This window comes from Triturus cristatus, chromosome 4_2 (assembly GCF_964204655.1).
Source record: "Triturus cristatus chromosome 4_2, aTriCri1.1, whole genome shotgun sequence".
NCBI classification, from domain to species: domain Eukaryota; kingdom Metazoa; phylum Chordata; class Amphibia; order Caudata; family Salamandridae; genus Triturus; species Triturus cristatus.
The window spans coordinates 937,168,841-937,240,929 of record NC_140586.1 but is presented as its reverse complement, the minus strand read 5'-3'; the positions used below and the strand labels follow the sequence as shown (position 1 = coordinate 937,240,929).

At 46.9% G+C, this 72,089-nt stretch overlaps 1 protein-coding gene and 1 non-coding gene across 2 annotated transcripts; one reads left to right on the top strand and one right to left on the bottom strand.

The window, feature by feature from the left end:
- Nucleotides 1–7,548: 7,548 nt before the first annotated feature.
- On the bottom strand, nt 7,549–7,620 carry LOC146838972 (small nucleolar RNA SNORD2). The gene has a single exon (XR_014960872.1). It is a non-coding gene; the product is annotated as a small nucleolar RNA SNORD2 (small nucleolar RNA).
- Nucleotides 7,621–29,257: 21,637 nt separating this feature from the next.
- LOC146838971 (uncharacterized) lies at nt 29,258–63,081 on the top strand. The gene is made up of 4 exons (XM_085603018.1): nt 29,258–29,484; nt 57,574–57,667; nt 57,759–57,855; nt 59,078–63,081. The coding sequence occupies exon 4, from the start codon at nt 59,727–59,729 to the stop codon at nt 60,969–60,971; it is 1,245 nt and encodes a 414-aa protein (XP_085459144.1). The 5' UTR covers nt 29,258–29,484; nt 57,574–57,667; nt 57,759–57,855; nt 59,078–59,726; the 3' UTR covers nt 60,972–63,081.
- The last annotated feature ends 9,008 nt before the right edge of the window (nt 63,082–72,089 follow it).

The following is a 72,089-nucleotide window of genomic DNA, read 5'->3' as shown; positions in this document are numbered from 1 at the left end:
ACCTATTTAGGCCACGAAATAGGGCAACAAGGGGTCACCCCCAAGATGGAAAACGTGAAGGCCATCGTTGAAGCTCCGGCCCCCAAGAACAAGGAGGAGGTCAAGTCCTTCCTGGGGATGGCGGAGTACTACAGTAAATTCGTGGTACGATTCGCATCCAAGACCTATAACTTGAGGAGGCTAACCAGAGAAAGCACGGTGTTCCAATGGACACCGGAAGCCCAGGCGGAGTTTGAAGTCATCAAAAAAGGGATCCTAGAAGCGATGCCTCTCAAGGGTTACGACCCGCAAGGCGCCACCATACTCATCACGGACGCCAGCGACAAGGGGTTGGGCGCTGTACTCATGCAAGACCGAGGAAGTGGAGAAGTGGAGACGATAAGCTTCGCCTCCAGAGCACTGACGGAGACAGAAGGCAAGTACAGCGTCATTGAGAAGGAGATGTTAGCGGTAGTGTGGGCCATGACGAGATTCCGGCAATTCCTATGGGGTACCCGATTCCTGCTCAAAACGGACCACAAGCCGTTAGTGAAGGTTCTGACGTCGTGTGGACACGCCAGCGCCACACCCAGGATATCGAAAATGTCCCTAAAATTGTTGGACTACAGATATGATGTAGAGTACATCCCGGGAAACAAGAACCGAGTGGCAGACTACCTGAGCCGAGCGGCGGCCATGGAGCCGGGAGAAGAAGACCCCGCGGACAGAGGAGAGATGGTGGCTCTCATTGAGGATCAAGAGAAGATCATCAGCAGACAGGAGTGGACAGCCGCGTATGACGAAGATGCGGACCTGATGGAGATAAAAGCCCACATCACCCAAGGGTGGCCTGACAAGAAAAAGGTGAAACCCAACCTCAAACCTTTTTATGAAGTGAGAGAAGAATTGACCGTGGGAGATGAGGGCATATTCATATACCGGGGAGACAGAGTAATCCCCCCCACGAATCTCATCAACAAACTACTGGACCTATTGCATGAAGGCCACCTGGGTATTGGGAAACTCAAAGCTAGATCGAAACAGAATTACTGGTGGCCAGGCATGGACATGAGAGCAGAGAGACATGTCAGGGAGTGCCCCCAATGCCAAGGGGCGGACAAAACGTTGAGGCCATTACGCCCGGCTCTGGGGAAATTCGACACGCCCGCAAACCCATGGGAAGAGTTGTCCATAGACATTTTAGGGCCGGTGCTGGATGACCAGAGTGTACAAAAATATGTGTGTGTCCTCATCGACCGTTATTCCAAGTGGCCAGAGATAAAAGTGAGCGAAACGATGGACACGGAGAACATCCTGGAGTTCCTATCGGAAACATTCACCCGAGAGGGAATTCCCAAGTCCATCTTAAGCGACAACGGGCCACAATTCACATCAGAAAAATGGAAACAGTTCATGGGGAGGAACGGCATCGAGGTAAAGCACACGGCCATATACCATCCGGCAGGTAACGGTCTGGTGGAACGATTTAACAGAGTGGTGATGGGGGCCATTCAAGCAGCCATCACCTGCAACAAAGACTGGAAGAAGGCGGTGGAGAATATGGTATGGGCCTACAGGATAACGCCCACAAGCACAGGGTACAGCCCGTTCCAAATATTGAGAGGACGTGAACCTTTCACGCACGACAACAGAATCTGGAAGGAGAAGGTAGTGACCAGTGAATGGTCTCCGGCAGTCGTGAGAGCAAATATGGAGAGGGCTCAAGCCATCTACACCAACAACTACAACAAGAGGAGGAGTGTGAAGGACACTCGGTTAGTGAGAGGAGAATGGGTGAGAGTAAAGTTGGCTACCCTACAAAGGAAAGGAGACAGCAAGTACAGCAAGCCCATGCAGGTCAAGGAAGTGTATGACAGAGCGGCTCTGCTCAGCGACGGGAACGTGTGGTCGCAGGACCGCATGGCCCGGTGCAACAAAATATTGAGATGGGAACAGTGGGAGACGGAAGGCGAAGGCACGGGAGACGCGGATGGAGAGAATAAGGCGAGCGGAAGTGAAGAAAGGGAAGAAGCAGGTACAGGAGAGGAGCAAGGAGGAGAGCAAGGGGGTGAGACCCCAGTGGCAGAGATGGACAGGCCGGGAGGTAATCGGAACAGTGGGGGAGCGATGGCCGAAGGGACAGAACGTGAGGAAACACAGAGCCAAGGGGCTCGAGGGTCAAGCGGTAAGGTGACCAGGAGCGGAAGACAAGTAGTAAGGCCTTCCAGGTTCCAAGACTTTGAACTGGATTGCGAACTGTAAGTGACTTATTGTTGGGTCGGTAAAAGGGGGAGATATGTAGCGGTCTAGTTGTTAGCGCGTCACGTGACGTGACGCGGGTACGCAGGTTGACGCCAGGATGCGCGCGCAGGAGTAAGGGCGGAGCGTGAGGAGAGGCGTGTGTGGCAGCGAGCGGAGAAATAGAGGTGGCCGGCGCTCCTAGGTGTAACTGCTTACTGTTGTGCCAATAAACATAGCGGAAAGATAACACTTGTTCCGAGTGCTCATTTACCAACATTACAGCTTGATACACCTCCAAAGCCTGTTTAGGAGGTTTGAAACCAGGGGCGTTACACAGGTCCCCGCAGCCCCCGCGTGCGGCCTGCGGGGGAGAAGGGGGGGTGCGCTCCAGGGGCCCCCTCACTCAGCAAGCCTCTTCATCATGAATGAAATGGTGCGCATGCGCGGCCTCTTATTAAGAGGCCGCAGAGCCTGTGTGCGCACCATTTATTTTATTAATAAATTAAATGGTGCGCACGCCATTTGGGTGGGTGCGCGCGGAGCGCGGTTGTCTCCCTCTGCGTCTGTGCGGTCTTCAGGGTGGGGCTGGTGACCAATGCCATTGAATTGGTCATGCGCATTGCGGAGCGCGCGCCGTTAAAAGTGCGCGTGAGACTCGTGAGGTGAGGCATCCCAGGACCCAGCCACGCCACGCCAGAGACTGAGAAAGAAAGTCTGTCACCGGCTATCCTTTAAATTATTACTAGCCCCTCGCTAGCCTTGCCCGGCCTTCTGCTGCCCACTCGCTTCGCGCCTGCCTCTGAAGCTGCAGGCCAGGCCGGCCCTCAGGTCAGGTGCGTCTGCCCGAGGCAGAGTGGTCCGTGGGTGGTGGCGAGGACGGAGTCTCAGCGAGTGGCAGGGTGGTAATCGGATTAGATAATTTGGAATCAGGGAGGGGCAGCAGAGACGTTTTAATGTATGGGCAAAGTGGGCTCTGGCCCAGGACCCCAGCGTTTCAGGGGGGGGCCCTGATAGACCCAGCTCTGCAGTCTTTCCCCAGTGACCTTGAATGATTCTTCAACAAAGTATTTTAAATGCCATTTTTCTTTAATTTATTTTCAAATATGTGGGAGTCAATTGCAGACATTTTGCAGAGAAACCTTTCATGCAACATTCATAGAAAAAGTTTAATTCAGAGCAAAACAGGACCTCAGATAGGACAAATAGGAGGGGGGTCACAGACATTATTTGCAATATCACTGTAGTGAGCTGCTGCTGTGATACAATATTGAAAACAGACATCGCTACCCCTGAATACTAGATATAAACACATGTAGAAATTGGACCAAAGTGCCTGTGCGCTGTCAGTGACCTGGCCAAAGTGCCTGTGCGCTGTCAGTGACCTGGCCAAAGTGCCTGTGCGCTGTCAGTGACCTGACCAATGTGCCTGTGAGCTGTCAGTGACCTAGCCAAAGTGCCTGTGCGCTGTCGGTGACCTGGCCAAAGTGCCTGTGCGCTGTCGGTGACCTGGCCAAAGTGCCTGTGCGCTGTCAGTGACCTGGCCAAAGTGCCTGTGCGCTGTCAGTGACCTGGCCAAAGTGCCTGTGCGCTGTCAGTGACCTGGCCAAAGTGCCTGTGCACTGTCAGTGACCCGGCCAAAGTGCCTGTGCGCTGTCAGTGACCTGGCCAAAGTGCCTGTGCGCTGTCAGTGACCTGGCCAAAGTGCCTGTGCGCTGTCAGTGACCTGGCCAAAGAGCGCATGAAAGAGCTGAAACGAGATCAGAAATTCAAATCTGTTCCGAACAGGGGCCCCAAATAAGTTTGGCCCGGGGCCCCCACAATACTTAAGATGTCTCTGAGGGGCAGCTCTCAGAGTCCTCTAGCATGGCACCCTCTTTTTTCCTTGTCAGAGTTTTATAGCGTGAACTCGACCCACAGGTATTAAGGCGCTTTACCTGAGCACCGGTTACGTTGCACAAGGACACATTCATTTTTGCCATGCACGGGGAGATTAAATGATTTGCCCAGAATCACAGGATGCTGAGCCTTCTAGGCATGGCGCACCTTTCTAGAGTTGCTTTCGTTTCCTTGTTGCACTGCTTAACCCCCACTTTTTTATTTTTATTTTAACATTTATTCCATTTTTGAAAATCCCCCGGTACTGCATGACTTCTGTCGGAGCCAGCTTTCGCTCCTCGATGTTCACTCCTCCTTTGACAATTGCATTTTTCTGATTACTGCACCGCTCCCGCCTCCCACACTGCAGATTTCTCGGGTACGTCCCCCCTCCCCAGATTACACAGGCCCCCCAACACCCACTCAATGACTGCACTGCCTCTCTGCCTCATGTAGCCTTCGCCGCACGCGGTCTCTGAAGATCAACTCCACGGGGCGGGGGCGGTCCGGATGTGCGCGTTTATAAGGCTTTAGGGCAATGAAGTTTGAGGCTGGGAGGGGCTGGATTGTGGTAGTGTCGACCAGGGTAGAAAGGAGGCTGTAGCAGATAAAAGATCATGAGCATGCGAGCAAATTCCAGGAGATCTGCGGCGAAGTGGGAGGACGTGGAGACGAGGAAGTAGGAAGTGAGGGGGGGAGGAGGCAGATGGCAAGAGGAGGTACAATATGGGGGGGGGGGGAGGGTGCAGGCACAGCTGGAGACGAGCATCGCCCCCTGAGGGCGAGATGGTGCACAAAACGAGACTAGACTGCAGTAGTCATGGGATTTGATTTGACAGCCCGGTGGGTTCTGGGAGCTGTAGTGATTGTTTCTTTAATGGCACCAAATGGACTACAGCGCATCGTGACAATCATTATAAACAGGATAAGGTCGGAGCTTAAAAGGTTAATGACCTGACGACATGGATGAAGGTGGGACCCACAAGGTGGGAGGGCCCTACGATGAGGCGAGGGGGCTGCAGTTCGCTTTAGGGGTAGTAAGCGTTGTGCATGCATACAACCTTGAGGGAAGCGGGTAGAAGGTTACGGTTAGAGAAGAAATAAGTGGGGGTTTGACAGTTGTGCTGACAGTGGGGGGACAGGAAGGTGGATGGGTGGGAGGGAGACGGTCAGACTTCAGAAATGGAAAGTGAGGAGTCGAACTACTAGGCCGGATAAGAGGGTGATTAAAAAAGGGGGGGGGGGGCAGATGGAGATGGTGAGACCAAATGGGACCGGGAAGCGAAAATTGTGATTCGGGACAGATGGAAATAGGGAGAGGGGCAAGAAAATGGGACGTGCACAGACGCGCTTGATGGGGTGATCAGCGCGTGATGTAGTGTAGAATGTGCAGAGCAGGCAACGTGGGAGGACAGAGAGGGAGGTGAGAAGGGGGTGGGAAGCGGTGCGGTGAGGCGGGGACAGGTAGAAAGTGAATCAGGGAGAGGTAGAGTAAAGTGGATGGAGACGGAACAATGGGGGCAGAGAGCCAGGGAGTGGGCGGAGAAGGAAAAAAAAGAAAACACTCGTTCAAATAGATATCAGTAACAAGCATTTACAATGCAATGGTCTCGGCATTGGTAAAGTTAGAGCTATTGGCATTGCTCATGACATTATTTTTGTTTATGTTTTTAAAACATTTAAAGAAACGGCATTGTCGTGAGCAATGACAATAGCTCTAACTTTAACAATGCCGAGACCGTTGCATTGTAAATGCTTGTTGTGCCTTGTTATCGCGGAGCTCGGACACACATACGGATCTGGCATCTCGCGCATTTTGTAATTATTCAGTAACATACCATCACCAATCGCATAAGACGCTAGGTAAAACAAGCGTTGGTTGCTAATTTATCACCTCACATCTCAGTGCCAATCTCTTAAGATCTGGGGGCAGCAGTCACAGCTATGCGGCAAACGGAGCACCGGCCCTGGGGCACTGATTGCAGGAAGGGTCGTGACTTAAAAAAAAAATGCTTGTGCTAAGCTTCTTTCGGGTTCTCCGCCCCTCGCTCCATGGCACTCAGATGAGAACTGTGCCTCCGCATAAACCCTCCCCTCCCCGCTCTATCTATGTGGGGCCGCACTTCCAGCTCTGCGCACAAGCTATAACTATAACAAAATAATGTAGGATTGTATCACTGCCGAAGTTCCTGGTGCATTCGGCAAAGAAGGATCACGAGGCAAAACGATCACATCACATAGTCTAGCAAGACCAGGGTGGTGCAAGCTTCACTTCATTAGAGAAAACGCAAAACACATGTTGCAAGTGCAACACCAAGGGGGAGACTTTTGTTTGCTTTTTGACTAACTTGTATCTGTAATGGAGAGATAGTTTGGATGCGCCTATGGTGAAATGACTGTGCACACAACAGACATGCGTAATACTCCAAAACACTGCACGGATACAGTCCATGTTCACGCGCGAGGCACGCAGACCTACATACAGAAAGCTCTCAATACACAACCACGCTCACTGAACACAAACAGTTATTGTAATGCCATGGCACAAGTCCAAACAAGCATTTACAATGCAATGGTCTCGGCAATATTATAGGTAGAGCTATTGGTATTGCTCATTATTTTTTTTATCATTTTTGTATCCCTAAATAAATGGCATTGTCATTTCTATTGGCATTAGCTTTTTTTTGCATATGTGATACCTATTGCATTAGCAGAGAGAGAGTGAGGAATAAAGATTAGTGCAAAACCAACAATCAACGTGAATTTCGTTCTGCTAAAGGAAGTAGCAACAGCAGATGGAAGTATCTAGGAAAAAATGTCGTTCGAGTGAGGCTGCGATACTTTATGAATTATTAACGCCCAATACTAGCAACGATGAAATTACCTACGAGTATTACTTAGTGCACATACCTCCACGATTAGACACATTCCCTCCAAACCGAACAAGAAACTTCTTAATTATAAGTTATTTAGTATGAAAACTACTCAGGCGTGGAGAAGGCCCGTTATTTAGTCGCTACCACCGAATTACCATAAACACGAAGCTCGTTTAGAGGATATGCCGAGGCGCTAAAAAGCCAATTATAAATTGTGTTGCTACACAGTTTATATGAAAAACATGCCAATCCTGGGACTGGCCTCAAAATTCATCAAATGTCTATTCTCGGTGAAGGAGCTACATAGAGACGCTAAACACTGCCCCCACCACTGTTTGTTTCAAGGGGAAATTACGACAGTACAGCTAATTTCTTCGCTGAAGTATTCAGTGTGCAGACTGACGGCGTACTCAGAAAATACGGAATAGAAAAGCCACTGCCGTTGACACCAAAATATTCACTCAGTATGCATTGCTCATGTGACATGCCTTAGAAAGACCGACTTAACCACCAATCATAATTACGACACGCTCGGTATGATGGGTTACCTGGACGGGGGGGGGGTGGGGGGGGCACAAAGTGATCAGCATTACGTTTTATCACCATTTGGTTGTCTGTCCCGAAAGATGTTTAAGCCCTCATTTCACTTTGTCCACACGTCATGTACCACCCTTCACTGCCCCGGGTCACAGGCCACGTTTTGGCATCAGTGGACAAGCTTTGCTTTAGGGCCGGCAATCCGCTCACCCACACAATAAAGAGCTAGGAAATACCTGAATTTCAGCTTTCACTGATCTTGGGTTCCACTTCGTCCGAAAGTCTACCCCTGTAGGAGACAAAAAGCCGCCATTAAATCCGTCTTAAACAGAGACGAGCAACACAAGTCAGTTTTAAGCGTAAGGTTTTATCATTTGGTTGCGGTCCCGAATCAACGTGAATTTCGTGGCAGAAAGTGTCCAATGTTTGAAAACAAGCGTTCTGCTTCGGCAGACCGGTAGTCCTCGACCTAAAAATGTACAGCCCCTCCTTTTTCAGAATTAGCTCCAAGGTTCTGGGACTTCCTCCCAACCAAGATTCGGTCAAACCCATTGACCCACATTTTCAAAAAAGAGGTGAAAAAGTTCCCAATGAACAGATTCCTCTCATAAAGTTTCCGAGACCTTGACCCCTTGATGCACTGGACGCCACAATGGCATTAATTCAAATACAGCGCCGAAGCCAATGCCTGATTTGAGCCGGAGGTTTCTGGTTCTTGGCACTGGCACTTCATTCTCAACACCAGAGCTTGACAGTCTGCCACGAGTGGCGTTGTGTCGCTGATTTAGAAATTACCATAGCAACAGTTAATTATTAATTACATATTCATTAAACATGAGTCACCTGCTGTCCAAGCTATTCTTATTGCTTTGGGGGCATGGTCCGAATGGTCACACGTGTAGGAGTGTGATGGCTAGTAGTTGTGTTGTTACTTTTAGTGGCAGAATAGCATATGTGGTGCACTGGAGCCCAGGCACTTTTTTTTGTTTTTTTACACAAATGAAGTATTGGCAAAAGCGCATGCATCCCTGTGGAACGCCACTTAAACATAGTTCCCCCTGGTGACTGGAAAGGATGGAGCTCAGAGCAGACTCGGGAAACCATCTTGGAGAGTCCAGCACAGCGCCTCATAAATGAATGACTGACATGTAACTCACAGGCTCTGTCACAACACGGCATATCCATTTAATTTGATCCTACAGCTTTTGATCAATGCTTTAGTTAAGGTGTTGATTTCCTTCCTGTTTTCAGTTATTTGTCTAGCTTTGTGCTCTTTCAATCATATGTGCAGCGCTCTGATACCCTCGAGTCTTGTTCTCGCCATATAAAACACCCTGAATGAATTAATGAATAAAAAATGTAAGGGCAAAGCTTGAGACCGTGTGTGGTCAGTGCTTCAAAGTATGTACAGGTGGTGGAGTATTCCGGGGAGCCCCTGAACCCTGACCTTAAATAGTTTCAAAGTACATGCTAACAAGTCTCTGGAGCGCTAAGAAACGTTCACTATAGCGCCAATATTCTTTCAGCGCTAGTAACCTGGTTTTCCTTCGGTTTGTTTTCAGAACCAGCTTCTTGCAAAGGGGTTGATGGTGTTGGAGGAAAAAGTGAAGCTGTATGAAGGTGAGTGAGGCTGTGGTCAGTGTGGGGTCCCGCCCCCTTGCTGAGGTCGCCCCGGGTTCCCGTCATTGCCCCGGAGCCTCCCGTCCTCCCAGTGACTCACCGCCCAGCACGAGGAGGGCCGCGCGCTGCTTGTACACAGATAGGCGCCCCGTGCTTTGCTAGTGTTCAGTGTTTTGTGGCAGTGTGAAAAGAGCTGTGTTTTTTCCGGAGTGACCCGAGGCATGTGGCGTGCGCCTTGAAAAGAGTTGTTTTTTCCAGCACTAACTCGAGGCATGTGGCGCGCGCCTGACGAGAACCGAGGGGGAGGCAGCAGTGCTCGGGCGGGGGTTTCCATTCGCTTCTCTTTCTCGGGTTTTCTTGTCCTGTGTACTTTCTGAAAACTGACCATGAGCGGATGCAACTCTCTCTTCTGAAACCTACAAAAGTAAGAAAGGTCGAGTTGTTGTTCACACCTACCTTTAACTGCGCGTGTGCACCAATGACCACGATCCCCTTACTCCCCTGCAAGCTAATTGGAGGAAGGACAATGGTGTGGTCCAATTCAGCGCGGGCATCGGCCAATGAGATGTAAACGTCACACTGGCCCAGGAGTAAGAACAGTTTATATTGTGGTAAAACTAGGTGTAAAAACTACGGATGGGATTCAGTTTAATAATCCAAGTTTATGGCGGCTGCATCATTTCACTTTGCCCTGTTTACACACGCGTTGTACCACCCTTCACTGCCCCGGGTCACAGGCCATGTTTTGGCATCAGGGGACAAGCTTTGCGTCAGGGCCGGCAATTCGCTCACCCCCACAATAAAGAGCTAGGAATTACCTGACATTTCAGCCTTCCCTGATCTGGTGTTCCACTTCGTCCGAAAGTCTACCCCTGTAGGAGACAAACGCCTGCAACGCCCTCGGAGCTTCTGGTGAGTCCTAAAAAATGGCGGATGGAAGCTTCGAAACTTTTTCAGATTCGAGGGCGTGTTCCTGCTGTTCTAATGGGGCGTGGCTAAAAAGTGGAAAGAACAGCAGGAACACGCCCCCGAATCTGAAAAAGACGGAGCCTATTTGGAGGGACGGCTCTCTCCTCCAATAGCTGGCATCCGTTTAGGAAGCCAGCCAATGGAGGAGAAGCTAAAAGAGAGGCGGGCTAAATAGCCACTCTAGAAAACATTAAATCTTCCGACTTCCGGTTCTGCCTTCGGCAGACCGGTAGTCCTCGACCTAAAAAAAGGGGGGGGGGGCTAACTAAGTTAACATGCAAGTCACATCACGACGTGTGACGTCACTGCACGCGACATCGACTGTGATATCAAAGGAAGTGACATCACATCATCTGTAAAATAATTTAAAAAAATGAGCATTTAAATGGCTATTCGTGTAAATACTCACACATAACAATACAGCTGACATTCCTTGCAGTACAAGCTCTTATATTTAAGGACTGAACAAAGTGAAAAGCTTGCTTCCAAACCGGAGTGTCCCTTGAATGCTTGCTAAGTGATAACAAGCCTTTGTTTCCCCTCCACTGCGCTAGCTCCAGGGTGCTCCCACAAAAGGAGAACTGATGGCCTTTAAATTAGCCTTTTGTCTTGGGCTCAGCGAGTGGGGGGATCCACTGCCCCCTGCACGTTGTTACCCCGCGGAAAGCAGTCAACAGCGCAGGCGATCCTGAATATGGCAAGGGGACAACTCACTAGAGCGCAACATCTTAGCAGGGGGGGGGGACGTCTACCCTCTACCAAACTTAGCAAAATTGGTACCTTAGTTAAAGTAACCCAGGCAGTGCTTAATTTGTAAAATATGAAGTGCAGGTGCTCACAATTTTTTTAGGAGGCCACACCCACTTCCCATCGGCTCCACCCTCTTCTACCAGTGGCTCCACCCACTTACTCTAGATGCCCCACCCACATCCTCAACTGTCACTTCTGACTCTCAAGTACCATAAAACTAGCACATGGTGGCAAAAGTTCATTTAGTGGAGCCTGACAGATGCAATATGGGAGCTTCCATGCAAGACGGTGGCTGAAGTGAAGCAGCATGACAGTAGCAAGTAGTGGGGGCTCTACAGTCCTTATCCCGAAGGAATGTAAGAGAGACAATGTTAAATTTGTAAAGTATTGATGCTGAAGCAAGAGGATGATTTAACGAAATTTATTTAAATTCCTCGAGTAGAGACACAGTGCATCCTAACAGGTCAAGTATTTCCTTCAACTGTCCCCTCTGGAACATAGAACACAAGTCATAGCACGCAGGCATGTGTTCCATGCTCCAACAGGGAACTGCACGAGATAACGATGAAGCAAAAGGCATAGGCAGAATGTAACACATTTCCCCTCCTACACAAACAAAAGGAAAATTAACATAGCAACTTTAAAGGTAATTTCCTTTCCCTGACATTGCTCTTAACTCTGGATGCTACAGATTGTGAAGGAAAAGAAACATCATTTAAAACATCACAAGCCCTCTGAGAAACGATAGATTTATCACTATGTACATTATTACATTTAGCAACTCTTCTTACATTCCAGACTCTACCATCCTGGGTAATGACACTATTCTTGCAAACCTTCACTACCTTGATAGGATGATAAAATTTGGAATAGCCTTTAACCAAGAAACCAGGTTTTCTGATTCTGACCCACTCCCCTACCACAAAATCAGGAACTCTGACCTTCATTCCAGAGTCAAACCTCTTTTTCATAGCCAGTTGTTTAACCTCAACCCGTTTGGCAACCACCTTAACATCAGTGGTGTCATTGGTTCTATTGATTTTCTTTATCCACCATGGACAAATGTCAGATGAAGGTTCTCTCCCTTTCAACAATCTGAAAGGACTCACACCGGTAACCGAATGTGGTGTAATACGATACATCCACAAACTCTTCCTAACAATCTCTAACCAAGGCTCAGTAGAACTAAGAGCCAAATGAACAGCTTCCTTAAGAACACGATTAAATCGTTCTACCTGACCATTTTCTCTAGGCTCATATAAAGAAGTAGTTAAATGTTTAACATTACACATTTTAAAAAACAATTCCATTTCATGTGATGTAAGTTGTACTCCATTATCAGTCACAATTTCTTCAGGATAACCTTCATGTGCAAAAATTTCCTTAAAGAAAGTGATAATTACTTGGGATGAAGCATTAGCCACAAACTTGACTTCTGGCCACTTAGAGTGATAGTCAATCATGACCAATGCAAAACGAGCATTTGGAGGTAAATCTCTAAAGGGCCCAGAGATGTCAAACGCCACTTTTTGCCAAGGAAAATCCGGCCATGAAACAGGTTTGAGAGGAGCAGACAAAGTATGAAGCATTCGATCACTGTTGATGCATTCCTGACACTCCCTGACAGACTTATCCACCATTTTATCAAGACCAGGCCACCAAAAATTTGCCCTGATAAGACGCTTCATAGAGGACATACCTAAATGAGTCTGATGAGTAAGAAGCAAAATTTTCTTCTGCATAGACCCAGGAGGAATAATCTTGCCCCCTTTGAAAAGCAAGCCATCACTTTCCTCTATATCAGAAGATATGCGACAAAACGGGGCAAGATCAGGAGAAGCAAATTTCTCTTTAGGCCAACCATTTTTGACACAATCAAGTATTTTTTGGCATAATGAATCATTACTCATTTCCACCATCCAATCATCCTCAGATAATTTCAAAAACTCATCAGAAACAAAATCTTTGATAGAAGCAACAACATCCATGTCTTGTTCAACACAAGATACATTCACATCCTTGCATGGTAACCTTGACAGAAAATCAGCAGTAACATTGCTCTTACCAGGTACATATATCACTTCAAAATCATACTCTTGGAGACGAGAAGTAAGGCGAGCAATACGGGCTGTAGAATTCCAACCACCCCCAGGGGATAAAATCCCAACAAGAGGTTTATGATCAGTTCTAAGTGTAAACCTACTTCCCCAAACATAATTACGAAAATGCTCAACCGCCCAAATACAGGCTAATAGCTCCTTCTCAATGACAGCATATCTTCTTTCCGTTTCTGAGAGTGTCCGTGACGCAAACGCAACACACCACTCATCCTTGCCAGCAGTTTGACTAAGGACACCACCCAAACCGTACAGGCTAGCATCAACAGTGATAATACACCTTTTATTGAGACAAAACGACTTCAAGGTAGGAGCATTGACAATTTCCTCCTTGATTTGCCTAAAAGCTGCTTCCTGTTTACCAGTCCAGACAAATTCAGAGGATTTTCTCATAAGCTCCCTGAGAGGTTCCATTTTTGTGGCAAAATTTTGTATAAACTTACTGTAATACTCACATAGCCCATTGAAAGAAAAGAGTTTTTCCCTATTATCCGGAGCCGGTGCATTGACAATAGCATCCACCAAGGTCTTCTTAGGAACCACACCCTCCCCGGAAAGTGTGTGTCCTAAGTATTCCACAGAATCACAAAAGAACTTGCATTTGCTAGCTTTCAGTGTTAGACCAAAATCACTTAACTTAACAGATGATGAGAATGTTCATCCTTATTTTTAGAAAACACAAGAATATCATCTTGGAAGCATTTGACAAATGAGCCCAAATCTTTAAAAATATGATACATGGCTCTTTGGAACACAGATGCAGCCGAAGCCAGGCCAAAAGGCATTCTCTTAAACTGAAAGAGACCATGAGGTGTTATAAAAGCTGTGTAATGTTTTGAATCATCAGTAAGTTCAATTTGATGGTAGGCCGATCGAAGATCAAGAGTGGAAAACACAGAAGCACCATCCAACATACACAACATCTCATTGATGTTCGGGAGGGGATGACAATCAACAACCAAATTTGAATTAAGTGCCCTCAAATCCACACATAGCCTAATACTCTTATCAGCCTTAAGAGCTAAAACAATGGGAGAAACCCACTCTGACGACTCAATCTCTTCAATCACACCATCTTTAACCATGGTGTCCAACATGTCCCTTAATTCTGTTCTGATGCTAATAGGGACCCCTCTTAACTTTTGTTTTACAGGTACCGAACCAACCTTAACCTTTATTCTGTGGCTGAACCCTTTAAGTTTTCCCAAGTTATCCGAAAACACATGAGGAAATTGGTGTGAGAAGTCTAAACCAGACAATGACAACGCAAGTACAGAAACAGGTTCTTTGGACCTAGGATTCAACATAATGCCAAGCTTAGCTTGGTCACGCCAGCCTAAAACATTGACTCCTTTAATTGCTACATACAATTTAATAGTAGCCGAATTACCTTTAAACTCAATACTTACCTCTCTGAAACCAATAAAATCAATTTTGGAACCATCAAAATTAAAAGCAACAATATCTGGCTTACATAGTGAAGTGAAATTAACAAGTTCTCCCAAACATTGTGAACAATACTCCTTGGTAATGATCGTCCAAGGAGATCCAGAGTCTGCCATAAGTTCCAATTCTCTTCCCATCACATTAACCACACATTTGGGCGAACCAATCTTGTCAGTCTCTGAAATATCAAAATATTCTTGAATGGAAACTACAACACCAGACTCTGTACAACCAAAGGAATGATCATTAGCAGAATCATCACCTGCAACATAAGAAATCTTTCCCTTTCCTCCATTAGAAGAAGTTGAAAGATTTTTCCTAGTATCAGGTTTGAATTTGACAACATTCCTACACATTTTAGAAAAATGACCAGAACGTCCACACTTGTTACACTCTTTGCCCAAAGCTGGACATTGTGGAAATGAAGCTATGTGTTCAGGACAGCCACATCTATAACAATAAAATTGTTTTGATTTGACATCTCCTTTCGCAGTAGTGTATCCCTTTGACGTGCTGGGATTGACCACATTTACCTCTCCTGAACTAGTGGGTTTTGTGTCCTTGTCAAGAGCTTTGATCCACTTATCTGATTGTTCCAATGCTTTTGCTGTACTAATCGCTACCTCCAAGTTAGGATCTCCCAAAATCCATAGTTGTTCTTGAACTTTTTTGCTTTTAACATGGACTATGATTTGATCTCTGATCATTTCATCAGTCATAAGACCAAAATTACAGTGTAGCGATAAAGCACGTAAGGCAGTAAGAAATTTGTCGAAACTCTCATTTTCATCTTGGGCTCTCGTATAGAACTTAAATCTATTGAGTGCAACACTAGTAGTAGGCTTAAACCTTCCCTCTATGCGTAGAATAGCCTCGTCATAAACATTGTAATCCCCACCGGACCTTACAGGAGGAAGTGTTCTGTATACCAATTGTCCTTCAGAACCAAGAGAGTGTAAAAAAATATTCTTTTTCCTCTCCGCTGACATGCGTTCCCCATCGATGGCCTTCAAAAAGGTGAAGAACTCTTCTTTCCACCTTGACCACGGAATAGGCGGCTCTCCTTTGTTTTGTAAGAACTTGGAAGGTGGATCAAACTGCATTTTTTTATTTAATAAAATGAGTGCTGGTATCAAACACTGAATATCTGACCCAAACACAGCACCAAAGCCAACAGAATAACTGTAAATGTAGTAATTTTACCAGATGAAGTGTTTGTAACTCAACCCCATCACATGAAATATTAGCAGATGAAGAAAGTATGTATTATCTCACACACGAGTGAGAACTGAAGCATCAGTTAAATACGCATGCTGTGTTGAAAAAATGGAGTCAAAATAATTTTGCCCAGAATGTATAAATACCAGAATGAGGGTTATCACACAACCTCCGCTCTTCAAACAACTGGAAATGTCAGTCGCAGCATAAACGCGTTATCGCACATCCTCCGCTCTTCGAACAGCTGGAAAAATCAGTCAAAACAAGTACTGTAGACTTTGTGTAGTAATTACTTACACAAGATGGCCGCCAGCGTGATGTCGTCACGCGTAGCCAATGACGTTGCTTACTTGCTCTTCGCGTTCGGAGACGCGCACGCGCATGCGTACAAGATGGTGAAGCCGTTCGTAATCTTTTCCGTGAAACCAGTTGAAATTCAGCAGCTTTGCCACCACTCGTCGTGGAAGTTCCGGAATCGCGGGAATCTACGATCCTTGGAACATGGACGTTGCCGGTAGACCGAGAGAGACGTAGAGGTGAATTCGAAGAAATCCTACCGCACCCGTGTCTCTGTAAGTAGAAGCAGCTGGTGGATTCCTTGTAGATCGTCGCCAAATTTGTAAAGTATTGATGCTGAAGCAAGAGGATGATTTAACGAAATTTATTTAAATTCCTCGAGTAGAGACACAGTGCATCCTAACAGGTCAAGTATTTCCTTCAACTGTCCCCTCTGGAACATAGAACACAAGTCATAGCACGCAGGCATGTGTTCCATGCTCCAACAGGGAACTGCACGAGATAACGATGAAGCAAAAGGCATAGGCAGAATGTAACAACAATGTTAAAAAGGAGATGCCTTTTAACTTTTTTAGGTCAGGATTAAATGCTATCCCCACTTGAAAGGTCTATCTCTTTGTTTCACAGAATGTCAGCACTTCATGTAGATCTCCATTGAGCAGCTTCCGTCAGCCCTTTCCCTTAGCTCGTGCACATTCTTTTTCGCTACTGCTTTCTTCCTGTGTCACTGTTTTCCCATATTTCTCTTCCTCTTTCTTTCCCCTTTTTATGTTGTTGTCTCTCTGCTTTGGGTGAAAGTCTGATTAAGAAAAATATGTAGCGCTCCCCCCCAAAAAAGTGCTGTTGGCCCCACCCTGCAACAGGCAGTTCAAATTAAGCACTGGGAAAGCATATGTAATCTACCTTTCTATCGCCGTCACGGGCACCAACTTCCCATCTAGGTTTAGGCTCCACACTCACTAGTACTTATATTCATATATACCCAGAATGTGCCAGCGCTCTTAGGGTTTAACACAAAGCCAAACATTGCCATACAGTAGGGATAGGGGTAATAGTAGGCACTAGAAAGAGTAGCTGCACTGTTAGAAATTAAAGCCGGGAGTTCAGAAACTCACTAAGGCTGCACTTCCATGTATATTAGAAGTGGTGCACAAAGGCGCCAGAGCTAACTCCAGTCTCACTTAACAAACTGGCTGCACTTGTAGGCGCTGGAGCACTTCTGAATCACAAGTGAACGGAACGCACCCAGACACTGCTTATGGCAGTGCCTTAAAGATTGTTGAAATCCATCCACTAAGTCAGATCACAAACAGGAAAAAAGACACTTCAATGTAAAGCCATTACTGGCTGTGAATTAATCTGCACTTATAGGCAGAGCAGAGGAATGCACTTTCAAGCATTATGACCTAATCACAAGCCTTGCTAATGTTTTTGTTCTTTTTACAGACTAACGTAGATAATTTCTCCACAGCTTTTATTTATTTTTATACTTCACACGCAAACTGCAAACATCGAAATGGTACACAGAAGGCTAGTGAAAACTCGGAGGCTCGGAATTGTACTAATTATCCAGCCATCCCCTTCAAGTACACCACTACCATCGTAGCAACAGACAGTCAAGTCAGGGTGAGCACTGAGCTGAGGAAAGAAGCACAGAAAATTAACCCCTTTGCAGGCCAGACGTGGTGAGGAACCAGTTTTGTTTTTTGGGAGCCTTCCCCGGCAAGAAACTGCTGGTTACTCAGATCGAGGGCTGCGGCTCGCCCCTCGGGCCGCTGATCCGGGCCAACGCTCTCAGGACGGGCTAAGCCGAGGCTTCAGGCCTCTGTGTCCGACGGAAGCTGGGGCCACTGACCTGGCCGTCATCCTAAGGCTGAGCCGACGCTGATTGGACAGGAGAAGGGCCCCGGCCTTAGGTAGGGCCCCAGGGGACTGCGCAGCGCACCGAAGCCGTCAGCGGCCTGGAGATGATGTCATTGGCTGAGCCAGGCAGCGCAGGGCAAGCGTCCGAGAACGGCAATGCGCGTGCACGCGCACTGACATGCAGGCTGCGCACGCTCATATGTAAAGCACACATGCATGCACAGGTGCAAACTCCAGGAACCATGCGCAAACACCAGCAGGTCCAAAGGACGACCCGACAGACACACTCATGCGTACAGGCAAACATACCTACCTCGCCCATACACACAGACAAATAGACACACAAACATATGCTAAGAGGCGCCTGCAGACAGACCAACAGACACATGCACTCATGGAGACAGGCCATCAGGCTCCTACAGACAGGGCAACAGACATATAGCCACATGCACTCATGCAGACAGGCCAACAGACATACAGACACATGAACTCGTGCACACAGGCCATCAGGCTTCTACAGAGAGACCAACAGACATACAAACCCGTGCACTCATGCACACAGGGCAACAGGTTCATTCAGACATACAGACACATGCACACATGGGTACAAGCCCATACACAAAGACGAACAAAGGTTACATGCATATCAACATGCAGACACTCATGTACCCGGCCACACACACAAGAAATAGATACATCCAGACGCACATTTAACCACAGACAAGAAATACCTGCAGATACGAAAGACAGAGGGACAGACAGACAGAGGGATGAACAGATGGACAATGTATGTCATGCTCAGTGGTAGGATCAAGCAGACGTTATGCCCGCCACCTGCCAACACTGAATCTTCCATCACACGGCACTCGACGAAGCTCGTTAAACCCTCGGAATAAACTCACTTTATTTGGTGATGGAATAAGTCGTTCCATGAGCCCATTCACTCCTTTAATTTATTTAAAGAGAGTTATTAAAACATCGTGCTTGGTATATATGGTCTGACCTGGCAACTTTAGGCCCACTGCAGTCCTGGAGTTTGCAATAATTTTACAAGATGCATTCGTGACCGAAAACGTGCATTGTATTCACGCCGGTTGAATGTTGCATACCTTCGTGTTCCTGATTTGAAAAAATACAGACTTGGTTCTCATTAGCAGTTTGCAACAGAGAAAATAAACAAGCAAGCATTTTAATTACCAGTGTTTCTTGGCAGTAGTAAAGGGCCCTTGGTAGCATGTTGTTGTAATGGAGCATGAGACACATACGACCCTCTGGACCACCTTACATTGCTCCTTTCCGTCTGGCACTAATAGCCGCAAGTTACTGCAGTCCCTCACCAGAGCCCAGGGCTCGTGCTCCTCACCTGGCGCCAAGCGCCCTGGGCAGCCCCTCACTTGGCACACTGGGGCAGAACCCTCTGCCCTCGCCAGGCTCTTTGAACGGCGCGCTCTTCGGAGCCTTGGAGAGGCAGCCCTCCCCCCAGGTGTCCAAGAGCAGAGCTCAGGGCCCTTCCCCAGGCCCTCAGTAGTAAACCCCTCACCAGGCCCTGAAAAGAGGCACCCCTCTCATCTATCCTTGACTCCTATGAGCAGCTCCACTGACCTGGCCCCTGGAGCAGGGGCCCCTAGGCCCCGCCACGCAGTGGCGCAGTCAGTAAGTGTGCCATGGACTCTACAAGAACCCTCCCCTCCCCCCAACAGTTTCAGTAGGGAAACCGAGTTACAACTGTGGCACTGAGGCCCTTTATATCCATCTCCCCGGTGCGCCTTCACCTGCTGCACAACGAATAGCTGTTTCCCCTCTCGCAGGGGCTTCTGGGGTGACCCCTCCCGTAACTCTAGCGAGGCCCTTTCGAGCTGTTTCCCTCGGCCATCGGCCCTGTCAAGGCCTTTGGAGCGGTTCCCCTCACACCTGCTCTTCACCCCCTGGAACGATACCAATATACCATGGCAGAAATATGTAATTTTGAAAGAGGCCCCGCATACGTGACGTGAGACAATAGGCAGCCACGCACGGACACGGTATCACAGTAGTGTGTGCCAGTGGCAAAAATGCCGTTCCTTCAATCTCTTACCTCGTAGCAGTCTATCGAAACAGAAATAAGACCAGGAGGAAGCTGCGAGCTGCAATGGATGCAAAAAACGAGGAGAGCGAGACCAGGGGAAATGGATACCGCTGGAAATAAACGATTCTGGATCGGCAGCGCGCACAGCGTTCGGTAATCTCAGCAGCAGAGGGATGAGGCACGTGGAGGGGCCGGGATGTTTTTTCATCGCAGGGATGAGGCACGTGGAGGGGCCGGGATGTTTTTTCATCGCAGTCTGTAAAGAGGGAGAAAACAAGGAGATCAGGTGAGGGAGCAACGCCGGGACACCACCGCCTTTCTCCGAGGCACAGCATAAAATGCCTCGGAGAAAGGGAGTGTCCTTTCCGGATTGGGGGGCGTGTTTTGCTGTTGTCTCCTCCCTGAGACTTCTCGCAAAAAACACGCCCCCGATCCGAAAAGGACGGGGCAGGATTAGAGTGACAGGACCTCTTCTCCAATGGCTGGCCAGCATTTACTAGGCCAGCCAATGGAGAACAGGGAAGAAGAGGGGCGGGTTCAAGCCCCTCTTCACCCAAGTCATTATGTCTCGCGAGCGAGACTGCGCAAGCGCAGCCATCGCTAGCCGAGACCTAAAAAGAAATTCAAGGGTGAACGTGGGAGAGGAGAGCATAGAGCTTAGATATAAGCAGAAAGAAGTAGGATGACGGAGAAGTTGGGTAAAGATGGAAAGAAAAATGTGAACATGGGAGACAGACCAGAACAGGAACTAACTGTCGAGGTTGAAAGGGAGAAATGAGATGGAGAGCAGTAGCTTGAAAGAAGGAAAGTCAAATCAGGAACTACGAGCATTGTAGGTAGTGACGTAGTAATACTAAGTCCAGCAAGGCAGCAGTGCATGGATGTAGGAGGGACCCATTATATATCGACTATTGCTATATTTCATCAAATAAAGGCGAACTAAAAGTAAACCAACGCGTGTGTCTGGACAGTACTGAACATTCTTGTCTAACCACCCAAGAGAAACAAAAACGTACAACGTCAACAACAGTGCAAAATGCAGCACCCCCATGGCATGTTTGCATCACACTATAACGGAACTTTACGGCAAGCGGTGACTGCAGAATCGCTATAAAGATACGAAAGAGGACTGGGGCGGATGTGCACATTTCCTGTAAAAGAGTGGAGAGGTGGTGTCTCGAGGACGGATGTGCATTGTGCACGTACACCTACACCTACAGGGTACAATGGATTCTATGCCGGAGGTCCTGTCGTGCCCCTCTGATCTCCAGTACCAGATGTGACCCAGATGCGCTGTGTAAAACGGAATACCAGGGCTAGCTCTCGAAGGGGTTCAATCTCCACGCAGCTGCATTTTGGGTAAAAAAAAAAAAAGACATTTGGAGTTCCCGCGGTGATAAAAACACAGAAAGATGCACTTGTTCAGTATGAGGATGAGAAACGATGGGGGGGGGGGGGGGGGCAGAACTGGCCACTCCTTCCCAAAACTCTACCCAAAACGCGATGAAACGGTGAAAAGTCAGAGTGCAAAAACAACAAATCGAAGATATTCCAGGCAACGTCTCGAAGGAAAACAATCACCTCGAGGACCACCGGCTACAAAGCCCATGTGATGTCCAAATGAATGGAAGACGGGGAACATGTTTCTGCTGGTGCTTGGGTTCAGAGAGCTGCATCTAGGCGCACAGGCATAATGTGGAGGCGCTTTGTGGCAAAAGGGCAACTTTAGAAATGTGTTTTGAGACTGCTGCAGCTACCACACCAATCACCCAAAAATATTTCCCCGTACGTATTTCTAATTAGTTGCAAAGATATGTTGGTATTATTAACATATTTCATTAACACCATTACTCATTACACTGTATTTTTAAACAATGGGGCCAGGCAAATGTGTGGTCTAGTTTTTCACATTAGAAGCCATGGTGCCCATCAGCCTGATCCCAAACAGACGTGGCAGACCCGCCCCCTCGCCCAGTGCCACAGACCGGCTCCACAGCCCCCACCCTTTCTCCATTCCTCCTCCGCCCACCAGCACACAATAGCGACTCACATGGGGGCCCCGGGGAGGGCTGCGTTGTCCGCCGCGGAGCAGTTGGGGCAGCGTGCTTTCCATGCCGGGTAATCCGTGGTTCGCCGCAGCGTAACTAGGAATTTGGATACAGAGTGCGAAGAAGCAGGGGTGAAGCAAGACAGAGCAGCGTCCAGGCTTTTGCCGTGGCTCCCTGAGGCTGACGCTTATTGGCGGCGCCGGTGCCTATGCCCCGCCCCGAGGAGGAAGAAATTCAGATGCTCGCTCAGTTAATAAAGTACCCGTGATTCTGCTCCACGCTCTCAGCGGCATCCCGAAGTGACAGTCCAGCCCGCTCACCCACAAGTGAGAAGAGGCTATAGGGCACAGCACGTGACACATTTGTTATTCATGTCACTGGGTGCGATATTCTATCTTTGAGACGAAAAGGTCTCGTTTGCAGGTCGGTCTCTTCAAAGCAGTCGGGATGTAAATAGTTCACTCAAACTTCCCCGGCTGCAGCTGAGTGACTCTTCCTGACACGCGAGGCTGCCAGAGAGACAGACGCCTGAGGCCGAGCATTCTGAGGAGTGAAAAGACCTTATCTAAGTTGGTCTCATTAAACTCACAGCTATCTTCCCTGCTCCCAGGCGGCCGCACCGATGACGTGTGGGACGGAGGCTCGTTTCTAAGACAGGACGAGCTCACTTGAGTGGTGGCTGGTGAGTCCGAGGCAGAGCAGAAATGCGTCCTTTTCGGATTCGGGGGCGTGTTTTGCTGTTGTCTCCTCCCTGAGACTTCTCGCAAAAAACACGCCCCCCGATCCGAAAAGGACGGGGCAGGATTAGAGTGACGGGACCTCTTCTCCAATGGCTGGCCAGCATTTACTAGGCCAGCCAATGGAGAACAGGGAAGAAGAGGGGCGGGTTCAAGCCCCTCTTCACCCAAGTCATTATGTCTCGCGAGCGAGACTGCGCAAGCGCAGCCATCGCTAGCCGAGACCTAAAAAGGAGGGCATCATGGTGGGGCCTGGCCGGGAATAAAAGTAAAACATAGTGTAGGCCCAGGGAGTAACACAGGCCCCCGCATTGCAAGGGGTGGGGTGCGGGACCCCACTATCAGTGAGCAAGCAGGCAGCAGCAAGCCTCTTCATCACTTAAATGGTGCGCATGCCGGGGAGTTTGGCCGGGCCTCAGAGAGCCTCCTTATTAAAAATGAGATAACATCTCCTCACTGTTTTCATTTTCTTTCCTCATTAGGTCTTCCTATTATACCCCATCCTTACTGTCGCTCATCACCATCTTCTTTCTTCCCACTACCTGCACTGCTCGCTTGTGTCATTGTTGTTACCTTCTCACCCCTTTCTTCCTTTTCATCTTCTAGGCTCTCCATCATTTCAGTCCATTCACAGCCCCTCTTCAAGATCCCTTTATCTGGTTCTTCTTTTCTCCTCCAAGTTCTCATTCTTTCTCTCCCTAGTAATTCCCCTTCATCTCTTAAAAATTGTTTTTTGTATGTAGTGTTTACGACCGCAGATGTGTCTTTACATATCACCACAGGTCTGTCCCCTTGACCTTGCACTCTGTCTCAAAGAACATGCCTGTGGGACACCTGTGAACTTACTAGAGACCCAAGGAGGGAATCCAAGTTATCTGACTGGGGTGACAAGTCTTAGCAGCTGAGGTGTTTAACCCTCGCTTCTGCATCTCTCCTCCAATCTATCCAACTCTTAGTCACTATTAACTTCTTGCCCACAAGAAATGTCAACATGGAACTGTGAAAGAGGAGGGGCTGTTCTAAAGAGAAGGGTGCTGATTAACTGGCCGACACAATATTTTGCGGACTGTTTTGAGAGGGGCTACAGTGCTTGCTGAGCCTGAATTACCAACTTGCCTCGTGTCATCAGAAGGACGGTAATACAGTCCTGGATTGTTCGACAACAGTGCTTTGCATGTTAGGACTGAAAAGCCAGTCTATGTAATGTGTCCACATCCACACTCTACAGTAGGCTAAGCTTATTTTAAACTTGCGTAGAAAGGGATAAACACATCCAGTAGCAAAACGATGTATTTTATTTTTTAATAATACCTTAAAGGAGAACACCTAGCTAGGGATTAGAAAGAAACTAATGTTTCTCTATGCCCACTTCCTGGAATCTTATTTATATTTCTTTCAAGACTTGAAGAGGAGATAAGTGTTGGTAATACAAGAAAAGAAGGCCGTGACAGCAATTGCTACCACTCTTGTTGCTTGTTGCTTGCAATCCCAGTCGACTGCTTTGCAGCCCCATTGGTTGACCCAATCTGACTCCCAACATTTTAAAGCTTGTCTTTAATTTGCCAAATTGTAGCGGCTGTTTATTTGTAGCTGTTTATGATATATATCACTGCAGCGAGTGGCAAAGTTTGGCATTTAGAAAAATCTGAGTTTAGCCCAGGACCTGAGGATTCAGTTTCAAGAAGGATGCGGGTTAAGGGATTGAAGATAGCAACCCTTCTATTGTTAGGCCAGTTCCTGCCACAGAAAAGGAGACTGCAGTGTGACATTATTAGACTGTGGGCATGGGTTTGTGTGTGTGAGGACTCTGAACTCAATGGTTTATACCAGCCGCAGGTGGCTTGGGGTTAGAATGATGACCACTCAAGCGGGCCAGCTTCCTGTTCTGAGCTGGGGACATTTATGAAAACAGATGGCATAGGTGTTAGTCGATGGCTGCATTTAGGGGAGATAGGTATAAGCTTCACTAGATGAGACAGAACAGTACCATGTGGTCAGAAATTGTAAATGGGGCCAGCAATCAATTACCTTCCACAGAATTCAGGGTCGTTAACAAAATGGGAATATACAACCTCATGAAAAGTCTGACCTCTATGACAAACCGACAACTTTTTTTAAAGTTTCACCATTCCAGGCTGCATACAAATCTCACCTCTTTTGAATATTTTTTTGCAAAAGGAGGGCTATGCTGATGGCACCACAATACACCCTGCATGCCACTGGCTAAAGAAGACTTTAGTATGACATACTGGTAACACCCAGTACCAGATCATGACACACATAGATTGGCAGAAAATGTCCTCTCTGTGAGCTCAGATTTACTTTTTTTTTTAAGTGGTGATAGTGAGGTGAAGTGTTTTATTTATTTATTTTATCAATTGAAAGAACCAGACCAATTGGGCAGCAAAGTGTTTACAGGAGGTGTTGGTGTTTCATTACGGGGACGTGTTTTCATTAAAGCAGACCATGGAAAGATTAGAAACTGCGTTGGTGGTTTTGGCCAGATGTACAACTGTAATTCAGGGATGTACCACAGTGGGGCTTCAGAGTGCAAATGCTAGTCAGCTGTACAGTGGTCTTGAATATTAGCAAGGCCACTGGCATTATGGCTTCTGCAGTTGCAATGTTTTCTGCATAATTATGCCACATTTGCCACTGAATTCGTCATCGGCTGCAAATTTGAACAAAAAATGTTTCTAGCTCAAACGGATCAAGTCTCTAAACACTCAAAAAATGTGTTGCTGTGCAATAGAAGGCCCTTCACAAAAGTTGGCAGGTCACGTTTCAGTTGCTTATTTATGTGTTTGGGTGCAAAACTTGTATTAATGGGATGAAACATTTGCCCAAACAGTTATAGCGTGAGTAAAATTAAAAAAATAATGAGGCAATGCTATCCTAACATTGTGCCGCGTTATACAGCATACTTTGCCTTTTCTTGCAGCATAATATAGTCAACCCTGCCACATAATTTGATCTATCCCTGCTACATAATTCCAGTGGCCTTGAATATTAGCAACTGAAAGTAATGAGCAAACAGAGCGTAGAAGGGATTGCGATCAATGAACCTCTCCACTATAACATACAGACCCCCGGTTTCTTCTCATTAGCTTTGGAAGTGGGTGGTTTATAAAAACAAAAGCTGTGTTTCATTTAGCTTAAAATTTACAGGTAGTATTTCTAAAGTTTCATGATATCATTAATTGTGGCTGTGAAGGGAAGCAGTAGCGTAACAAAGGCCCCAGGAGCCCCCATGGTGTGGGGGGGGGGCCTCCGAGCTCCACGGGGTCTCCTCAGCACATTGCCCTGGCCTGAGAGTTCCTGAGTGTGGTTGGAGGGGGTCCCCTCCATGTACTTTGCAGGGGGGCCTCATCAAGTTTCGTAACGCCACTGTAAGGCACTCCAGTGTACCCTCTTCCACTGAACGCCACTCCACTATAAGGCACCTGAGTGTACACCACACCACTCTACTGTGCTCCACTGTACCCTTTTTCAGACCACGCCCCTGTACTCTTTTCTAGTTTATGCCGCTCCACGCCATTGCACTGCTACTGCACTGTGTGCCACACAATACTCCACAGTATAGCACTACACTGTACAACAATGTACTCCTCTCAATGCTGCTGTACAGCACTCTAATTTACGCTATAGCATTTTACGACACTTTACGACAGTCTACTCCACTCTGACACTCTGTGCAACTCCCTCTTCACTGCTCCACCCCAGTTAATATATACGTTATTCTATGAGACTCTACTACAGTGTACTCCACTCTACTCCACTACTGTACTCTACGCCACTGCACTGTACGCTACTCTATGCCACTCAACTCTTCTACAGTCTATCCCACTCCACTCTAGCCTACTGTACCGCACTCTACTTGACGCCACTTCACTGTACAACACTTTAATCCACTCTGTTAAACTCCACTCTACTGCTCCTCTATGACCAAACACCACTCCACTCTACAGCACTTTACCCCACCTTATACTAGGCCACTAAGTGTATGCAACTCCATGCCACTGTGCTCTAGAAAACACTAGTCCACTCTATGCTATACCACTCCACTGGACTCTATTGCACTCAACTCCACTGTGCAACACTTAATCCCACTCTATGGCACTGTACACAACTCCACTCTACACCAACCCACTGTAGCACACTCTACTCCAGCCAATGTATCTCCACTCAAATACACTCTGTGCCACTATGCAACACTGCACTCCACTGTATGACCCCACACTACTCTGTAAAATCCTCTATTCCACTGAATGCCCTTATAACCCATTGTACAACACTCTACTCCACTCTATGACACTTTCCAATACTCTATGACACACCACTACGCTATTCTGCAAAAAATGCCACTCCAATATATAACAATTTACTCAACTCTATGCTATGCCGGTCGACTCTAGTGCACTCCACGCGACTGTACTATACATAATGCCACTATACTATATAACAATTTACTCCACTGTACACTTTGCCAGTCCACTACTCTACGATACTTCACTCCACTCTTCCCTCTCCAATGTACTCTACTCCACTCTACACTATTCCACTGTATGCCACGCCACTATACAACATTCCAGTCTACTTTATTCTATGACACTGTACTGTACGACAGTACACTGTACGACACTCTCCTCCACTATACTCTACCATACTCATTCATTGAAAAAAACAAAGGGTAATCCTTGTTTTTAGTTACTTTTTTACAAGCCACCTTTAAATTAATATACATTTATTTATTCTTTATCTACAAACCAAACTGAAACTACACAAAAATTAACATTTCTAAACGTATACCTTTAATTTATATTTTACACAACACCTTCAAATTATTACAACTCGTGCATCTCCATAAGCAGTGTATCCGACTCGTTAGACACACTACAGTAACTATAACTCATGCCTTCTCCATGCACTACTCCTACCATTTTATATCATCTCACTTATACTGTCTAAAATAATCAAATTTACAAGAACAGTTATGCCATTACAAATCAAATCTTTTGTGGGAACAGAGTGCGTGGTAGAGTGACAAGTTATAGTTAGAGTAGTGTGGCTACCGAACACACTCGGTATTGAGGTGCACAAGTTATATAAATAATTTTAAATACGTTGTTTATAATTATGTTCTTCAGTTAGGGTTTATTTTTCCTAGACGTAAGTCCCCAGAACAATTAACCATGGTGGCTCATGCTTTTTAGGACTAGCTTGATGGCGCTGCTGTGTGCATACCTGTTGTTATCAAGTTGTGCATTGAGTGAGCTTTGGCTCCGCCCAGAGGAGAATTCCCTTCTCACCTCATGCTATTGGCTCTTTGGTGTTATTATTCCTCCTCTTATGGAATATTTGCTTCGCAATGCATGAGGCACCATTTCACCATCTGAAAAGTATCCTGAATTATCACGTTATTTTTTTTTATCTCCTAGATCCATTGTGTATAGTAGCAATCATTGTTTTTTTGTTTTGTTTTTCACTCCAGCAGGCTTTTCTTTAATGTATTACGCAAGTCACAAAATACAAGTGTGACATGTTGGCTATGCCAAAGATTGTTGTGATTTAGTGTAAATTTGTTAGGTAGCTTTTGAGAAATTAAAATTAAAAAATTTGTAATATCTGTATGGTTGGCTTGGTGGGAGTCCCACTATACTGGGAAACAAAAAACACATTCTAATTGGCCGACATGGCTTTTTTTCCTGTTGGTCAACTTGAGACTGGTCCCGTGGGAGTGAGCGAATTGACTGGCTGGCCGCAACATCAGGAGAAATGTTGCGCCGCCCTTACAGGACATAGAGACTTGATCTCTGTGTCCTGCATTCCACAAAAAATAGTATATACGGGGGCAGGGTAGGGATACCCTGCCCAGTTAATAAAAAAAAAAAATAGTGGGCTGTTATTTGATCTGTCATCCATGATGCCATTTAACATGTTGTAAGCGATGTAATATGCAAAGTTCTTAAGCAGTGATTGGTGGGGGGTGAGAATTATAGTTTGCTCAGTAAACTATACCTGGTGAATTTTAATGGGTTATAAGTTTTAAATGTACCATTATAACTGACATTATCACCTAACTATAACTTTAACTCTGTGTTTTAATATTAGCTTGTGCACGTGTCTGGCTACCCTACAAATCTAATATAACAGAACAAACCAACCCAATTATAAAAATACATTAACACAACCAAGATTCCTTAAAATTATAATTCCTTAAATTAAAACAACCTGCATATCTTTCCGTGATCCATTCCTGCAACATCTGTACTGAGGCACCATCTACCTAGTAATACTGCATCTGTGTGGCGTGCTGGATTGTAAATGCCGTTTTCGTATTGTGTCGCTTAAGACCATCCATGTCTGTGACTAGTGTTGCCATCTCTGCTGGGTTTAGATGTCAACCCTGTCTGTGAAATCTAAAAATCAAAAAAAAAATACCCCAGGCCTTTCCTGCCACAAAATTATTGTTTATGTGAAATGTATTCACTCCTGGAGCCGGCGGTTCCGTCAGCGGCCACCAGAGGGCGCTCCTCGCCTGCTGATGGAACCCACTGAGCTGCACGTTGTGTGAACGGGAGAAGGATTTCCTCTTCCGAGTCTGCCGTGGCAGAGACAGCACCAGCAGCGGGTGCTGACAGCACTTCCAGCCTCCACTTATGTGTCCAGCCTGCTGCAGAGGAGGAAGGCTCCTTGTCTTTCTGTGCAGTTATCTTCATCTTCAGACCCCCCTGACCCCAAATCTGCACCCCCTCAGACCGCAGATCTGCCCCTCTTCCCCCTCCCCCCCCCCCAGCCCCAGGAGGAGGAGGGAGCGTGGACATGTCTGCACAGGTCTCTGCTCAGGTAGGAGATTGTCAGCCCCTTCTGCTGTGTTTGTAGAAATAGACTGAATAATCCTGGAGGGAATCTCTGCAGGAGCCGGGCTGAGCTGGGCTCTTCTATCTGGGGGCCCTGGGGGTCTCTCCATCCGCCCTGGGGGTGTTTGTGGGCATCATGTGTGTTAAAGAGGGAATCTGTGCACTGCACCTTACTGCACTATGAGAAACCTGTGCACATTGCACTGCTTCTTACTGCAATATGAGGAGTCTGTGCACTGTTTTTTACTGCACTGAGGAATCTGTACACAATGCACTGCTGTTGACTATACTGTAAGAAATCTGTGCATACTGCACTGCATCATACTACAATATGAGGGATCTGTGCACACTGCACTAAATCTTACTCCACTGAGAATTCTGTACTCTGCACTGTTTTCTACTGCACCATGAGAAATCTGCACACCACACTGCTTTATACTACACTATGAAAACTCTGAACACACTGCATCTTGCTACACAGAGTAATCCGTTCACACCAAGCTGTTTTTTCTGCGTGACAGCAATATGTCGGCTGCACTGCTTTTTGCTGCTCTAATGAATCTGTGCACACTGCCCTGTTGTTTACTGCACTCTGTGTACTCACTACATTACTTTTACTAGACTATGATAAAACATTGCACGCTGCTGTTTAGTGCACTGAGAAATATGTGCACACTGCACTACTGTTTAATACACCTTGAGAAATAAGGGGCCGCTGCGCTGCTTTTTACTACACGATGTGAAATCAGTGTACACTTCAGTGCTGTTTACTGTACTCTGAGGAATCTGTACACACTACGCTGCTGTTTAGTGTGAAAAATATATGCACAATGGATTGTGCATTCTGAAGTGCTGTTTAATACACATTGAAAAATCTTTTAACACTACTCAGATTTTTTCTGCACAGTAAAAATGTGTGCATACCTCACTGCTTTTCTGCTACACTGTTAGAACACTATTAACACACTGAACTGCTTTTTGCTGTAGTATGCGAAATCTATACAGACTGTACTTCTTTTCACTATAACATGAGAAGCATGCATGGCTTTTTACTGCACTGAGAGGTATTTACTGCTTCACCAGGATATGTGCACACTACACTACTTTTTTACCACACTAAGAAATCTGTACACTGTACTGCTTTTTACTACACTACAAGGGACATACACAGAGTACATATATATGTTGACTGTACTGCTTTTTACCATATCATGAGAAATCTGTATACGATGCACTGCTTTCTACTTACTTCATATGTGTACCTTACAAAAAAAGGAAGTATGTGCTACAGGTCAGTCCAAATGGACCCTAGAGCAGCGTGTCATCCGATGCCTTTGTCACTCCAGTTTGGGCTGGCCTCACCTGCATGTTTGTTTCAAAAGGTCATGAGGAAAATGTTTGAGAACATCTCAAAGGTAGTAATATTTCAAAATGACATCTTAAGATTTGCTGATATGGAAGAAGTTCATGACAAATATGTTGAAAGAGTGTTGCCCACCTTCGAATCCAGTGGGGTTACTATCAGAGAAGACACATGTATCTTTCAAGTAAATTAAGTTGAGTACCTAGGCCTTGTGTTGACATCTGATGGGTTAAACCCAAACCGAGCATTGTTGATGGTATTGTAAACGTACCCCATCCGACTGATAAGGAGCAACTCTGGTCTTTTTTTTAGGTCTTTGTGAATTCTGTGCAAAGTTTCTAAAACAATTTTGCGAACCTGACTTGAATTTGAATGGTCTGCAATATGTCAATAAAGTTTTGATCACATCAAACAAAGTAAAAACTCTGCTCCCGCACTACAACCTTATGTGGAAGGACGCAATATTTTTGGTGCTTGTGCTGCTAGTGCGTATGGCATGGGGGCTGTTTTGCCACAAGTGAAGGATGGAAGGAAGTCACTGTAGGGTTTGCTTCCAGAAGGATGAAAGAATTGGAAACACAATATTCTGTAATAGAAAAAGAAATGTTGGCATGTGTTTGGGGTGTTGGCAAGTTTAAGCCGTATCTCTGGGGAAGAAAATGTTGTTTGAGGACAGATCACAGACCACTCGTTGGTATTTTGTCTGGAAACAAAATTAAGAAAGCTTCAGCCAGATAATCTATCAAATTATTGGAGTTCAATTTTTAGTGTGATTCACATTGTGGGAGGAAAGAGTGTTCGAACGGACTTTCTGTCTCGGTTACTAGTTGATGGAGATTTTTGTGAGGTGGATGTACAGGAAGAAATTGTATCATTGCCAGAGTTGAAGATTTGGTCATTTGTTCCGATATGATGTGTTGTGGGATCGGTTGAGGGAGGATACTGTATTCAACAAGATTATGAATTTGGTGAAATTTTGGTCAGCAAGGGAAAAACGTGTACTACATCTTACCAATCTTATTGCAAGGTGGCGGATGAGTTATCTGTGAAAGGAGGATTGTTGGTAAGAGGTAATAAATTGATCCCACCAGGATTTTTCCAGCGAAAGATTTTGGAGACCGCTCATATTTGCCATCTGGGTATGAATGCCACGAAGCATAGGATAAGAAATGAATTCTTGTAGCCTGGAGTCGATGTGGAGGTAGAAGGATTAGTGAGAAATTGTGCACCATGCTGTTTGAGTCATAAACATTTGGTGACCTCTGTGCTTACTGCTGTGCCTGTTTTATGTCCTGGTATGGTGTGGCAGAGAATCGTGGTTGGTATTTTTGAGGCCGATTCATATATTACATTCCAATATGAGAAAGTTTATTGTCAACATGGATCATCTTTCCAGGTGGGTGGAATTACGTGGTGGTGTAGCAGAACTCAACACTAAGTCTGTGATTTTTTTTTTTGTGTGAATTGTTTGCTAGAGAAGTGACTCCTGAGGAGCTGGTCACGGACAATGGAGTTCAAATCACTTCTTCCACCGTGACAGAATTTATAGGCAAGTGTGGGATGAAACATTTACGCACGCCATTGTAACACCCTCATGCAAACGAAAAAGTGGAGAGATTCAACACGTTTCTAGTGGAGTTTATCCAGAGTGCTGTGAAATACAGAGTATTGTGAAGTAGCTATCAGAGATTTGGTGTTGACTTATAGATCTGCACCTCATTCGATCACTGATGAAGCTCCTTTTGTTAAGAAAGGGCTCTTCGAAATTTAGAGATCCCATTAGAGTCATCAATGTTAGAGGCAAAGCTGTTTGTGTTTCAATTGGGCAATGGTGGAATATGGCAAGAGCTGCTAGAATTGGAAAATGTGACAAATGAAAGTGAAAAACGAATGTCAGTAAGTGACAGGCAAGTGTCTGTTGCAGGGAATGGTCAGAGTTCTGTGTTAACCCTTTCTGTGCACATGACTGAATGGTTCCGTTATGCACCACAGTGCTCGTGTGCGCATGACAGAAACATTCCGTCATGTGCACACAAGCACTAAATCCCTTTGCTGTAAACAGTAGGAGGATTTCCTTTTTTTGCCTCGGGAGATGGGGGAAAATCTCCCCTTTCCAATGCTAGCCCTCCCCAGTTGATCCCTGCTTGGGGATTGCCTGCAGGAGGGGGATCCCCAAGCAGGGATCTACCCACTAGGCACTAGAGAGGGGAAAGTGGCCCCTTGGGCAAGGGCTTTTGCTCCCCCCAACGTTTTAGAAAAGTCAGTCTTTATGTCCCCCTGGGAGGCAGATGGGGCAATAGCCGCCAATCTGCTCCCGGGTAGGGCAGAAAATACACCAGGCACCAGGGTTTTATTTTATTTGTGTATATAGGGGTGGGTGCTACCCAAAAGGGGCATACCAATGCCCCCACACCCCAAACAACCTACTCAGTCTTTTGGGGGTTATTACCCCTGATGGGGCAGAAAGCCCACTAGGCAGTCATGGACAGATGATTTTGTAGTTAAAGGGTGAGGGCTGCCCAGAATGGGCATGCCAATGCCCCCACCCTCTAAAACATTTGCCACAGTCTTTCTTACCTGACCCCCCCCCCCCCCCGAGAGGCAGATGGAGGCAATATCCCATCTAGGGAAACCTACCAAACCCAAACAGTTCTGGAAACTAGACACCCATGTGGGTCCAGGGAGGTATGGCTTGCGTGGATCTCCTAACATTTTTCTACCCACAATCATCTGCAGACCTAAAAATATCACGTTTTCCTCACTTTCTATGTGACAACGTTGTCGGATCACCGGCCCGCTTCGAATTTTCTATCACCCAGCGTTCCCCCCAGGGCTCCCAATGAAAATGGTACCTCACTTGTGTGGGTAGGCCTAGTACCCGTGACAGGTAATGACCCAAAACGTACTATGGAGACTTCAAAATTATCGATCACAAAACTACCTGGTTTTGCGAGGGAGTCACCAGGGTTTTTAGTCCCGGGCTCAGCGGCCATGTAGGGAAACCTACCAAACCCAGACATTTCTGAAAACTAGACACTCAAGAGAGTCCAGGGAGGTGCGACTTGTGTGGATCTCCCAACATTTTCCTACCCAGAATCCCCTGCAAACCACAAATTTAGCTAAATAACATCACATTTTTCTCACATTCCTGTGTGGGATCACCGAGCCAGCACAAATTTCCTACCAACCAGCGTTCCGCTTTGCGTTATTTCTACATGGTTTCTAGGCCTCTATGTTCAGTGGATTCTTGCCTGTCCTCCGCATGTTTGCGGCCACCGCCCCATACATTAAAAAGCACTGGGAGGGTAGAGCATATTCATTTACGAGATCCACAAAGTACCTTGGTTTCCACCTGCATACCAGTTCCCTAGCACTTTCGAAGCCCATTCTCTCGCACAAACCTGACCAATATTCCTCATGCAGGAGTTGCAGTAATGCCGACAGAGACTGGTCCTTCGCGTACGAAACTGTCAAGTGTGTTTCCTGCAAGGCCTAGTCCCATACATATTGCAGGGTATCCAGCAGGAGACCAGAATATTCAACTATTGTTCGAGCATTAGGGCTAATCAGTATGGCCAGTAGCATGGTATGGTATGGTAGGAAGCGTACGGCAGTCGCTATTATCCCCGATCGACAACGTCTCCAGTAAGCTGCCCTATTGTTGTTGTACCACCAGCTAATAAAGCTCCAGGACAGGGACTACCAACCCACCTCCATCAGTGGGGAGCCACAGTTTGGTTAATGCCAGTCTACGACATCCCATGCCTTATATGAGGTATACCAATAGGCTGTTCATCTCCCGAAAGATGGATTGTGGAAGCCAAATTGGGGGAGCGGCACAGTAATACAAGAGATGGGAAAGGAAAACCGTCTTCGATGGTATGACCCTGTAGGACGCTGGCTCTCTATATAGTGTACTAAAATGAAGTACACTGTGCTGACGGATGTATGATGATACAACGCGTACCATCACAACGCGGTATGGTACATCGCGGTCGTGACAAACGCAAGTCATTACATCGACTTGCGTTGGAGGGTGCTGGATTTAGGAATAGTGTGAATTACTATTCCAACTCCAGTCTACGTACAGTAGGGAAGGTGTTGGAATAGTAATTCACACTATTCCTTAGTCTAGAGCGCCCTCCAGTGCAAGTCGATGTAACGACTTGCGTTGTCACGACCGCGATGTAACCATACCACGTTGTAATGGTTGCGTTGTAAAGGATGTTTCCCGTGCAGACAGTCCAGTGAGACCCAGAGTGGAATACGGAGGCAAAAGTAGATAATACTTGTGGTAGTGTGGGTGAGCAGTTAGGCTTATCGTAGGGTAGTGCTAAGCATTTGTTGTACTCCGAGGCAATAAAGGAGACACACACTCAAGAATAAATCCAAGACCAATTTGCAAAAATAACAATTATTTTTATATAATTGTTGAGACCCAGAACTTTGTTCTGCAGTAAATACTTTTTAAGATATACATTTTTAATGTTCGCAAAATGAATTACATTTATGTGCAATCTTTCTTGGGCAAGCTCCTCCTCTGAGGAATCTTCCATCTGCTCAGCGTCTTTTTCCCCGTTGTGAAGAGTCTCTAGGGAGTCATCTTTATCCACAGGATGATCTCTCTCATATTCTGCCAAAAGCTTTGGAAGCTTTTCTTTGTTAGCATGAGCTCCAGTTTTAACACCATGACCCCTACAGATGGCGCATAGCTGGGAGTATGATAACTCCAGGTACGGTGTTAGGGCGAGCTCCTGAGCTGGCTGTGGTAGGGTAGATTTGTTTTTACTAAAGTTGGGATCTTTTTCTAAAGTCAAAAAAGAGTAACACTTTTCTTTTGTCCTAACCAGAGTAACATTTTAAATTCTAATAACTGGGCACAGGGACTTAACCAAGGCCCTAACAGTACATTTTAAAATGTTGAAAAATAGACTGATCGAATATAATGCACTAAAATAAAGTACACTGTGCAGACTGTCCAGTGAGTCCCAGATTGGTACACAGAGGCAAAAGTAGATAATACTAATGTTCTATTTGAGGTAGTGTGGTCGAGCAGTCAGGCTTATCAGAGGGTGGTGCTATAAGCATTTTGTTGTACTCACAGAGGCAATAAATGAGACACACACTCAAGGATAAATCCGAGACCAATTTACAAAAATAACGATTTTTATATATTTTTTAAGGCAAAGAACTTTGTTCTTCAGTAAAGACTCATTAAGATATGAATTTTCAAAGTTGGCAAAATGAATTACTTTTGTGTGCAATTACGCACCATTGAAGTCAATCTGAAGGAATAAGAAAATGCATATAAAATCATACAGTTGGATGTCAAGTTTCATCTTCGGGAGTTAGGTAAGTAGCAAGGTAAGTAGCAAGGCCAGGTCCAATGTTCCACCAATGAATTTTCAGGAGCGTCCAGTATTCAGCCACTTGAAAACACACTGCACAAAGGGACTTAAAGGTCTGAGGGGTCCCACCCGTGGGATGTGGTTTCAAGGGCCTCGGGACCATGGAAACACAGCTGGATCATTGTTGCCAAGGCCAGGTGCAGAGCAGATAGGTCAGCTGGTGGCTTGCGTCAAGATGTCCTCATGGTCAGTAGCAGACGGGCGATTCTGGGACAGTTGGGCTGCTCGCGAAGTGGGTCTCAAAGTTCATCAATAGGTGGTTGCTTCCGCAACAGTTGGATTCCGGACTGTACTTTTTGTCTCGGTGTACGCTGCATTTGGTTGGTAGAAAGATTTGATGATCCGGAGCTGGTGTACAACTTTTGGTTTGGTTACTGCATCGGAGTCGTCAAGGAACATAAAGTTGGGAAACCGGATTCTACGGTTTCACCACCTGCAGGGGAGTAGTACTTCTACTCCAAGGGAGTTCTTTGGTGATTTGTTGACGAATAGATGGGCTCTGGGGTCTTGGAGTCCTCACAGTTGCAGGACGAGACAGCACACCATGATTGTCAAGTCCTTAAGACAGCAGTCAGGGTTTGGCGACAGTATTCTGCAGCAGGGTTTCAGTTCTCAGGTCAGCAGCTCGTCTGTGTCCGTATCTTCTTTGTGTCCATCGAATCTAAAGTTCAGGGTCTAAGAATGCCCCCTAAATACAATTTTAGGGGCATTAAAGGCAGTGACAGGTAGCAGCCAATGGGCTACTTACCTTTAGGGTGTCTATATCCTCTAAGTGACCACTTCCTGTGGGAAGGAGCACTGCCCTACCTTGATAGGCTAATGTTCTTCCATGCCAAGATGGAGAAATTGGAAAAGTTTTGTCCACATCATCTGCCCCACCTTAGTGGTGGTGCTGGCTGAATGTGGACACACGTCCAAATTTAACTAATTTTCCTGCCTTTTCTCCTGCCAAATGTGAAGCAAAAAAGGGGGTTGAAATTCTCCACTATCTAGAAATGCCTGGGTTGCATTTCAAAGGCGTTGTCGCCTTTGAAGCTTCCTACTCTGGTAAGCCATTCCGGCCTGGCGGAGGTGTGAACCACCTCCGCCCAGAGCGGGCTTTTTTCCTGGCCTCTGAGAGCGCTGGCTCTCACCCCATGAGGTCTAAAACATGTCTGGTGGTGGCAGGCTGGCTAGGACTAGTCAGAGACTATACCAGTTCTTGGTAGCGTTTCAGGGGACCCTCTAAAGTGTATCCTGTGTGCATTTATTAATAGATCCAACACTGGCATTAGTGAGGATTTATTAAGATGAGATGTTTGCTACCAAACATCTTAGGGCACAGTGAAGCCATCATGGAGCTAGGAAACTCGTAATGACAAGTATCCAGCTCATGTACTCTCTGTGGCTTCCCTGTGCAGTTACAATATCCGAGAATGGCTCACATACTGCAGGGTCACATCTGCTCATGCAGATATATCCACACATGGAATATAGTGCTCCCTGCCTTAGGACTATAAGGCCTGCAGTAAGGGTGACTTACCTATAACTCATGCTGCAAATGTGGGCTTGGCACACAGAGATGTGTGCCATGTTGACTCTTCAGTTTTCTCTGCATTAAGACACGTAGCCTGCAGTGGCAGTTTGCATGGTCTTGGTGAGGGGTCCCTGTGTTGGCACAATTGGTGCTGCAGCCCTAGAGGACCCCCTTCAGTCCCATAGCCATAGGTACCTTGGGTAACGTATACTAAGGACTTAAAAGGGTTGCTAAAGTGGTGCCAAAACGAAATCTCCGCGCCATCAACCTCCTTGCTGAAACCCTGCACATCCTCAGAGCCAGAGCAGGGGGAAGATCCTTCTCCTACATCGAGGCAAAGACCTGGAACGAGCTCCCCACTGACATCAGACATGCCCCCTCCCTGAACACCTTCAGGAAGGCTCTGCTTCTTTGACTGAAATGGAACTGCTGCCCCCACCCCTTCCCCCCAGCTCCTTGAGACCCTCACGAGGGACTAGTGCGCTTATAAAACCCCTGATTGATTGAAACTACGATTGGGGTGAGCCCCTGGCCGCCTCACGGACGAGTTTTATAAAACCGACGTGGACAGCTTGATCCCTGCCCTAAAAACCCTATATGAGGAAGCCCAGGATTCGGTCACTCTCCCGTCCACCAAGCGAGAGTCCTTAATTATATCTGTTAGAAGGGCCAGCCTCAGGGAAGGACAGAATATGCACCTGACCATCCTGCGACCCACCTTTCCCGGGAGAGGTAGCCGAGCGCTGGCAGGAGACCCCCTCAGGGCTGGGTCCCGTACCTAAGATCGTACACGCTGATTTAGCACCATGCAACACAGAGACACCACACCGTAGATTCTGGAGTACCTTTCCTTTATCTAGAAATATCAGGACCTTTATGATCCGCAGAGGCGTCTGTACAAGTAGAGCAAGGGCACACAAAGTCTCGGTAGGGGTAACGGGACAGTCTTAGGATCTGGGTCAAGGCGGGTGCGTATCCGGCGCATGGCTCTCAATCCTCGAGCCGGGGGATATGATACGATCTTTGGGGTCCAGCCGGACCAGAATGTCTCTTGAGTTGCGACCAAGTCTGCAGGGCTCGAGTAAGGGTGTTGGAGGTCGGACAATCTTCAAGGAGCCGCAAGTCGGTCAGCAGGGCTCAGAGTTCTCAAGGATGCAAGGGGAGCCGCGACCACGTCAGCAGGGCTCGGATGTTTTAGGCAGAAGTCCGTCTCTGCCAGGTGGAGCCGCGACGCTGTCTGCAGGGCTCACCGAGGTTCCAAGAGCTCCGTCGGATTTTGGGAGGATGTTCTTTCAGCCGCGACCACGTCAGCAGGGCTCGTTTCGTTCCAGGATTCAACTGCCGAGGGTCCCAGAGCGCCCCTTGTTATAGGTCGACTCCTCTTTGATGTCCGGAGTCCTCACGGGCAGGGGTCTTAGCGCCTGGGGGTCGTTTGTTGGGGGTTCCTGCCACGCGGCCCTTTGATCCTTTCAAAGCGGGGTCGGGAGCGATCCCAGACACGCAGCAGGTGTGGAGCCAGCCCTCAGGGTGGCCGGAGGGGCGATCGAAACTATCTCTTGAGAGGAGGCCAAGTGTGAGTGAAACTACTCCTCCCTCTCCTGCTCACCAGGAGCTCTCTCTCCCCCCAGCCGGCATGGCGCGACTAGGCCTGGGTTGCGCTTGGGTTGAGGGCGGCCATCTGGGGTGCGGGGCCGGGTCACTGGAGGCCGCGAGGCCGATGGGGGGGAAGGGTGCCCGGTATCGGGAAGCTGGAGGGAAGGACGTGGGTAGCCCCGGGTTCTGTGGGGGACCAGGTGTGGACTGGGTCGGGTAGGCTGCGTTATTCATGGTCGTGTGGGGTGTAGAGGTCAGTCTGGTGTCGCTACGGGTCTGGATGGGCCACGCTACGAGGCCGGGTCCAACATGCGTCCCCTCCATCTGAAGGCTGAAGAGAACTACCCATCCTCTTGGGTGTTCTCTTCGCTGAGGCGGAAGAATCTGGAGAGGCCGTCCGCGTTGGCGTGGTCGGTGCCAGGGCGATGCTCTACTGTGAAGTCCATCCCCTGAAGGGAGATTGACCATCGTAGCAGTTTGGGGTTCTCCCCCCTCATCTGCATGAGCCACCGTAAAGGTCGATGATCCGTCTGGACTCGGAAGTGGGTTCCGAAGAGGTAGGGTCGCAGTTTCTTTAGAGCCCAGACTATGGCGAACGCCTCGCGTTCAATGGTGCTCCATCGTTGCTCTCGGGGCAGTAACCTTCGGCTAATGAAGTCCACGGGCTGATCCAGGCCCTTCTCATTGAGCTGGGATAGGACGGCTCCAATGCGATGCTCGGAAGCATCCGTTTGCACCACAAACTCTTTGGAGTAATCGGGGGCTTGGAGCACAGGGGCTGTACACATGGCGAGTTTCAGTGCGTCAAACGCCTCCTGGCAGGCAGGGGTCCACTGCACCTTTTTAGGTTGTCTTTTGGACGTGAGCTCTGTGAGGGGTCCTACGAGGCTGACGTAACCTTGGATGAACCTCCGGTAGTAACCAGTGAGGCCCAGAAAGGCGCGGACTTCGGTTTGGGTGGTTGGTGGTTCCCAGGCCAGGATGGCGTCAATCTTAGGTTGGAGGGGGGCGACCTGCCCGCTGCCGACCTGGTGCCCCAGGTAGACCACTGATCCTTGCCCAATCTGGCATTTGCTGGCTTTCACTGTGAGGCCGGCTTGGCGCAGGGCCCTCAAGACCCTCCGGAGGTGCCGGAGGTGCTCACCCCATTCGGAACTGAATACCGCAATATCGTCCAGATAGGCAGCGCTGAACTCTTCCAGCCCGGCCAGGACTCTATTCACCAGTCTCTGAAAGGTGGCCGGGGCATTTTTCAGCCCGAAGGGCATCACTCTGAAGCGATAGTGCCCATCCGGGGTGGAGAAAGCGGACCGCACCTTGGCTCCTTCTGTGAGCGCAATTTGCCAGTATCCGCAGGTCAAATCGAAGGTGCTGAGAAAATGAGCAGACCCAAGGCGGTCAATGAGCTCATCTGCGCGGGGGATAGGGTGAGCATCGGCTCGGGTGACCGCATTGAGCCCCCGGTAGTCCTCGCAGAACCGTAGTTCGGGGGCAACACCAGGGGCAGCTGCTTTCGGGACTAGTACCACCGGACTGGCCCAAGGACTGTCTGTGGGCTCGATCACCCCTAGAAATAACATCTTCGAGACCTCCGCCTGGATGCAGGCCCGGACTCGGTCGGGGACGCGGTAGGCTCGGTGCTGTACCGGTGGGCTGTCTCCGGTGTCCACGTCGTGGACGCACCAGTCGGTGACCTTGGGGACGAGGGGAACAGGTCGGAGAACTGGCCCAAGAGCCGGCGGCAGTCCTCGTGTTGTTGGGGTGTGAGGGAGGGGGAGTGGATCACCCCCTCCATGGAGCCGTCCTTTTCTTTGGCCCGCAGGAGGTCAGAGAGAGGCTCCATTTCCTCTTCCGCCCCGTCGTCTGTGGCCAGGAGCAAGCTCAACTCCGTCCGCACGAAGTGAGGCTTGAGGCGGTTCACGTGGAGGACCCGAAGGGGGTTCCGAGGGGACTGGACGTCCACCACGTATGTCACCTGACTTTTTCGTTCTACCACTTTGAAGGGCCCAGTCCATTTGTCTTGGAAGGCGCACGGCTTCACTGGGGCCATCACCCAGACCTGCTGGCCGGGCTGAAACTCGACCAGAGTGGCATTCTGGTCGTACCAGCGCTTCATTTCTTCCTGGCTCGCCTCGAGGTTGGCCTCGGCCAGCTCTCGGAATTTCCGAGTCTGGTTTCTGAGAGTCAACAGGTACCGGAACACATCCTGCGGTGGGTCCCGGGGTGCCGTCTCCCATCCCTCTTTGACCAGGCTCAGGGGACCTCTGACTGGGTGCCCATACAGTAATTCAAACGGGCTGAACCCCAAGGACTTCTGGGGGACTTCCCTGTAGGCGAACAGGAGGCAGGAGAGAAGGACGTCCCACTTACGCCGCAGGGGCTCCTCGAGACCCATGATCATCCCCTTCAGAGTCCGGTTAAACCGTTCCACTAGGCCATTGCCTTGGGGATGGTAAGGGGTAGTGAATTTATAAGATACTCCACATTGTTGCCACAGGGATCTCATATATTTTGAGATAAAATTGGTGCCTCGGTCGCTCACGACCTCTTGGGGGAACCCTACCCGGGAGAAGATCCCCATTAAGGCCCGGCGCACCACGGGGGCCGTGACGGTGCGGAGGGGGATGGCCTCCGGGTATCGTGTGGCATGGTCCACTAGGACGAGGATAAAGCGGTGACCCTGGGCGGTCTTGCGATCCAGGGGCCCCACGATGTCAATTCCGACCCGCTCGAAGGGAGTACTGACGACTGGAAAGGGTTGGAGGGGAGCCTTGCGCTTCTCTCCACTTTTACCACTGGCCTGGCATGTGGGGCAGGACTTGCAGTGGGCCTCTACGTGGGCACGCATTTTGGGCCAATAAAAGTGCGTTACTAGGCGGTGGTAGGTCTTGTCCTGGCCCAAGTGGCCGGCCAGGGGTACATCATGGGCCAAGCCCAGGAGGAAGTCTCGAAGGCGTAGGGGTACCACCAGCACCCGGGCTGGCCCTAGCTCGGCAGACCGCTGTTCGCTGTACAGGAGGTCATTCTCCCAATATAATAAGTGGGTTCCCGATTGGTCGCCAGCGGCTTGGGCTTCGGCCTGCTGCCGGGGTCCGAACAGGGAAGGACAGGTCGCTTGTTCTTAGTTCCTCTCGGGAGGGGCCCCCTTCGTGGCGCCACTGGGCCAACTCGGGCAGATCACCTAACTCCGTGATCTGCGCGTGGTCGGGATGGACGCGTCCGTCGTCGGCGAGGGGCCCACCTCCTGGGGATAGGTCGTGAGGTTCAACGGGGTCGTCCCCGGCTTTGTCAATGGAGGTGGTGCTGAGGGCTTCGTCCTCGACTCCCCCGCGGGGGGGTAGTCGGGCCGCCATGGATTGGGTGGTTGCGCACACCCATTCTGGTAGACCCATCATCCCGAGGTGGGTCTTGCGCTCGACCTGTCTCCAGGGGGAACTTTCCAAGTCGTTTCCCAGGAGGCAGTCTACAGGTTGTGCAGTTCGGACAGCCACCCGCAATGTTCCGGTGACTCCCCCCCCCATTCGAATGGTACCAAGGCCACCTTACACAAACTCTCAGTGTTGTCGGAAGCTATCACAGGGCAAAAGACATTTGGGATGATCTGGTCCGCCTGGACTAAGTGGCTGAGGACACCAGTGATGCTCGCCCCGGTGTCACGAAGGGCCTCTACCGGGTGGCCGTTAACCTTTACTAGCTGGCGGTACTTCTTGGTGTTTGCGGGTAGGGGTGCCCGGGGAATCATATCTCGATCTCCTAGAGAGACTAGGGCCATGGCTGCAGGTTCCCATCCCTCGGGGTCCTCAAACTCCTCCCCTAGGGTTACGGTGGCCATGTGTCGGGCTGGGGGAGCTGTCGTGGGGGGTTTCTGGGCCATGGGGCACTGAGGGTCGCTGGCGTAATGCCCTAGCCGTTGACAGCGGAAACATGTGATATTCACCCGGGGTCCTTGTCTACCTGGGGGGGCGGTACTGCCTGGCGGAGGAGCTGGGAACCCCGGGAGTGGGTTTCTCGGGGGGCTACGCGGGGACCCGGATGGGAACTCCCTCTGTTTCCCTTGATTTCCCCCCCCCTCTCTGACGGGGAGGTCCTTGATGGCTGCGGGGGTAGTCTCCTACAGGGTTCCGGGGGACCCGGGTGTTCACCCAGCGATCTGCTTCGACGGCCAGCTTCCTCGGGTCTGCGAGCTTGCTGTCGAGCAGGTGCTGGCGCAGTTCTACAAAACAGTTTGTGGACAAGTGTTCCCAGGCAATGAGGTCCGTCAGATCTTCGAAGGTGGTTACCTTGCTGCCCTTGATCCACCCTTCCAGCGCTCGGCTGTAAAAGTTTACGTATTCCACCCAGGTGGTGCCTGGGATCTTTCGGCAGTCCCGGAACCGCTGCCGATACATTTCGGGGGTGAGGCCGTATTTCGTGAGGAGGGCCTCCTTCATGTGGCTGTAGGATGTTTGCACAGAGGCCAGTAGGTCGAGGAGGGTGTCCCGTCCTTCGCTCAGGAATCGCCCCCACAATCCGGCCCCACAGTCCTTCTGTGGGACGCGGTGGGAGGTCATGGCTACCTCGTAGGCTTTGAACCACTGCTGGATGTCATCATTTCGATAGTACTCTTTGACCACATCCTTGGGGATGTGGACTTTCGGCTCTCCCAGGGGTGCGGGTTCTTGGCCCCCCGGAGGTCTAGCTCCTTCGGTCCTTGCTCGGAATTCTATTTCTTTCAAGCTGCGCTCGTGCTCCAGCTGAAGTTTTTTTTCCTCGTGCTCCCGTTGCAACTTCTTTTCTTCTAGCTCTCCTTGTACTCAGAGTTGTTCCACCGCTAGCCTCTTTTCGGCTAGCCTTATCTCACCGTCTATTTTCAGTTTGGCCATTTCCAGTTCATGACTTCGGTCCCTTTCCCTGTCTGTGACGTCTTCCGGGGACCAGCCCCCATCCGCTGCGTTGCTTTGTGCCTGGGGGTTATTGCTTGTTCTCGGGAAGTTCCTGAGCTCGTCCGGCCGCTCTGTCTCCTCACCGACTTATCAGGACCTTTATGATCCGCAGAGGCGTCTGTACAAGTAGAGCAAGGGCTCACAAAGTCTCGGTTGGGGTAGGGGTAGCGGGACCGTCTTAGGATCTGGGTCAAGGCGGGCGCGTATCCGGCGCACGGCTCTCAATCCTCGAGCCGGGCGATACGATACGATCTTTGGGGTCCAGCCGGACCAGAATGTCTCTTGAGTTGCGACCAAGTCTGCAGGGCTCGAGTAAGGGTTTTGGAGGTCGGACAATCTTCAAGGAGCCGCGAGTCGGTCAGCAGGGCTCAGAGTTCTCAAGAATGCAAGGGGAGCCGTGACCACGTCAGCAGGGCTCGGATGTTTTAGGCAGAAGTCCGTCTCTGCCAGGTGGAGCCGCGACGCTGTCTGCAGGGCTCACCGAGGTTCCAAGAGTTCCGTCGGATTTTGGGAGGATGTTCTTTCAGCCGCGACCACGTCAGCAGGGCTCGTTTCATTCCAGGATTCAACTGCCGAGGGTCCCAGAGCGCCCCTTGTTATAGGTCGACTCCTCTTTGATGTCCGGAGTCCTCACGGGCAGGGGTCTTAGCGCCTGGGGGTCGTTTGTTGGGGGTTCCTGCCACGCGGCCCTTTGATCCTTTCAAAGCGGGGTCGGGAGGGATCCCAGACACGCAGCAGGCGTGGAGCCAGCCCTCAGGGTGGCCGGAGGGGCGATCAAAACTATCTCTTGAGAGGAGGCCAGGTGTGAGTGAAACTACTCCTCCCTCTCCTGCGCACCAGGAGCTCTCTCTCCCCCCAGCCGGCATGACGCGACTAGGCCTGGGTTGCGCTTGGGTTGAGGGCGGCCATCTGGGGTGCGGGGCTGGGTCACTGGAGGCCGCGAGGCCAATGGAGGGGGAAGGGTGCCCGGTGTCGGGAAGATGGAGGGAAGAACGTGGGTAGCCCCGGGTTCTGTGGGAGACCAGGTGTGGACTGGGTCGGGTAGGCTACGTTAATCAGGGTCGTGTGGGGTGTAGAGGTCAGTCTGGTGTCGCTACGGGTCTGGATGGGCCACGCCACGAGGCCGGGTCCAACAATATCCCTGCTAAAGCCCGGCAAAGCAGTTGATGCTTGTGAATCATACAGACCCCTATCACTGATTAACTGCGATGTGATATGAAAATCCTAGCTAAAATCTTGGATAATTGTCTCAGTCTTCTCAGGGAGTCCCTGGTGATGCCCGATCAGTTTGGGTTCATACAAGAGAGAGCAACTTTACACAATTTACGCATCCTCTTTTCATTACTTCAAGACATTGACCCCGATCTGGCAGCTGTGGCTGTATTCTCAGACGCCACCAAAGCATTCGACTCCCTGGAATGAGACTACTTAATAGCAGTATTGAGGCGCATGACGTTCCCCCCTCCATTCCTCTCCTGGATAGAGCTCCTAAACCATCAGCCACAAGCAAGAGTACAAATAAACGGCAAGTGCTCTCCTTACTTCTCGATTTACCGTGGCACCAGACAGGGGCACCCATTGTCTCACCTCTTATTTGACCTTGCGGGTGAGCCACTGGCAGCCAAGCTCAGACAACACCATCGAGAGTACACAATTCGAGAACCGACTAGACATCTGTTGGTATCCCTTTATGCCAACGACATCACCTTGTACGTACGTGACCCCCCAGGTTAGCCTCAAACCCAATGCTCCGAGAATTTGTTAGCTATGGAGGGGCTCTGGAATAATGATCAACTGGGAGAAGTCTCAGATCTTCCCTCTGACCCCTAATACCCCTCGATATGCCCCAGACCACCCATTTAAATGGTGCGAATCAGAGATCAAGTACCTGGGGACAGTTCTCTCCAGAGATAGGGAGGAATTAACTTGCACTAATTATGGCAGCATTGGACACCTTGACAGACTTCATCACACACTGGCTCTCGATGCCCCTATCGATAGCAGGCCACATATCATTAATGAAGATGATCATATTACCCAAATTGTTATACCTTTTCATCAATATCCCCTACACTCCGGTTCGCCATTTTTTTATAACTACAAAAACGCAGCTCATTTGCTTAGCTTGGGGAGGAAAACAGCCTAGGCTCCGATGGGACGTGCTGGTACAACTTTTCTCAAAGGGAGGATTGAAGCCCCAGATTTGGAATTATATTTCTTATGTGCCCAGGCACACTTCACATCATACAGGTTTTGCCCTCACCCCTATATGCCCCACCTGGTGATAGAAGAAGGGTACATAGCACCAATACCAACAACCGCTTTTTTGGGGACGTGCTCCCATGAAACTGGTGCAGCTGTCACTTTGGGGGCCTGCATCGCCGCAGCCTGGCGTGGGTTGGCCAGGCGACTCAACATACCCATGCTCTATTCCCCGCTCCTGCAACTATCCTACCATCCTTTGCTCCCAGTGACGCATGTAGCGGCCTGCCTGCAGATGCTCCTAAGGTCCGAAGAGTACATTTGGGGCGACTTGTACATGGATGGAAGCTTTCTGATGTGAGAGGCATTCTTCGGGGATTACGCACCAATCCAGATGGAGATATTACTGTATATTTGACTGAGGCACAACATTAAGGCTACCACTTCTAATTTTCCACTGGAGCCCCCCACACTGACCCCTATGCATACTTTATTGCAAACACCCAACCCCACACATATAGTCCCAGTGCTGTCTCGTAGAACTTAATCAGAACAAGTTGAAATGGTAGGTGGGTCGTGGTCAGCCTGGGAGGCTAGCTGGGAGTCACCCTTGGCGACAAACAATGGCTTTAGTGTTGTCAATAAACAGGTAGAATAACGGCTAGTAGTCGACTACATATAATACATTTGTATAATGTATCTACTACACCCCAGCCCAGATAAACCAATACCACTTATGCATGAATGACAGCTGTGACAGATGTGGGGTGGAGGGTGCTGATTTCCTCCACCTGACGTGGGCGTGCAATTCAATTAACAGCTATTGGAAACAGATCTCTGAAGCCTTGTCACAGATGACGGGGTCACAGCTACAGCTCACTCCACTCATGGCTTTGCTGGGATTCACTGAGAATGTGGGAGTATCCGTGAGACGATTCCTCTCACTTGGGTTGCTGATGGCCAAGCGCAGGGTGGCTTGTAGGTGGGGGTGGAGGAGGGCTCCCAAATTCAAAGACTGGATAAAAGATCTACCATTTTGCCAGAAACAAATGCCTATATATTCTGAACTTTTACCACCATCCTCCAGACCAAAGGATATATGGGATCTGTTAAAATCACATCTGATGCTCCACCCACTGGCCATGGATGACACCGGCACTTCCGGCATTTCTTGAAGTCTGGTGGCTGAGACTGTATCACGGGGATTGGGTTGACGCCAGAAGACGTGTGCACCCACTAGAATTTAAAGGGATGGGCACGAGGAGGGACCGTCCAAAACCTGATACGATCTCCTTCATCTTCTGTAAATGCGGAGTGAGCCTGAGCAGATGTGGGTGAGTGGCAGATGGGCAGTAACGGACACGACACGTAAATGGTATGTGAAAATGCGAATGCTCTTATTATCAGCTGTTGCAGACAAAGTTGTACTTGTATGAATGTTTACTCCGGAAACGCCAACCCTTGTGAGTGCTGATCTCTACCCTACAGGGTGCTGATATTACACCCCATTTTGAACTCGAGACATCGGGGACAAACCTAGCAGACGAGTCCAGGTAAGAAATCCATTCCCCAGTCCCATGCTGGCCAGCACAGATAGTCACATGCTGTCTCTGTGTCAGTGCCGATCGCTAGTGCTTTAGGATGGTCCACTAATGGGGTATGGAGCATTTGGCGAATGTTAGGGATCATACTGCATTTAGGTATAAAGCCCAGTTGATCAGTGTGAATAAGATCACCTAGATGGGGGCCCAGTCACCAACAGTTTACTAAGCAGTTAACAAATCTATATTCAATATAGAGAGCAGTCTATAGGATGTTATCTTATCACTCTACCCTTTTTGTGGAGTGGAACAAACAGGAACTCTCCCATCGTTGGTGGGAGTCCCCCGCTGCTCTTGCTGCATTATACAATGTAGTCAGGATTGGGGTAAGCGTGTCTACACAAGATGCATAAAATTCCAGGGTCAAGCCATCCGAGCCTTGTACCTTGCTCAGGGCTTTATTCGCCCCGCTCACTTCCTGGATTGTGATTTCACCTCCTAGGGATGCAGCCGCTGCCGGTGACAATTGCTTTGTACTTGCTGACATAACATAATCCTGCATGGGCTGGGTGGGGGCTACTTCAGAGCACCCATAGATGTTAGAATAATAGACAGCAAAGGCCGTATTAATCTCGGTTTACCTGTAATCCAGGTCACCCTCCCCTTGTAGCGCATCCGCAGTATTTGGGAACACTGTCAATCTGGATTTGCCAACCCTGCTAGTAATCTGCCAGCTTTATCATGCTCTGTGTGTGCCCAGGTGATATGTGCTCCATAATTGTATGCCGGGAGTCACTCTACTAGTTTTAGGAGTTTTATCCCTTCCTGCTCTTAGTCTGTAATGGGACACCTGTGCTCCCTCTGTCGGTAGTTCCAGTTTCATTAAGCGGTGCTCCTAGTGTTTGATCTCAGTGAAGCTGAGACTGGGTCCCTACTACTACCCGTATTCTCCCTAAAGTAATTACTGATTGCATTCCCTGGGGTAGATCTGAAGACTGGGTCATCCAGCATTGCAGTATTCTGCTTCCATGTTGCAATGCGGGGACTGGACAACGCCCAGGCAAGAATCATTAATAACGGGTTGTGGTCAGTGTTCCCTCTAACGTGTGCATGCTCGCCCCTTTTTCGCCCAGGCGTGCATTGTCCAATGTGAAGCTCGCACATAGCAGATCCCTCGACAGCGTTCGCGTCGCCGGACTGTGGCAGGGCAGGAAAGTTTCCTTTTATTGGCAGCCTGTGCTCGCATTCAGCACAACAAGCTCCTGTACTTGCTGCATTTGTTTTCATAATGGAGCACGGCTGGCAGCTGATTGGGGGCCATTGTGAAAATATTTCTGTTAATTGCTGTGCATGATGGTGCTGCGATTAACTGGAATACTTCCACAAAGGCCCACAATCAGCCCACAGCCGTGTTTCATTAACAAAAAAACATGCATCAAGTTCAAAAGCACGACATGTAAAGCACACACCGTGCTTTTGGACTTGCTGCATTTCTTTTAGGTCTTGGAAAAGGGATTGCAACAAATGTGGGACTAAGTGCTATACCCGAATGTAAGGTGCTCATGATGGACAAATCAAAGTTGTTCTAAATGGTACTGTAAGACCTGCCCCTCTTGTATTTTAGGGCCAGTGGGACTCTTTGCTCCAAAAACTCAGGCTGAAACTAAGGGAGGGCGGAATTTGCGTAGTCGCGCTACGCAAATCTCCGCGAAACGGTAAAAATCCCCATGAACATGCAGAAATTCTTGTTCGCAATGCTTTTTTCCTGTTCGCGATCGCTGTTTACGTGCTCGGGGGGAAATATCTTGTGAACACGCATTTTGAGAACGCGAACGAGCAAAAAATTCCGCAAAGTCGCGGAACGCAGATTTTTGGGCAATTTCGCGTTCTCCGCGGAACTTGAAATTACCCAAATTCCGCTAATTCCGCGAGCGGAACGGAATTTACCGCCCAGGCCTAGCTGAAACTACCTATTTGCAGGAAACAGACAGTTGAAGACGAGGTGTTTTAGCGGGTTTAACACACCACTCTTCCGGGAGAGATCCTGAACTCCCAAACAGTCCTCCAACACCCATCCACTGTAACTAACTTACCCAGATACTCAGTGATGACTCGTGGTTGCGTATACTATTTTTTCATTCTAAGACCGCTCCAGGCTTCTGCAAGAAGCAGAGAGTCTCCTCCTTTTATTAGTATTTATGCCAAGCCTTACCCCGGAAAGGGGGCTATCATATATCACTGCCATTGTTTTCATGTTTGTGAAAAAGGCTTTCGCCTCCATTTTGGATTTCAACAAGCTGGCAGTTTTTCTACATTGAGGAATTTAAAATGCTAACTTTGGTGAAGATGTTGACAGTACACTATTTACGGGAAGTACCTCTTTCACATTAGGGATCTGCACTCGATGGACTCGATAGCTGCCTCTCTGCTGTAGCAGAAGGTCCGCTGCTATCCATACTTAAACCATTGCTTTTGTCCTTTATTGCTGCTCTGAGGCTGTCCTATCTAGCCCCAATGATCTGAAGCTTATAAAGTTTTGGGTTCTTTGCACTATGCCATATCACCTTTGGTGTATACAAAATGATTAGGTTAATTGAGTTGATTCTGGACTCCAGCCTAGCAGTATTTCTGCCTTAAGAGATAGCTGCCATCCGCTAGAATGTGCAGCACGTTATGGCAGCTATGTGACAACTTGATTGTCTGCGTATTCTTGGATTACACGTGTCCAGGGTAGAACATGCCCTTAAGTTTGTTGTCCCTCGGTGGCATTCTGTGCCAGTACTCTGGACTGGGATATACTGTAGGAGATCATTTAAAGAAACATTGGAGGTAATGAAACATGTGTTGCAGAATGTTTGACCACATCAGACATGAAGTGTTTTTATTGTCTTATTTTTTGGTTTGCACCTGGAAAAGTAGCATACGCTCCTATTTTCAGGCTGAAGTTCATAAAAACGATATTGCCTAAAGAAGTAAATGTTTTGATTTTATTTATTTTTCCAGGAAATGTGTGCTGTAACTTTCCCATTCTTTCTGTAACCTTCTCAAATGTGATGACTAGAAGAATGTGCATGGTAGGCCACAGCCAGGAGTACACAGTTCAGTGTACCTTTTGACTTTGCTTAGTATAGCTCCAGTAGTGTTGCATGCAGTGCTTAATTTGAGCCGGTGGTTTCCGGTGCTCAGCATTGACACTTAATTGTCAACATCAGCACTTATGCCAATTCCAATTTCCAAGCTTTATTTCGATCATTACAGACCATAAAAGCAGAAGATAAAAAAGCATATGATACATAAAAAAAAAAATGTTAAGCGTCACAGGATATAGCCGATAACAATTCATTATACAACCTTAATGACAAGTTAAAAAGTTATTAAAATTTAAAAAGATTTAAAACAATGAGTTCATATTTAATAAGTTCAAAGCTATGGAAGACGGAAAAGGTACGTTTAGACTGCACTAGTGGAATTTAACAACTTGCGACGCCTAAGCCACATGGAATTAAGGAAGCGGGACACTGCAAAAACAATCGGGGGTGCGTTCTCTAAGAGCCTCCCGTGTCTGTCTGAACCCCAGGTTCCTGCATATTGGTAGGAGCCAGTACCTTCTAGCTGCAATATAACCTGGGCAAAAAAAGAAAACATGTGTAAGAGACTCTTCCTGATTCTCACAGGCCGGACAGGCTGATGGGGAGGCTTTGGTCCATTTGTTTGTAAGTGCATGAACTGATAGACAACCCCATCTAAACTGGACGTAAAGTTTCCTTGCCACAAGTGGATAGACGTCATCAAGAAAAGTCTCAAATAAATATTGGTCTTTAAAATCAAAAAAATCTGAAGTTAAACAACCATTTTTAGCATTCCTATAGAGTTCACCCAATCTAAAAACTCTGTAAGCTTTAACTAGCTCGAGGCGTGAAATAGACCGAGACGCTTCCTCCGGGTGGGTCCATAAATTTGGCCAGCCCAGTCCAAAGCACAAGTCTTTGATATGTGCCAGCCAAGATATTTTTCCCACCCCTGGAAGCCCCAGTATCGCCTTGAGTTCCGACTGGTAAACTAGTACTTCGGGTGTCGCCCATAGTCGGCGCCAAAAGGTCAAGGGTCGCAACTCAATTTCCTCATTTATGGGTCTAAGGCCAAGGTCCATGCGTAAGGGGATCAGAAGAGTACTTGGCGGTAGGCCCAAGAGTTGTCTCATAAACGTATTCTCAGTTGGCACTGTTGTCTGTTATCCTGCTTGTCTCTATTATTTAATTATTAATATAATATATATATATTAAAAATGACTACTACCTGCCGTCAGAGCCACTCTTACAGCTTTGGAGGCCTGGAATAGTCTAAATTGTCACTTTTGGAAGAGTGTGATGGTTAGTAGTTGTGTTGGTACTACCATTAGCAAAAGACACAGGGTCAAGACTGACTTGCATATGGCTGGGTTCAAACAGGAATGGCATAGGGAGCAAAACTATGGATTTAGGCCCAGATCTCTGTACTGGGGTGAATGTATGACATTGTACTGCATTCTGTCCTTCAGTTCTTTTTGCGTTTGTCACCCGAGTGGGACGGGTATGCCCAGACGTGGGTCCCGTGCTCTCCATGCCACTGAAGTCAAGATACCCTGGCTTATGAGGGGTGAAACCCTGAAACCAGTCCTAGGATGCTTATTTCCAGTCCAGGGAGGACCTGGCTTGGCAGTTGCATCCGGACTGTTCCCATTGGGTGCAGGGTCAAGGCTGATTTGCATATGGCTGATTTCAAACTGGAATGGCATGGGGAGCAAAGAAACAATGGATTTAGGCCCAGATCTCTGTACTGGGGTGAATGTATGACATTGTTCTGCATTCTGTCCTTCAATTGTTTTTGGTACTATCATTGGCAGCGCTGGCAGGGACAATGGGTGGTGCAAGTGGCAGGGGCCTCCTGTCGAGGGCTCTGGCACTTATTATTTTTACAAATTAAGCACTGGTTGCATTACAATGATTACTTCTTCTCTCAGTAGACTAGATGTAGTATTGCCTATCCAGGCCTCCAAAAATCCACTTGCCCACTCACTATGGCGAGTCCGATTTTATCAGGTGGAACTGTTTTAATGCCTAGTGGTCTTTTCTGGCGAGTGTACTTATGCTGGAAATTAACAGGTGTTCTGTTCGATCAGACAGTGAATAAGCAATAAATATGCCTTTAAATCTTGTTTTAATCTTGACACATTTGCCATCTGTTCCAGGACCACCAAGAAAAGTTAATTCTGTGCTCAAACAATCATATAGCACATTTTTGTAAAAGGAACATTTTTTTAATGTAAACACTTTAACTTGAATTCTTTTTGTGAAACATAGCCCGTTTTAATAATCTGGTTTTTTTTTTAAGCTTTTAGTTTTGTGCTTGTCCTTTCTCGAGTTTTCAATGTGACAATGTCTTCAAGTTCTGCAGGAGTACACGCCTGGTGCTGTGCCAGGACCCCCTCCAGCTGCCTGCCAAGCAGATGGGCGATGAAGGGGAATTTCTCAAGCCAATTAAACCTCACACATAAGAGGGCACCGGGCGAGCATGTGCTTCAGAGGCTGCAAGGAGGTCACACCAGTTAATTAAAAGAGCGCTGCCATTAATCTCAGGGGTAGTGGGGTTAGCAGTCATTTTAGAGCGCATCTGACTGATAACGTGTAGAGATATCACATGCATAGCTGCCAAGTGACCCAATCTAACACCATCATCTATTCCTAGCTTTTGAGCCGCCTGCGCATTGCATCTGGGACTTTGAGTCCCTTGCTGGGAAATGAGAAATTGAATGTCCCAGACGCAAGATTGCTGCTAGATAAGAACAACATATTTTTTGTCAGGTGTGAGATCGCAAATAACGATTCCCAAAGGTAGAATTACAGAAACTCGCACTGCAAACATTGAAGTTTATTAAAAGGAAAACGTATTTATTTGTTAACTGCTGTTCAGTGAGGACATGCCCCAGGGGCAAGTCGACTGTATAATGCGACAAGACACAGTGATCATGCACCTTGGAGCATTGACATCAACAGCCCCCCAGTACAACAGCCCCTACCTCAGGTAAGTTCAAAACAGAATAAAAGCAAGCACACAGCTGTTTCTTTATTAGCGCTTACCTGTCTTGAAGTTCCAGCTTAGTCTGGGAGACCGAGGGCGCCAACAATATGGAGGCCAGAGTCAGACTGGCAGCATTGTGAGTGCAGCAATTTCCGGCTCCTCAACTGCTCCCAGCCTCGCTCACTGCCCGCAGTCGCCATTTCAGATCATGACTCCACCCCGTCTTCTCCTCCTCACTCCAGCTCCTCTGCTCTCCTCGAAGGACCTGATGGTGTGTAGTGCACGCACTCAGGGTAGGAAAAAAATGGAAAGTGGTTCACGTTGGCTTTGTGCCAACATGAACCTAACCAATTCTGGAGCTGCTCTCAGCATGAAAGAAGCCCCAGGATTTGTTTGAGCAGGCTAACCTAGCACTCCTTTTGAGCCTAGGTCCCTGTGCTTGCAATACCTGGCAGGTTAACACCAGCTGTACGTTGTGCAGTGTGAAAGCGCATGTCTAGCTGGCCGTTACAAGACAGCCAGCCAATCGGACATGCGCACTGGGCAGGTATCAACAAATCCTCAATCGCTAATCTAACATCAAAATGCGTGGCCATTTTTATGTAGCGAGGATGTGTGCAGTGGGGGTGTGATCTATCTAAAATCACATCAGCCATGCCGTTAAAATCTCCTCCAAGTAACATAGGGTAATGATGTATTCCAGCGAGGAGAGGCATTAGGGAGGATAGGAAGGATAGTTTCGCCCACATTGGGGGTATAAATGTTCACACAGGCTATATCTTTGACATCCAGTTTGCCTGCTAATATCATATAGTGACCTTCTCGGTCTATGATCTCGATCTGCGAGAGAAATGGGGTCCTTGGAAGGATACAAACCAGCACCCACCGCCAAAGGCAGAGTACATGGGGTGAAGATTTCCCCCCTTCATCACCTCTGCAGCGCTAGGCCCACAAAGCAGTTCTTTTTAAGGTATCTGTGAGGGATGATGCAGATATATCACCTGCAGTCCCTGTGCCCACCCACAGTTGTTTCAGGAGTACCCAATTGGTGCATTCCAGATCTGTGGCAGAATAATATATGCTTGCTGTGAGAGCTGATGCGCCATATGATATATTTCCATCTTTGGGAGTCTCAGTCCGCCTGAAGTAGCAGCTTGGAGTTGGACATGGCCAGTCCTGGTGTCTCACCTTGCCAGAAGTATGTTTAAATGGCTGCGTCTATTAGGCATAGTTCTGATGGCGGGACCAGTATAGGCAGCATGCTTAAAATGTAGTTAAACCTCGGGGCTACCACCATGTTTGCAATTTGGACTCGTCCCTATAGCGACAATTGTAGCTTGCTGCAATAAGTGAACTCCGTGTGCATTTGATCAGTCACTACAGTCCTATTGTCTGTGATCATCATTGAAAAATCACTAGTAATCAATACTCCATGTTATTTCATCCTGGAGGGGATTTACTAAAATGGCTGTGCACGGAGGGCTTCCCTCTTGGTATAAGATCATCAAGGGTAAGACTTCATTTTTAGTCGTTCATTTTGTACCTAGAAAACACTGTAAAGTCTGATATTGTAGTGTGGTTCCAATAGTACCCTTTCATGCAGGACCTACACAGTTTACGGATAACATATACTGTGGGCTTGGTGGCAAACTGACTCTGTCCAACCCCACCAAATATGTCAGCCTATGTTTTCATATTAGCTAACTCGCAGTGCGACTAGCATCTCCTGTTATCAGAGAGATTAGTTTCTGGCAACCTCAGAACATAATAACTTCAGACTTGTGGAAATAATATAATACTTTTCACCCTGTCACTCGTGCTTGCTTGTTTTGCTCTCTGAGAGATAAACAGAAGAAACAGTCGAGCGTGTTTACAATAAGAATTTATTGTACCGTTGTTGTTCTCATGTAAAATAAGTGCGCTGCTACAACTGTAACACAGTAGCAGAGATATAGAACCAGCAGTACAGTGAATAGAAAGGAATAGTATTGTTCTACCATTTTGCAATTCTCATGAACACATACATGAATATAAAATGCATTTATAAAATAAAGTGCGTACTCCTACGATGCCTGTCTAGATGTACCTAAGTGTACCTAGCATGTGAGTAGGTGCGAAAGAGTCTTAAGAGCCAAGAATACCACTAGGATTTAGTCGAACCCCCATACCTGAATAGTGAGAGTGTGGGACTTCGTCCTGGAATTGAGTTGGACACCCCGCAAGGGATCGTCAGACCACTGTCAGCTGGAACGATGGCATGCCGGAGCCGCAGCGTCTCTGGTCAGTGTGTCGGCCTTGAAGTCTCGGTTCCCTCCTGCCCACTGATAGCAAGAGGTGCTGTATTTATACAGTCTATGTGCGTGTTTTCCACATTGTTCAGTATGAGGATGACGTTGGGGATTAAACGTTGTGCGTCGATGGGAGAGGTGAAGTATACCTCTTGGAGAGTGTACTCATAAATTATTCATATGTGCTAAGGATGACGTCTTAGCAATATCGATTGGGAGAAACCCACCCTCAGCATGGAACTAGGTGAAAGGTTTAGTCCATAAAAGGCTACAGTCCTTATAAGGCATTCTGTCCATACAAGGCAGTCTGTCCTTATTTGGAGTTATGTCCTTATAAGGCTCGTTCATATGAAATGACGGGGAGATGATGTAGGGAAAGTGTACGATGTTCCCTGGACCTCCCTGATATGAAATATAACAATATGGTGAACATCCGTGCTGGCAGCGAACGTTCTGGAGAGGCTAAATTGATGAGTATGTTGTCCCCATAGAGCATAATTTTCAGGTTGCCGGCGCTGCTTTCAGTTCCCAAATGTCTTCTTAGCAGCTATGGTGAATGTGAGGGGCTCTATGGCTCTCATAAAGAGTATGGGTGAGACAGAACATCCTTGCTTCTTGCCACGTGCAGTGGGTTTCTTTCCCTTACGCTCTTTCCTGCTTCTTTTCTTTTCTGGCATCTGTTGTCATCCAAGTGCACACTTAACATATGTGTTGTATGCATGTTCAGAATTTAGATTTCCCTAAGTGTAAAGAGTCAGAAAGTCTCTAATATTATGCATTTCATCCCTAGCTTTATCAGCATCTACGTTAAACACAGTTATAAAATGACTGCACTGCCTAGAGCCCATTGGAATGTATGACTACAGAAAACTGCACCTGGTACACCATCATGGCACATTAGATCTCTTAGTTAATCCTTTCATGCATGCAGCAAGTCCTCTTCTCTAATGATGCACATTAAAAACAAGATGCATAGGTTTTCTGTTTTCAGTGTCTATGGGTTCTAAATAGTTTTTTCCCCCAGTGTTTTACTAAGTTTAAATAAATAAATCTTTTTTTTGATCTGTAAACATTCACTGGACTTGTGTTTATCCCCCCAAAAAGTTGTTTCTTTCTCTTGTTTATTCTTATTGCCGTTTCTAATATCTGTCTATCTTCTAACTCTTTTTAAATTTGCTCTTTCAGGTAACATTACATTTTTATGCTCACCTCCACACTTGTCTCGTTTCCCATCGATCTCTTTCCAACAGTCTAATCCCTCCACACAAGCAGAACAGAGGTATGTTTGTATCTCGTTAATATTTCATTGTAGCAGGCGAAAGGTTAATGTTTTGGCATTTAACACCCCTTCCTGTTCCTCTATTCTTCAGACAAATGGCAGAGTGGCGGAAATGTGCTGCTGTAGGAAGGACCAGCTGAAATAGTATAGACATTTGGTGGCCGCACCATACTTTGAACCATTTGTCGGTGCGTTTCGCTCCATTAATTCATTTTATTTTACGTTGTTGACCGGTGCCTATGGGATTTTGTGTGTATTTGAAAAGCAGTGCTAAGCACGTGGGCCTTTGTAAAAGCTGTGTAGGGACTGTGTACTTGTCGGGCAAGTGCGAGAGTCGCAGAAGGCACTTTATCTTTGTGTGATGTGCAGTGTGCACTGTTCTGGTGCATTCTCCATCTTGTGTAAACAATGAGCGCACCTCAGTATTGTTCCATTAAATGTGGCAACGGTGATTTGTACAGGTGATGTTGAAAAGCATGAGTAGGAGGAGATACCCATGAAAAGTATTGGGAATCACATGGTTCAAAAATCTTGTTCAAAGGCTTTGGGGTAGAAAAGGAATGTTACAGCAGGGATATGCTAGCGAGGTGCAGGTGAATAAATGTAAGAATCGGTCCTACCTTTATGGATGAAAGCGTGAGGGCAGCCAAGGTGTAGGAGGTAGGGGCAGAGCCATTTGACTTGAATGTTTCGGGTGCTGGACATGGTCCAGGAGTGAAAGGATGCTAAGAGGCTTTGGCTCATCATTCGTTCCCTCGCTACGCAGATGCACCACAGCTGTCAACTAGTAGGCCGCCAGGCTAGTGTGCTATCTCAAGCTCTAAAGTTAGAGGTGGAACAACTAAACAACACACTAGCCCAGCCTCAAAACTGGCAAACTAAAAATGGCTAAAGAATATTTGAGAAAAGTAATACCACAAAGTAAATCTAAACAATAAACTGCTGCTCTACAACATAATGTGGGAGTAGTGAATGAAATCCACGCACCTCTGCGAACAATCAGATTTGATGTATGGTGCAACATTCCAATGTTCACCCTGCTGTCTTGGGTCTTCAAGGTCTATCTAATACTCCAAGAGCTGTTCTTGTTTTAACAAAATCTTGACCATATGCCTCTTCGTAAAGCTGTAACTAGTGTATGAGTGCAATGTGTGTGCCTTTTAAAAAAATCTTTTTACTAAGTTGCTCCGTGAACACTGGTAAATAACCACCTTTGCTGAAATAAATAAGATGTGGCATGTTCAACAGAATTTTTAATTAAATGTCTGTGTACGGTGTATGTATGAAGGTACTATGTGCCTTCATACGTTTCAGAGGTGGCAATGAAGAGATGTTTTTACAATTAAAATGTGTATGCACGTTCCAATATGTTTCCATTTAAGTAATGTTAACTTTCTTTACATCCAACAGAAAACAAACCTTGAATGTACAACATGTTTAAGACCAATGAAGATAATACTGTAAATCTGAAAAAACGCAGTCCGCAATATTGAGTTCCAGTGTCAGGAAAACATAAGTGCAGTCAGAGACAGATGAACCAAAACATAAACTGACAGATCCTGGATGAAGCAGGCACGGGCAATTTCGTGATTCTACGAGTCTCAGCTGTGCACCTCCTTGCCTCAAGATGAAGAAATGACCTCTAGAAAATTAAGACAACCCTGATAAACCACCTCCTTTGTAAACATGTCCAATACCAGCTATGATTGTGCCAATGTAGGATGTGATTACAGCACTGCTTTCATTTCTAAAGTGATACCAAACCATTATTCAGTGCTAGAGGTGTATTGTAAATTATTTCAGGCCGTTCCACAGCAACCAGAGAAAAGCACAATGGAATGGAGCCAGACAACTAAAAGCTAAAGTAAAGAGGAGTTATGCTGTCTAATATACAGAGTACTGTCCCAATTTGCACTGACCAGAAGGAGAACAGATCTTTACCCGCAAGCATGCAAAACCATTTTCCAGTCTAAATACACAATTGCTCACAAAGAAGCCTTACACACATTATAAGTGTGGCAAGTAGTTGGTGACCATTACACTTTGTTGTTAAATCGAAATGCAAACGTGCAAAATATCACACACATACAGGGAATGTGAGAATAATACAAGTGCTTTTTCAGCCATGTTAGCCCATCAGGAAGTACAGTCATGGGATGTAAACAAATATATACCAAACTCAGAGACACTAACACAGAGAGAAGTATCAGACACATGCTGTGAGTGCTTTAGTTGGTCATCAGAACTAATGCACTCTCAGCAAATGCACACAGGAGAAAAACAATTCAAATGCACTGAATGTTTAAAGGGCTTTATTAAATTATCAGTCCTACAAAGACATCAGCGAACACACACAGGGGAAAAACCATACCATTGCACTGAATGTGTAAAGAGTTTTAGTCAGTTATCATCTTGCCAAAAACATCAGCAAACACACACAGGGGAAAAACCATATGATTGCAGTGAATGTGAAAGTAGTTTTATGTATTCGTCAACATTAAGGAATCATCAGCGAAAACACACAGGGGAAAAGCCATACAAATGCAGTGAATGTTTGAAGAGGTTTAGTCAATCGGCACACCTAAAACGGCATCAGGGTACACACACTGGGGAAAAACCCTTTCATTGCAGTGAATGTGGAAATAGTTTTAGGGATTCGTCAACATTAAGGAATCATCAGCGAACACACACAGGGGAAAAACCATTCAAGTGCAGTGAATGTCTGAAGAGCTTTAGTCAATTATCAGACCTAAAACACCATCAGAGAACACACACAGGGGAAAAACCATATCATTGCAGTGAATGTGTGAAGAGGTTTAGTCGATTATCACACCTAAAACAGCACCAGAGAACACACACTGGAGAAAAACCATATAATTGCAGTGAATGTGGAAAGAGATTTATGTATTTATCAAGACTAAAACAGCATCAGAGAACACACAAAGGGGAAAAATCATTCAAGTGCAGCGAATGTGGAAGTAGTTTTAGTGAATCTTCAACATTAAGGATTCATCATCGAACACACACTGGGGAAAAACCATACCATTGCAGTGAATGTGGGAAGAGCTTTATATATTTATCAGGATTAAAACAGCATCAGAAAATACACACAGGGGAAAAATCATTCAAGTGCATTGAATGTGGTAGTAGTTTTAGTGAATCGTCCACATTAAGGATTCATCAGCGAATACACACTGGGGAAAAACCATATCAGTGCAGTGAATGTGTGAAGAGGTTTCGCCGATTATCACACCTAAAACAGCATCAGAGAACACACACGGGAAAAACCATTCAAGTGCAGTGAATGTGGAAAGAGAATTAGTCGATTATAACACTTAAAAAGGCATCAGAGAGCACACACAGAGGAAAAACCATTCAAGTGCAGTGAATGTGGAAGTAATTTTGATGAGTCTTCAACATTAAGGATTAATCAGTGAACACACACAGGGGAAAAAACATACAAATGCAGTGAATGTGAAAATTGTTTTAGTTACTGTTCAGCCTTAAGTTATCATCAGTGAACTCATACAGGGGAAAAACCATTCAAGTGCAGTGAATGTGGGAAGAGCTTTAGTCAATTATCACAACTAAAACCGCATCAGAGAACACACAAAGGAGGAAAAATCCTTCTAGTGCACTGAAAGTCGAAGTAGTTTTAGTTACTATTCAGCATTGAGGTATCCTCAGTGAACACACCCAGGAGAAAATCGATTCAAGTGCTGTGAATTTGTGAAGAGCTTTTATTTCTTATCAAATCTACATAGACATCAGTAAACAGCCAGAGAAAAAGCCATAGCATTGCAGTGAATGTGTGAAGAGCTTTTGGCAGTGAATTTGGTAAGGAATTTAAGTACTTCAACAATAATACTAACCCATCTGTGGACGTACACTGAAGAGAAAAAGTGCAGTTATTGTGGTATGAAGGGATTATAGAAAATGATAAAATTACAATTATCTGGGACATTCAAATACTAGCTGAAAGAAGCAGATGTTAGAAGACTGAACTAGTAAGAAAGAAAAAAAACAAATATATTAAAAAATTATAAAAGTGTCTTTACCCTACTGTTAATCATTTCCCTACTTTTGGGGAAAAAACATGGAATACCAGAATTCTTTTGGGAGACTATATGGAAAGAAACATTGTTGGTTTTTATTCTGTGAGAGAGTTATGACAAAAAAACCCAAGCACACCTGATCATGTTACCTGTAAAAGCAACACTATGAACAATGCTTGGATTTACAAGGGTATTTTCAGCTAATTTTATAGATTAGTGATAAAACATAAAAACCGAACTCACTCAAGCCAATTTAACAAGCTCTCACTGGAGAATATTCCTATCTAGTTGTGGTGTTTGGTCATTTTATGCATCATTAATGGTTCTGTGACAGTGACCAGAGAACAGTGTAGAAAAGCAGAAGTGAAAGCAGGAAAATGTGAGCTGCAGCTCTCTGGGTTAATCCTTGTAGTGCATGACATTTACCTCTGAAGCTCTGATGTAGAACAAATGATGCTCTTTTCCATCATCATTCAATCAAATCCGAGGAGACCGAGAAGTTGAAACATTTTGGTTATCAACAGGTTTGTGAAAGCTTGACGGCTAGGTAAAAATTGAATCTTGAACAGTAAAGAATTCCAGTGCTTAGAAGCTAGAATGCAGAACTATTGACTCTCTGCTTTACAGTTCTGGTCCCTTGGCCTAGAACAGAAATCGGGATTCAGAAGAGAAGAAGCATGAATGATATTTATTTCTGACACAAATAATATTCTGGGTTTGTGTTTATGAGCAAAACGAAACCCTCATTTTACAAAAACCCTGCTCGTGTAGGCTGCCCTCTGAGCAAACAGAGCTGCAACAGGTGTGTGATAGCCAGGCCGAGCAAACTTCAGATGAGTGCAGGATCAATAATGAAGGTCACAGAGCTGCAGCTGTGTGATAGCCAGGCCGAGCACAAGGCTTCACATCAGAAGAGTGCAGGAATCATAATGAAGGTCACAGAGGTGCTGCAGCTGTGTGATAGCCAGGCAGACTTCTGTTCACCATAGATGAATTATTAACGAAGTCTCCGGCCCACATGCTTTGTGATTGCCGGGCCGTGCACAGGCTTCTCTGCAGAAGAGTGACGGATCATTAACAAAAGTCACAGAGCCTCCCAATGTGTGATAGCCAGGCCGAGCACAAAGTGAACAAATCACCATTGTACATTCGTGGGTGACAGTTGTAGATAGCAGATGGAGCTGCATTTTGTAATGATTGTCCTAAAAAGGAAATTTAAAAAAGAGATTGATTGTACCATACTATTATATAGTTGTAACCAATCATGACACTGTAAAATGTACATAATAATTACTAGATTTTACATGGTAACAAAATTGTATGTTTTTTGATATGTAATAAAACAAAAAATAATTTGGATTTATAGTATTTGACTGCTGATTGTAAAGAAATGAGATTGCTCCCCTAAACTTTCGAGATAATTTGTGCTTTCTGCAGGGAGTCTACAGAAGACACACAAATGATGGAGGGAATGCAGAACAAATCAAACATTCACCCCCAGTCAGGAGATCTGATTTAAATCCATTGTTCTTTTGCTCACCATGCCATCCCAGTTTAGACCCAGCCATATGCAAATCAGTCTTGACCCTGCTCCTCATTGGAACAGTCCTGCCCGAACTCTCTAAACTGGGGTGCCATGGTGTGCAAAAGAACCATGGATTTAACCCAGATATCTTGACTCGGGGTGAATGTTTGATTTGTTCCACATTCCGTCCATCATTTGTGCGTCTTTTGATTAGTCTTCCTGAGCACTACAATTTTGCAGATGGTGGGATGAAGGGTGGGACTGTATTCTCTGTTGTTCAGAGTGTAGGATCATTTCTGTGAGGCCACCCTCTTCTGTTTCCTGATCTCTGTTCTGTGTGGCAGTTGATAGCTTGGTACGAAAGCTTAAACATCTCTGTTCCTCTGTTCTGTGTGGCTGTTGATAGCTTGGTACAAAAGGTTAAACATCTCTGTTCCTCTGTTCTGTGTGGCTGTTGATAGCTTGGTACGAAAGCTTAAGCCTCTGTGTTCCTCTGTTGTGGGTGCTCCACATTGGAAATGACCCTGCTGTGTAGAGCAGCAATCTACAAAAAGGATCATTGTATTTCATTTCATTGATTTGTGGATAAAAGGATCCATCTGGAAGATGTCCTGGAGAAGACACATGAACGAAGAACTAACCCAAATTAGTTCCGAGAGTGCAGACAGAAAATCCATACCCTTTGCATGCGTTGACTGTACAAACGTACGACTTGCTGACGCACTTGCTGCTACATATTCAAATTCTCTATGTCCAAGAAAGTTTAAGAAGAAATTACCTGCTGTTCTAGGTTCAAATTCTCTTTGGCCAAGGAAGGGGAGAGGATGTAGCCTTACGGCTAGAGCGGTCGACCTCGAAGCTGGGAAACTGGGTTCGCGTCTCTGCAACTACGCTCAACATCCTGTGAGTCTGGGCAAATCACTTAATCTACCCGTGCCTAACAAAAATGAATGTGTCCTCATGTAACGAAACTGGTGCTCATGTAAAGCGCTCTGATACCCGATGTCTCGGGTCTAGTTCGTGCTATCTAAAACTCGAAAAAAAAATTTTTAAAAAGGTAGTGATCCACAAAGTATTTAAAGGATAGCTGTGCAACCAGCAATGGTGTCTTTCTGACACCAAGAGACAGCGCGCAACCCAACATCTTTCTCTTCTCCCCTGCATATGCTGAATTTCTCGGACCAGGAGCGGTGATGTCCCTATACGGAATTTGGTGCTCCCCGATGGACCCATCTCTCCCGTAATGAAAATTCAGTAGAACATTGTCTCTTGATCACATTGGAGTCTTTAAGAACACCAGACACAACAGTCTTATGTTTGAAACATTTACTTTGAAAATATTCAAGGTATATATGCACAAATTGAAGTTAGTCAAAAAGAAATTCATACTAAGTGTTAAGCCCAAAATACAGAGAATCATGAACTTAGGAGACGAAGACAAAAATGACAGAGACTCACCTTCTAAGAGTGGGGACAGGACTCTTCCTATAATCGTAAAATCACACATTTATCAGATTTTAAACAAAGATTCATGCATTCACTACATTAGTATATGATTCTCAGGACCAATAGGAATCAAGCTAAGGGGAAACGTTTCTAATAAAATACGTTTGAAGACTTTCTGACTATTGTACGACAAGGAATTCTGTGCTCACAGCGTCCGGTACATGAGGACACAACTGTATATAGTATGTTATTCAGTCTGAGACAACTAAACTCGGTCTTGAAAAAATACATTTCATTCAGAAAATTCAGCAAAGTCTTCAGCTCGCTCCGTGGAGCCTGATAATTCTTTATTCTAGCAGAGAAGGAAACAGCAAAGTTAATCATGTGGTGTAGTACAACGCCACCTTAAAGATGGATGACAGAGGCTAAGTTAGCATGGTTCACATACTGTGTGATTTCTGAGGTTATCGACATTAAACTTTTACAAATTAGCGTTCTCAACAGATTCCCAGAGGTGAGGTGATATCACCAGGGGTCTGACATGGAAGGAAGATCTGTCTCCCTGTCCTCAACCTCCTGGCATTCCTGCTGGGAGAGGGAAAGAGTGCTCCGCCATGTAGGAGGCGTGTTCCTTTAGAGTGAACAGAAGCAGCTAACTCCAGAGGCGAGGGTCCATCTGCCCAGAGAGACTCAGAAGCGGTAGTTGTAAAAACCAAGGACCAGAGAGCAGGCTCCTCTGCCCAAGCATTCTGCATTATGGCACTTTCCCGAAGCTGTGCCCAAATGGATCATGCTGCTGCAATACTTAAGTTGTAAGTGGGTGGCCTACTCCACGGCACTGTCTTCAAATTCCCTCCAAACGGCTGCGCCTTGTTAAACCTAATTGTGCAAAGCAGAATGCACCACTGCAAAGTCCAGTGTCACGTCGGTCCCTGAATTCTCATGCCCTCCACCAGGGGGCCAAATTGTGGGACTTTCCAGTGTTCTAAAAAGCTTCCAGACACTTCCCTGCATGCATATCCTGACTTCCAGCCATTTGGACACTATTTGGGAATTTACATCCATTCCCAGTCCATGCTGGGTTTTGTGGAAGCAGTCTGCTCATGCCTGAAACTCTATTACCTAGAATCACCTGCTCACTGCTTCATCTCCACCCCTGCAGGCCAAGGATGGTTAGTGGAATTCTGCTCACCTGTGGCTGGCTGATGCATGTGATTACTGTGAGCGCTTTTAAGCCCCAGCTCCCTTCTGTCCAGGATTGGTCATTGTAGCTGTGGTCCGGTGAGACCGATCCTCGTTTCCTCAGCTTTTGATATTCCTTGTCCCTGTTCCTGAGGTGCAGCTATTCCTTGTTCCTGATTCGCACTGCTTGCAGTGCTCTCTTGATTCCTGAGCTATAGCTATCCTTGTTTCTGAATTAGCAACTGCCTGTAGTGTTACCTTGATTCCTGTTCCTGAGCTATAGAATGCTTCCTTATTCCTGAATTAGGACTCTCTCCAGTGGTACCTTGACTCCGGATCCTTAGCTATTCCTTGTTACCTTGATTCCTAAACTAGTACTATTTAATGCATTATTGAATCTGCTCGCCTGTATTTCCCTTGTCCCAGTTCCTGCTTTTCTTCCCATTACCTCTGTTTCAGTCCTTAGTTTGCTGCCTTCCTGTTCTACCGTCTTGCTTCTAGTTTCCTTGTATGTTTGCTACTTGCTTTCCTCCAGGTGTGTCCTTGTTTCTCTTCTGTCCTGTTAAGCACTCCGCCATGCTAGCTCCTTGTCTATTGGGCTTGTGTTTAGTTCTACGCCCTTGCTGTGGTCCTGTTTGATCGCCAGGATCCATGGCATAGCTGACAATCTAGGTGGTGTTTCTTGTCTACAGTAACTATTGTCTTTGAGTTACATTTATAGCATCACCATAGGTATCCGCTCCACAGACCCTGCCTTTGCATCTATATCCTATATGTGGGCATTTACAGTCAGTATCTGTAAAAGCAATTGTGGGAGAGGAACTTGCTGAGCTTCTGTCTTACCGTGTGCTTTACCCCACATTCCCTTTATTTTTATTGTTGTGATGTGTATATATATATGTCTTGCAAGTCCATCCTGGGTGTAGTTATTTTGAATGCTAAATTGCCTCTTGAGTGCCCATCCTTTCTGAGCCTTAGCCATCTTGTTCACATGTGCAGGGATCCCTTTTCTCCTCTGACTTCCTGTGTGATCCTGGTCAGCGCTGTACTCCTCTTTCTGCTTACGTTTCCTACCCAGTCACCAGTCCTTACCCAAGTCCCTGAATGTGTTCCAGACATAGTCCCGGACAGTCCCTGACATCCAGCGGTTGTTCCAGAGCTCACTGTGCTGCTGTGACGACTGCACTACTATCCCATCACAGTGAGCTGAGTTAGGGTTGCTTACTGCCCAAGTCACCCGAAGCATGGAAGCAGATTTGGGACCAGCTGGAGAACATCAACGATGCCAGAACCTGCATGCCTGAACAGACTCTGAGTGCAGCATCAGCTGAAGTACCCACAGACTTGAGCCAAGTGCAAGAGCACTCACAGCCAGTGTGTCTCTAACTGGAAGAGGGAGAGAGCCAGACACATAAAGTAGATCCCTGGCATGACTGGCGGCATCACAATCCATCATGGACAGAGGAGAAGCCAATGGCATCATCCTGCTTGACCTCTGTGCGGCGTTCAATATCATCCCCCGTGGCACCCTCATCCCCAGGCTCCAAGGGCCCGCACAGAACTGCATCACTTCCTTCCTCTCCAACAAGACACAACAAGTCAGACTCCCCAATTTCACTTCAACAGAAGAACCTAGTCTGCTGGGTCACCCAGGGCTCCTCCCTCATCCTAACCCTGTTAAACATGTACATGGCGCCCCTTACCCACATCATAAGAAACCACAGAATCATCATTGTCTCCTACGCTGACGACACTCGGCTCATCTTCTCCCTCACTGACACAAACAACACCATCAGGACCAACATCCCTGTCTGCATGTCCAACGTGGCCAACTGGATACAATAGAACTGCCTCAAACTCAGACAAAACGGAGATCCTGATCTTCAGAAGTAAAAACTCCCCCTGAACTTCTCCATCATGACCGGCTGACCCGAGTCCCACACCGACCCCCACACACCACATCACAAACCTCAGCATTATCCAGGATGACAAACTTACAATGAACAAACAGGTCAACGCCGTGAATGCTTCCTGCAGCAACATCCTCAGAATGCTCTGCAAGATCTTCAAATGGCTACCCACAAAGACAAGAAGCACGGTCACCCAAGCATTTATTACCAGCAGGCTCAGTTAATGCAATGCACTCCACTCTATGTCGGCATCTCCACCCGTCTCACACAAAGACTCCAGCCCATCACAAACATTGAATCCAGACTCATCCTTGACATCCCCAAAAAGGTCCACATCACTTCCTACCTCACCGAACTCCGCTGGATGCCCATCACGAAATGCTGCAAGTTCAAGCTGCTCATCCACACCTACAAAGCCCTCCACAACACAAGTCCTGCTTACCTCAACAGCCACTCCACCTCTACCATCCCACAAGACAACTACGCTCCACCTCTCTCTCCCTCACATGAATCCCGTGCATCCACAGGAGCAGGACAGGAGGGGGCGCCTTCTCCTTTATCGCCAATAAAAACTGGAACAAACTCTCTCTACACATCAGAACTGCTACTCCACTCCTCAACTTCTGCAAGAAGCGGAAGACCTGTGTGTTCAACCAGGAGATCCACGCCCCTGCTTTAGCGCCTGGATACCCTTACTGGTGATAAGCTGCGCTATACAAATTCACCTTGGATAGCATAACAGAGCTTCGCATGGGTGAGATAGAAGAACAATTGGAAAGAAGGCAAGTATCTGGGCACACAAACTTCTTAAATCCTGTCCCATTTTTCCCTAATAGCCTTTCAGGGTATTATTTAATAATGCTTTTCAGGTCGGCGATATTCCACCTTTACCTAGTTCACTCGAGAGGAACCTGTTCTCTAGTTATGATGGATCTGACTCCTCCAGCCAGTCGATATACTCCACAAACTTAACCAGAATATACCTATTGAATGCCCCTGGTGCCACAGTATAGGTGACTGGATGGGTATGCTAATTTTGTGCCACGTTTTAGCTGCTGCCGGAGACTGCACTGCAGCACCTAGTAAAACAGAGCTGAAGTTGGAGGTGGCGAAATGCTGTGGGCAAAGTAGGTAGGGGACTAGGGGTGTGAGGGACACCCTCATGAAACAAGCATTTGCAATGCAATCGGTCTTGCCTTTGGGATATTTAGCTATGCAGCACATTAGCCTGGGTGCTGAAACATCTGCTGTTCTTTAACATGAAGGGAAAGTAAGCACCAAACTGGGAGACACGCCAGGTATGAGAACACAAGGAGAGAAATATTGCCTTTCAGTGGGAAATGGTATAGTCCAAAGCTCTTTTTTAAATATAAAATCAGGCCCTTCGGTAGTTATACCACTGAAAATACAAGGTTTAAAAAAATATTGTCTATGAGTGCTCATGGAAGACACTTTCTATGGACTGGAATCTAGAGAATGCTAAAGTGATTCTTGTATTTTACTGACCTCTGCTGGTGATTTTCTATCAGGAAAGTTAAATAGAGGCAGTTGCCAGAAAAATTTAAAAAAGAAAGTCCCTCAGCAGAAAGCAATTCTGGTACTTTACTGACCTCTACTGGTCGTTTTCTATCAAGACAGTTAAATAGAGGCAGTTGAACAGAAAAAAAAAGTCCCTAAGCGAAAGCAGACAAGTCCCAGGGCTGATCTCCAGAGCCCACAAAGTGCATACACATATAAGTATATACTTAAGTATATACAAGTGGTCTCGAATGCTCGACCTAAAAAGAAACCAAAAACAGCAATCACTGCGGAGCAAACACCGACATTGAGAATGTGTCAGGGTTTGCCCCGCGGTGTAATATCCGCAAAGCGACTGGATGCCCAAGATATGGGCATGTCCGCATTGGAAAGATATTGGGGATATCATGTTGGTGATTATATTGAATTCAAAATAAGATTGTATCCCTGATCCTCAATTTTCGGTAGCGGTGTCCATGTCAGAATTCTTCCCTTAGAAGTATACACACGGTGGTTTGCATCTCTGGCAATCGCCTGATCGGTAATCACTGATTTATGAAAAGGTGAAGAGCCACCAGAATGTGGATGAAAATAATTAAGCATGATTAAGAATTACAAAGAATTACACTGAAAAGATATTTGAAAAAAACACGGTACACAACAAATGCTTGAAAGTAGTCTGGGGTGCTTTGCAAATGAAAACAGCATGGTCTGACAGATATTTAAGTGGTGAAATGTGCAGGGTGACAGCTACCAGGGATAGACACTTTTTTTTATTATTGAAAAGGCGACATTTGAAGCACCTGGCCTGGATTTATTTGGTACAGAATTGTATTTATTTTTTCGCTAGGAAATCAATAAAAAGATGTCAAAAATGAGAATATTTGAAAATCCAACATAAAAAAAAAAAATCTGTGGTGTAACAATTCAGTACAGGGCAAGTACTCCAAAGGTCCCTTCACTGATGCAGCGTTTTGTGGGACAGTCCTTCGAACAGGTTTTAAAAGCTGGAAGGCAGGAGTCCTCTTTTAAATATAATAGTTTTTTTGTTAATTATTAAAGCATGAGAAGATTACATTGCTTCCATATCTGCATCAAAGGAATGGAGGCCTACTGGTCCACTCATGAAAAAGTTCCTCTTTGACGCACTAAACCAGGTCCTACTGTTAACGTCCCTGATCATGTTATGTTTAAGTTTATATGCAGCCAGTATGAGGCATACACTGTGTGTACGAGTGAACCAGAGTAATGGAAACCTGTGAGTTTGGTTATGGAAGCCCTTGGCCTGTCCACGTGCACACAGGGTGGAGTTGAGGTTGTTCTCACAGTGTCATATGCGGATGACACCCAACTTCTGTTCTCTTGGAAGAATAATACGGCCTTACCTACTGGATTCTTTACAAAAGGCATCATCTCATAGAGTCATCCATTTATAACCATTCTCTTCTTTTTATACCAGTTTTTAATCTAACTCTTCTCATTTTCAACAGGCCAATTATTTTTTTCTATTAGAGGAAAAGGAGATAAACTGCCTTCTATTTAACCTTTATAAGCCCCATGAGTGGGGGTGGCAGTGGTGATGGGCAACATAAGCCCTATGGGTGGGGGTGGCAGTGGTGATGGGCAACATAAGCCCTATGGGTGAGGGTAGCAGGAGTGATGGGCAACATAAGCCCTATGAGTGGGGGTGGCAGTAGTGATGGGCAACATAAGCCCTATGGGTGGGGGTGGCAGTGGTGATGGGCAACGTAAGCCCTATGAGTGGGGGTGGTAGTGGTGCTGGCCATGCAACCCCTATGGTGGCCTGTTGCTAGTGGATCCCCTGGGTGTGTGTGACATTTTGCGGGTACGAGTCGACTGTTTGTGTGGTGGGTGTCTGACTTACCGTCTGTGCCGTCCGCGTCTGTTCCTGATCCGGTCATAGATGTACAGTACTGGTATGACCTGCGTGATGGGATTCATGATGTGTTCGTCTCGTACACGCTGCTTGTTGCTCCGTCTCGTACCGTTTGCTAGCTGGTTCGTCTCGTAGCCGTGGATTGAGTTCTGGCACGAATCGTACCTGAAATGCTTCTTTTCCGGATGCTGTGACGTGCTGTAGGTAGCGACCCGTACGGCGCGTATGATTTGCGCATTGTACCTGTCCGGCCGGAAACTGCTGTGGATACTGCTTACGGGCGACTCGGTTCGGCGTTCGGAGGTACGGCTCAGACGGAGAATGAAGCTTGAATCACAGCCTACGTGTCGGTCGGATTTGTGTCAGTTATGCGCATCATACTTCCTCGCCCGGACGGACTGGCTTCGGGTACGAGTCGGTCGCAAGGTAAGGCTACGAACAGCTCTCGGAGAGCTGTCCGACCCGGATCGGAATCGACCCCAAAGTTTCAGATTGTGAATTCCTTTACCTTCAAAACACAATACAGCATATAAAGAATTGCCATTTTCATGTCTTTGCTTATATCTCGTAATACATGTTCAAGTTGAACAAAGGCAATCATCTAGTGACATATGTTTTTATTTTTATTTTTATTTTGTTTTAAACTCACTATTGCCACTGTTTGTCTCTTTTCTTGACTATATTCCAGGTACTAACGACCTCAAGCTCAGAGTAATCACACTCTGACCTACTATCCTTTTGAATTGGACAATACCCAATTCTCAAAGATTTTTTTAGGTCCTGAAGAAAGCCCTACGACCCACTAGGGACACCTATAAGGGCTGAAACATGTCAACCAATTGAATTGGACTACGAGAGTGCAGCAGACTCATAAATAGTCTACCCTGCA

What these genes read in the sequence shown, in the direction of transcription:
- LOC146838971 (XM_085603018.1), top strand. Translation starts at nt 59,727, where the DNA reads ATGCAAACGTGCAAAATATCACACACATACAGGGAATGTGAGAATAAT.